This window comes from Benincasa hispida, chromosome 3 (assembly GCF_009727055.1).
Source record: "Benincasa hispida cultivar B227 chromosome 3, ASM972705v1, whole genome shotgun sequence".
Taxonomy (NCBI): domain Eukaryota; kingdom Viridiplantae; phylum Streptophyta; class Magnoliopsida; order Cucurbitales; family Cucurbitaceae; genus Benincasa; species Benincasa hispida.
The window spans coordinates 72974683-73046771 of record NC_052351.1 but is presented as its reverse complement, the minus strand read 5'-3'; the positions used below and the strand labels follow the sequence as shown (position 1 = coordinate 73046771).

The window sequence follows — 72089 nt, the reverse complement described above, 5'->3', positions numbered from 1 at the left end:
TCATCTTCTCATCCTCATGAGGTGTCTTAGGACATTGATCCTTAGAAAAAAAGATTCCATGCTCGAAGCGTAATAAACCCCTCTTGGAATCTTGCATCCTGTACCTGGTCAACATTTGATCTAAGTTGCTTGAGACAAGGCTAACCTCTTGTTCTTATGATCTCGAATGATTTGGATCCCTAGAACATACTTCGCCTCTCCCAAATCTTTCATTTGGAATTAGGCGGCTAACCACTTTTTAATGTCAGTCAGAAAACCTATATCATTCCCAATGAGTAGGATATCATCCACATACAGTACCAGGAAAACTACTGAGCTGTTGATGATTTTCTTGTAAACACAAGGCTCATCAACATTTTGATCAAAGCCAAACGATTTGACCGCACTGTCAAATCTAATGTTCCACAATTTAGACGCTTATTTCAGCCCATAAATGGACCTAAAGCTTGCAAACTCTTTACTTTTGATCTGGAATAATGAACCCCTTTGGTTAAGCCATGTAGATGGTCTCCTCAAGATTACCATTAAGAAAAGCAGTCTTGACGTCCATTTTCCATATCTCATAATCATAAAATGTGGCTCTTGACAGTAGTATCCTAATAGACTTCAGCATGAAAACAGGTGAGAAATTTTCCTCATAGTCCACTCCCTCAACTTGGGTATAACCCTTTCCCATGAGTCTAGCCTTAAATGTTTGGACCATTCCATCTACACCTCATTTTCACTTGTAGATCCACTTACACCCTATAGATTTTACCCTACCAGGCTGATGCACGAGTTGCTAGACTTGATTGATGTACATAGACTTCATTTCCTGGTTCATGGCTTTAATCCACTCATCTTTGTCAATATCCTCCATTGCTTGCTTATAAGATAATGGATCCTTGACACCATCATCAGAAATGATGTTCTGGGCTTCAGTCAAACCCATGTAGCAATCCAGTGGGTTCATAACCCTCCCACTACGTCGAGGCAGTCTCAACTCTTGAGCTGGTTGACTAGATGAACCGACCTCAACCACTCTTGTTGATCTATCGGTCTTTTCAACAACTCTTGTTGAACCCTTAGTAGTCTCACTAGAAGTCTAACACAAGCTTACTTCATAGTTTATGATCTCTGATGTGGTCTTCTTCCAAGAAGATAGTATTTGTAGAAACAAACACTTTGTTCTCATTCAAATCATAAAAGTATCCGCCCCTCGTTTCCCTGGGGTAGCCTATAAAGAGGTAAACTTTTGAACCCAGTTCCAACTTCTTCAGGTTAGTCACAAGCACGTGGGTCAGATACCCCAAAATCCTAAAGTGGTGTAAACTACCTTCACAGCCTCTCCACAGCTTAAAAGGTGTTTCAAAAACACTTTTCAAGAGAACATTTTTCAGAATGTAACATGTAGTATCCACTGCAAAACCCCAAAACGAGTCTGAAAGATGAGAAAAACTCATCATAGACCGAACCATGTCTAACAAGGTTCTGTTTCTTCTTTCTGATACACCATTCTACTAAGGTGTACCTAAGGCCGAGAGTTGGGACGTAATTCCATGTTCTATCATATAGTTCTAGAATTGGAGGTCCATATACTCTCCACCACGATCAGATCGTAGTGTTTTTATCTTCTTACCTAACAAGTTTTTGTTGGGGAGGACCTTAAACTCTCGTATCCTGTAGTTTGTAAACACAATTTTAAACGAATGCTTGTGATGTATAATATATGATATTTTCTTCACTTATTGTCTTTGAACATTGGATGTTTTATTTGCTTTACCACAAACCAATAAATTAAAATCCCTTGTTGTCATTATGTAACTTAAGCATGTATGTGGAGACATACAAGTGGATCATATCGTAAGTGATAACCAAAATGATATGTAGTATATGAATAAAGGAGGGAAACCTTATTCTGGTAACGCTACGGATGCGGCCCGCTTTGTAGAATAGTTACAAATGTTGTGACTTGCTACAGATCATTCATGTAGGGACATGCAAGCGGGGGCGTCCTATACAAAGAGTTTGTATAAGATCTAACCATGAAGTGTTATAGTCTCGTTATATAACGACGTTCATGATAGAGACTTCACTTCACTAGGATGACCATAGGTAACATGACCTCAATCATGAGTGACTTGGGAACTCCTTCCTTTTAGGCAGGTCCTTTGATTTGCATGTATGCGAGTGGCCAGATCGTTGAGTCAAACCTACCACTTTGGGGATTCGTCTGATTTGGGAGCTGGGAACTCAGCTACACAAGATGGAATTCACTCCTTCCCCGAAGCAGGGGTAAGTAGATAGATTGGACCCTTAAGGGCTGATCTTAGGGCTTAAACGATGTGGCACCACACACCTTCTCATGGCCCGAGAGGTGTCCATACATAGTAGAACTATGTTGTATTGTTCATTAGAGGGATCAGTGGTACTTAAGAAGTTAGATGTAACTACAGGGGCAAAACGATAAATTGGCCCAATTGTACTTATGAGCATCTATGAAAGGTTATCATACTATTGATTGGTTATATCCGATGGACACATAAATATATCTACGGTAAGAAGAGTTCAGCTGTCGATTTTTAGTGGAATGCCTGGCAGTTAACGGATGGTGGATCTCGTGGCTAAAGAGTTTAATCAGCTATTCACGTACTGTTGGAGCTTTGAGCCATATGTTCGTAAGGTCCCCTTGGTAGCTTAATGGATTTAAGTTGAGAATCAATTTTTGGGTCAGTTTGAAGTATTCAAATTGACAAGAGGGAGTTCGATTATATATGATATGACTGAACTGGTTAATTATATTTGATATGATTGACTTTATGTATGAGATACATTAATTTGGAGGAAAAATGATATAAATATGATTTATATCTAGTGGAGGAGAAAACACTATGGTTTATATGTGATATTAAACCATAGGTTAATGAATACAATATGATTATATTTATTATTTTTAATTGGACAATTATGAGATTATTGGGCCGACATTTTCTCTATAACCGTGTGTTTGTGGGAGGTTTCATTCAGTTTTGTGTAACTGAAGAATAAAATAAAAATCGTTTTCATTTTGCAAATAGATCGGTCATTCGTTAAAAAAAAGTGTATACTGCCTATCGCTTATTAAACTGAGAGCCTATACGTTAGCTCAAAGTTGCTACACGATCATATACACGTGCGCCGCTTTCTAAACAATCACATAAGTTTCTAAACGATCGTCTATACGATCGCTGCCTATTTACTACACGATCATATACCTTCTTCTAAACGATCGAGCATTGTCTATACGATAGACCTTGCCCTTCTCCCACTTGCTTAGTCATTGTATACGATCTTCATTTCCTCCTTCCCTCTACCAATTCCATCAGAGCCCACACTTTGGATTCTCACCCCGAGAATACCGAGGATTCTAAGTGGTGGTGTCATCCCCATTGTCATTGAGTTCGTATGGAGGTCGTTAATGAGTAGACGACCGGTGTTTTGGTGAATGATTGGAGTGGATTTTTCCAGCGAGAGCGAGAGGAGCAGCCCCTTGGAGAGAACGAGATTTTTTGTGGAGGAGTGTTCTTCAACTGGTATGTTTTCTTGTTCTCTTGTTATTTATTATTCAAAGCATGCTGGTAATTTGTTGCATAATGCGTATCTTGTCTGTTAGATTGTAAATGTGGTAATTCTGTCACAATGAGTTTGGAACGATCCGCTTCTGCTCAGACGTACTCTTGTATAAGAGTTCCTTCAGTTTTCAACTTCAGCCTTATACTCCTTGAACTTGTCAAGGGCTTCAGACTTACGTTGCATTAGGTAGAGATACTCGTACCTTGAATAATCATCTATGAAAGAGATGAAAGATTCATACCCACCACGAGCCCTAACACTCATTGAACCACAGAGGTCTGAATGTACAAGCTCTAAGGTTTCCTCAACTCTATAACCTTTTCCAGTAAAAGGTCGTTTGGTCATCTTGCCTTCAAGGTATGATTCACATACCGGAAAAAAGTTTTCTTCTAAACTCTTTAAAAGTCCACATTTCACCAATTGCTCAATCCTATTGAATTTGATGTGACCTAACCTTAGATGCCAAAGATGGGCATTTTTCTTAGGAGAAACCTTTGGTCTTTTAGCTGTTGTCGCCATCTGAACATTTTAGTATTAAACAAGGCTTTTATAACTATTATTGCATACAAGTTATTTTCCATTGAACCAAAACCAATCTCCATCCCATTCTTGAAAATAAACACTTTACTCTCAGAAAAGGAGACGGTGTAACCTTGTTCAATGAGACAAGAAACCAAGATTAAGTTCCTCTTGATATGAGGAACTACAAAAACATTATCCAGTAACAGATAACATTTCTTGTCCAAAAATAACTTTAGCCTGCCTACAACACAGCTGAAACACCTCACCAGGACTAACTCGAAGAGTTAACTTTCCCTATGGCAATGTTTGCCAAGAACTAAATCCTTGGTAAGAGGAACTAACATGGTTAGTAGCACCTGAATCAAGGATCTGGGTAGAATCATCAATCAAGGATCCGGGCAGAATCATCATTCTCTACCAAACACATCTCCAAGAGCAATAAATCACATTTACTGTCTTTAGATTCCTCCTATTTTGGAGAGTAGTGGGATCAGAACCTAAATAAGCTCCAAATTCCATTTCAGAGAACACTTCTCGTCGATGAACTTTAACAGAGTCAGCAACACTTTCTTTCTCTTCCTAGAGGTTATCTTGGGAACTAACACTACTGGTTTTGTCATCCATCCCTTTTTGCTCAAAAGGTAAGAACTGACGTTCAAACAATTCTTGCAACGAGTCCATGATCATACGTGCAATGACCATGTTCTCAACCCTTTTGGCTAAAACATCAGGTATGCTATCCAATATGTGAAGTTAGGCCAATGAATTAGCCTTCATCCACACCTCATATGCATTACGAACACTTCGTGGTGCATCAAGTGTCGGGACTGAAGGAACTCTTATCAAAGAGTACCTCTGAGTGGAAGCGAGATCGTTCCAAACTCATTGTGACAGAACTAACGCATTCACAATCAAACAGACTAGATATGCATTAACAATAAATTACAGGCATGCTTTCAAACTTAAACGACAAAGAGAATGAAATATGTACCAGTTGAAGAATCCTTCTTCATAGAAAACTTGTTCTTATCCTAGGACTGCTCCTCTCGCTCTCTCTGAGAACTTCCAAGCTATTTTCCACCAAATCGTCCACCCACGAACAGAATCCACACGAACTCGGCAGCAAGGCAGACACTATCACTTAGAACCCTCGGTATTCTCGATATGAGAATCCAGGAGGTGTGGGCTCTGCAGGATTTGATAGTAGAAGAAAATAGGAAGAGATGATTGTATACCATGACCAAGCAAGCAGGAGAAGCGGGTGTCTATTGTATAGACGACGCTTGATCGTTTAGGTAGAGGTACACAATTTTTTAGTAAAAGGGTTGCGATCATTTAGACGATCGTTTAGTAAATGCTGGGGCCCGAGATCATTTAGGAAAAAGCTAGACGACCATTTACAAAACCTATGCGATCATTTAGTAAATCGAGCATGTGTATACGATCGTTTAGAAACATTGAGCTATCATGTAGGCTCTTGGTTTGCTATGCGATAAGCAGTATACCCCACTCGTGAGTGAATGTTTGATCTTTTGTAAAATGAAAAAAATTTTCATTTTATCATTCAGTTACGAAAACTGAATGCAACCTCCCACTATCATTCAGCTACAGAGAAAAACCCGACACAATTATCCTATAATTGTCAAAATTTAATAATAAATATAAGCATATTATATTCATTAACCTATGGTTTAGTATCACATCAAATGCAACATATGAACCATAGTCTTTTATCCTCCACTAGATATAAATCATAATTATATCATTTTCCTAAAAATAATGTATCTCATACATCATGTCAACTATATCATATATAATTGACCCATTCAGTCATATCATATATAATCGAACTTCCTCTTGTCAATTTCAACACTTCAAACTGACCCAAAAATTGATTCCCAACTTGAATCCATTGAGCTACCAAGGGAATCTTATGAACCTATGGCTCAAAGCTCCAACGGTACGTGAATAGCTTCCTAAACTCTTTAGCCACGAGATCCACCATCCGTTAGCTGCCAGGCATTCCACTAAAGACAGACAACTTCACTATTCTCACCAAGATATATTTCTGTGTCCATCGATATAACCAATCAACAGTACGAAAATCCTTCACAGATACTCGTAAGTATAGATGGGTCAATTTACCGTTTTTCCCCTGTACTTACATCCAACTCCTTAAGTACCACTGATTCCTCTTTATGTGGACAACTCTCGAGCCATGAGAAGGTGTGTGGCACCACATCATTCAAGCCCCGGAATCAGCCTTAAGCGAAGAATATATCTACTTACCCCTACTTCGGGGAAGAAGTGAATTCCATCTTGTGTAGCTAAGTTCCCAGCTCCCAAATCAGACGAATCCCCAAAGTTGTAGGTTTGAGTCTGCGATATGGCCACTCGCACACATGAAAATCAAAGGACCGCCCTCAAAGGCAGGAGTTCCCAACTCACTCAGGATTGAGGTCATATTACCTAAGGTCATCCTAGTGAAGTGAAGTCTCTATCATGAACGACGTTTTATATTACGAGACTATAACACTTCGTGGTCCGGTCTTATCCAAACTCCTTTGTATAGGACACCCTCGATCGCATGTCTCTACATGAATGATCAAGATCAGACCATTTGTAGCAAATCACAACACTTGTAACAATTCTATAAAGCAGGCCGCATCCGTAGCGTTATCAGGATAAGGTTTCCCTTCTATATCCATATACTACAGACCATTTTGGTATCACTTGAGGCATGAACCACATGTATGTCTCCACATACATGCTCAAGATACAAACAACAACTAGGGATCTTAGTTAATTGGTTGTGGCAAAGCAAATAAAACATCCAATGTACATACACAATAGCGAAGAAAAATATAATATATCATTACATCACAAGCGTTTGTTCAAAATTGTGTTTACAAACTACACGAACAAACAAGAGTTTAGGGCATCATCCCCAACAATCTCCACTTGTCCTAAAGCGATTGGGGTGTACAAAAAACTAGTACAAAACAATAAACTAGGGCACTTAGGCCCAATACAAATATCTCCCACTTGCCCTAGTCCAGCCGCGGGCGGTCTCGTAGACCCATGCTCTGAAGGTGACCCTAAAAAACTATAGCCGTGAGAGCCTTCTAAACTGGTCAGCAATGTTGTGCTTCGAAGCGACCTTTGTGACTATCACGTTTCCTTGATGCACTATCTCGCGGATGATAAGATACTTTCGCTCTATATGTTTTTCCACGCTTGTGACTCTTAGGCTCTCTAGCGTTCGCCACAGCACCACTATTGTCACAATAGAGGGTGATGGGCCTAGTAATGTCTGGAATAACTTCCAGATCTGTCAGGAACTTTCTGAGCCAAACGACCTTCTTAGCAGCTTCACAAGTGCTACATACTCGGCCTCCATCGTGGAGTTAGTAATGCACCCCTGCTTAGTGCTTTGCCACACTACTGCTCCACCGTTAAGAGCAAAAACTGACCCTGAAGTGAACTTTTTGAGAGTCCTTATCAGTCTAAGAGTCAGAATCCATGTATCCAGTAAGAATCAAATCCCTAGTTCCATACACGAGCATGTAATCCTCGTTCTCTGAAAGATAATTGAGGATGTTCTTAACTGAGGTCCAGTTAGCCTGGCCTTGGTTAGACTGATACCTATTGACTATCCCACAGCATGGCAGATGTCTGGACTTAGTATAGAGCATTGCATAAATCAAAGCCAAAACGACAGATGTATATGGGTCCCGTCTTGCTTCTGCAACTCTTGAGGCGTCTTAGGACACATTTCCTTAGACAAAGTAACTCCATGCCTGAATGGCAGTAGGCCCATTTTGGAGTTCTACATCGAGTGCTTGAGCAACATCTTGTCAATGTACGATGCCTGAGATATCGCTAGTACTTTATTCTTACGATCCCGAGAGATTTGTATACGAAGAACAAACTGAGTCTCTCCCAAATATTTCATTTGGATTGGGTCGCTTGCCAGTTTTTAACTGCAGTCAATAGTCCTACATCATTCCCAATGAGTAGGATATCATCTACATACAACACAAGGAAAACTACTGAATTGTTAACAATTTTCTTGTAGACATAAGGCTCATCAACGTTTTGGTCAAAGTCGTACGATTTGATCGCAATATCAAACCAAATATTCTAAGATCAAGACGCCTGTTTCAGTCTATAAATGGACCGATTTAGCTTGCAAACTTTTTGCTCTTGACCTTGGGCAATGAATCTCTCAGGCAGCACCATATAAATGGTTTCCTCAAGATTTTCATTTAGAAAAGAAGTCTTGACGTTCATTTGCCAAATCTTATAATCATAATAAACGGCAATGGATAGAAGGATGTGGATCTACTTCAACATGATACGTCAGTTCATCTCAAGATTGAGGGAACCTCGACGCAGTGGGAAGGTTGCGGACCCACCTGTTTGCTATATGGGTTTCACGAAAATCATGGCTAAGGTAGCCGATGGAGACGTTGAGGATCTGTTGTCTTATCAGAAGGCAATGGAGGATGTTGACCGGGATGAATGAGTCAAAGCCATGGATCTCGAGATGGAGTTGATGTACTTCAACTCGATGTGGGATCTTGTAGATCAGCTTGATGGGGTCAGACCTATAGGATGCAAATGGATCTACAAGAGGAAACGGGGTGCTGATGGGAAGGTGCAAACCTTTAAGGCTCGACTTGTGGCAAAGGGTTATACCCAGGTGAAGAGAGTCGACTATGAGGAGACTTTCTTGCTTGATTATTGCTGATGAAGCAGGCCCTTCAATAACTTTTGTTGAAGTTTCAATAGTTTCATTGGAAAGCTCACGTAACACGATCTTACTACGTAGACCGTGCTCCTTAATATCGTGTACCTTTGGGGTAGCCTACAAAGAGGCACAATCTCGACCGTGGTTTCAATTTCTTTAGATTAGCCTCAAGCACATGTGCTGGAAAACCCCATATGCGGAAGTGACGTAAACTAGCTTTATGCCTGTTCCACAACCCCAGAGTATAATGGGTTTCATGAATATACCTTGGATGGACACCAACACACAGCGAAAGGGAACGGGGTCCATAAGAATTCTAATTCATTAATTTTGGTTGAAAAGAAACATGCTAAAAACATAGTAAAATGGGTTTCATGAATATACCTTGGCCGAACCAACGAAATCTCCATTTCCAACTGCAAAAACCTCCAAATCCTTGTGTAGACCACTACAAGATCTTCCCTATTATCCTCTTGGTGCTCTAGATTGAGTTGTGGGACTCAAGATAAGCTAGAATCGAAGGGAATATGGAGAAAGCTCACTGAATAGAACCCATTGAAGAACACCTTCTTCATCCAAATTTTTCAGCAAAAGTTCAGTCAATTCTTACCTCTTTCTTCACTCCAATCTCTTCAATATATTGCAGACTATCATGCAAAGAGATGTGCTGCATGGGATGCAACTCATGCTTGGAGTAAACCAAAGGAGAAGGTGGGTTCCTGATGCTCAGAATTGTGTGGTGGAAATATGGATGCTATGCGTTGATGAAATTGTGTTGTGCACTCAAGTTTCCCCAGTGGAATCCAAGTGTAAATTCTTCTGAGTTTCCTAATAAGTCCAGGGTCGAACATAGGGACTTGTGAAAATAGATTGCGTTGGTAATTTTTACGAAAACTTTGTGGTAACCAAGTAAATAAATAAATTGTTGGGTGTGTTGTTGCATTGATGAAAAAGAAATAAATAAAGGCGATGGATTTGAGAAAGACAGTTGCATTGCTAGATGCAATGAGTATGCGATGAATGGGTTGAGAAGATCTTTAGCTAGCGTTACTCGGGAATGCGTCAGACTATGTGATCATGTTACAACCATGCACAACAAGTCATTTTCTATTGTAAATGCGATGCTCCTAAGTCTAGGACGCATGTGTTGAATGCAAAGTGTCCATAGAGCTTATCCCTAAGTCTCTACTCTTGTCCTATGCATTGATGCAAATGCATGAAAGCAAGGTGACCACATACAATCATATCTTATCATTAAGATGCATGCGATGCGTTAATAACAAATTGTGCTCATTCCTAAGCGTTTATCTCTCGTTTATGCATTATAATCTGGTTCTTCCAAACCTAGATTCTAACCTGACCTTCCCAAGTCTAGATCCTGTCCTTAGACTACCCTCCGGAGTATCTCTAATGGACGAATGAAGCATACATAAACAAGATAATCGCAAAGAATGAAGATTCCCTAGTTGTGTCAGCTAAAAGCTTCTCAACCCATTCAACTAATTTAGCTACTCATGCGTGAACAACAGAGAGTGAATAGATGTAGAGAAAGAAATTCCATTCTTATAATGAGTTGAATACGAAATGTCAATGGAAAGTAAAGGTAGAGAGCTCGGTAGAAATTCCTTGCCGACCGAGGCTTTTTACACTGAATCTCTATTCTGATCTAAAGATGTTCCTGCTTCCGCAGGCGTCGGCCCTCTCTTTGTCATGGAGCTTCTGGCGCTTTCCCAAACTTACCGGAACGATCTACCAGCATAACTTTCTTCCTCGCGTCCACCTTAAAATGAAAGAAAACTATGAACTGAGGCGTGAACTTGTGGAACAAAAGATTGTAAAAGTCGTGAACCCCCCTTCTGAAGAATGCACTTGGTATTTATAAAGCTTCTATGGTGAAAAGCGGCTTCTCTCTCCTAGTTGTACAGATGGGACAGCTTTAATTCCTGACTGATGCGCCAGATAATTGTCACCGATAAAGCTGAATGTTCTTCATGACCGTTATCGGCTGTCAACTTAATTTGGATCCGACTGTCATCAACTTTCTGTCCCATCGCTCTTAATTATCCTTTCACCCGGATGCACCCACCATGTTACGTGACCAAGTTGCAGTGATCCTTCTCGGGCACATGTGTCCGAGCACGATCAATGCAAAGCCTTGCGGTGAAGTTGAGCTCGACCAATGAATTCCTATGATTGCAATCTTTGCATTGCGTTAACGCATATTCTACACAAAAATATAAAGATCAACTGTTCTAATATGTTGGACGTATGTGACCGCAATATTATAGAATTTATGCTTAATGGACGCAATTTAACATATTTCATCAATGCAATCCAATATTGTTTAAGAACTTAACGCTATGATAACGTGCATTTCTGCCCGTTATCAGTTTCTTGTAAGCTACTTTGAAGATGACTTGAAAAAAAACTCATTTTTTCAAGTTTGTGTGATTTTTCAATTTCCAAAAATCTATTTTGATTTTAAAATCATATTTTATTTCTAAAATCAAAATTTATTAATTTTACAAATTAATTTCATAAATTAATTTTCTAATAAAATTAATAAATAATTATTTAAACAATTTAAATAATTCTAATTAATTTAATATCTAATATTAAATTAATTTTTACATAAATTAATCTTCATTTATTTAAATCATATTTAAATACATTTTCTCCAATTCTGTTTGATTCTAATTTGAACGTTTCAAATTAACTTATCACGCTACTCTAGAGCTAATCCATTTTCGAGTTAGTAGGGGGACCTCATGGACCTATAGATCATGGGTTCCAACGATCCAAGATTTATCGGCTAAACTCATTAGACCGATCTAACCCTCATTCGTTAACTAATGGGTCACTTCACTAAAACTCATAGTTGAACTTCTCTCACTGTAGATATATTATGTCCACTCGATATAACCATGATTAGTAAGTTAACCCTTCACAGGTTGTTCGTAATAACGACTGGGTCAAATCTCTGTTTTACCCCCGAATTTACCTTTTGTTTCTTAAGTCCCCACTGATCCCCTAATGAACAATTGTTTTGTGATCCAATCACAAAACCGAGTCCCTCTCATGCCAAATGAGAGGTCGGGATCCCTTGTTCAAGCCCCAGAATCAATACTTAAGGGAACAACCTCTCTACTATCCCTAAAGCGGGTAGGAGTGAATTCCCTCTGCATCCTATGTCCCCAGTTACCTATCCAGTCTTACCCCTGAAATGGCAGTCATATTGAGCCGGCGCTGTTGAGCCAACACTCACCTATGAAAATCTAAGGGCAATCCCAGATAAACAAGAGTTCATAGTTAGCTCAGAATTAAGGTCAAATTACCTAGGTCATCGCTTTGAAATAGTCAGTCTTAAATAGTAAACAGCTTTATAAAGTAAGAGTGACTCATTCAAGCAATAGATCTATTCAATAACACTTTTATTGAATTTTCAAAATAAGCTCCATTGTTTACATACCACGAGTTTTAGGACATAAAACTCAAGACTTGCAACACTCTTGGAAGGAACACAGTTGAGTATATACATTGCAGCCTCCACTGCAAAACCCCAAAACGAGTTCGATAAGGAAGCGTAACTCATCATCAATCGAACCATGCCCAACAAGGTTTTATTTCTCCTCTTTGCTACACCATTCTGTTGAGGTGTACCCGGCATTGAGAGTTGGAAAATGATTCCATGTTATATCAAATAGTCCTAGAACCTCGAATCCAAAAACTCTCCACCTCGATCCGATCGAAGTGTCCAAATTCGTCTATCCAATGCATTTTCAACTTCAGCCTTGAACTCCCTAAACTTTTCAAAGGATTCAAACTTCCGTTGCATCAAATAAACATACCCATACCTAGAGTAATCACTAGAAAAGGTGATGAAATACTCATAGTCTCCCCTAGCTTGTATATTCATCGGACCATAGAGGTCAAAATGTACTAACTCTAGAGGCTCTTTGGCTCTATAACCTTTTTCAGTAAAAGGTCTTTTAGTCATCTTACGCTCAAGGCAAGATTCGCACACCGATAAAGAATTTTCAGTTCCACTATTGGATACGACCTTATGGAGGAGTAAACCCTAAACTCATTTAGAAGTCCAATCTTCAATAACCTCTCGATCCTATTGAGATTGATGTGCCCTAATCAAAGGTGCTAAAGTTGGGAATTTTCTTTTGGAGAAACTCGTTGACGTTTATTTTGAGTTACAACAGTTTTAAACATCTCTATGTTATGGAGGAAATCGTTGCTAACGGCCATAGCACATACAAGTTATTTTCCAGATTTGCTGTACAGATTTCTACTCCATCTTTATGAGTAAACACTTTATTCAAATTAAATTCAAGAGTATATTTACACTGTAACAAGCACTTTACAGAAATTATGTTCCTTATCAACTTAGGAACTACAAATACATCATGTAAAATAAGAAATTTCTTCTATAAAGTCAACTGAACTCCTCCCACTGCCACAGTTGAGATGATGTGCCCGATGCCTACTCGCATCGTCAACTCACTAGCCTCTAGCTGCCGGCAGGATCTAATCCCATGAATAGAAGAACGAACACGATTAGTGGCACCCGAATCAATAATCCAAGAAAAATTATCATTGTCCACCAAACAAGTTTTCAAAACTAGTAAATTATATTTACCTTGTTTTGCTTTAGCCTTGGCCACCTTCTTCTCCTTTAATCAGCGAGGACAATTCCTCTTCCAGTGCCTGTCTTGGTTGCAGTGGAAACACTTTCCTGTATCAACCAAAGCTAGACGCCTACCCTATTGGGCGACAAACTTTGGGTTAATAGGTGCCTTCCCCTTCCCCTTACCACCCTCCTTCTTCTTCCACTTTTCAGTGTTAGACGTAGAAGGTGTAGACTTCGTTCTAGAGGTCAGGCCTCGATGGAACTACTTTGAAGACGAGGCAACATTTGCCTCTCCTCCCATTTTCTGCTTACTTTTCAGTAAGGATTGAAATGTCTACAACTCGTTGAGAAAAGTTATATGGGTATAGTCCACTTTGTTCAGAATCGCATTGTTGACAAAGTACAGGAAGCTATCCGGAAACGAATGCAGGATTATGCTAACCTGGCTGCCCTCATCGATCCTAGACCTATTCATCTCCACCACATTGAAGTGGACCATTCAATGTTAAGCACGTGTTCACGAACAAAGATGCCTTCCTCCATTTTGGAGTTAAAGATGCATTTGAGAGCCTCATGCTTAAGCTGTCAAGATGGTTGTCCGAACATCCCCTGCAAGGACTCCATGATCTCACGTGCTAAGACCATGGGCTCATGCTTCTTGGCCAAAACATCGTTAAGACGGGCCAAGATATAGGCTCGGGCCTTCTCATCCCCGTATCCAACGCTCGTACGCCTCCTGAACATTTCGAGTGGCATTAGGAGGTGGAATAAGAGGACACTCCTCCGTAAGGACGAATCTGAGATCACTGATGATCAGTATTGTAGTGATCGTGTGTTTCTAACTAGTGTAATTCTTTCCAGATAGTTTATCGGTACTAAGTAGAGCTATTATGGTGATAGCCATTTTAAAATATTGTTGAAAACAGAACAAACTTTATAAGTCTATGCTTTAACCACATTTTAACACTAATTTTAGTTTAAGCAAAATAGTTTCCAAGTACCCTAAGTGAAAAGACTTCTATTTTGCAATGATGCCCCAGTGAGGCAGGACAAATGTCATTGGTGAGGTGATCAGATGCCCCTTCACTAGGATGAGATACTCTCAACCATTAGGTAGAACCAACTCTTGGAACTGCACCTAACAGTCACCATTCGTTCGGTCCAGAACTGTTAACCCTTAACAATTCCCCGTAAGTGTAACCCCTCGTTTTTTGCCCTAGAGTCCCGCCCTAATGCGCCCACCATAGGGAAAAAGTAGATTAGGATAAGAGACCAAGTGACCTTATCCTATACAAGAGATCAATAAAGAAACGTGCAAAACTGCCATCATACAGGGGGGACACTCCCAGGGTGCCTCAAGGCAATGCACAGTAACTTTATCCAACCTAACGATAGAGACCGGGGGATATGTTGTCGCACGTCCCGCCCCCACTTATTATGAACATTCTCTCCATCCACCTTGATATTGATCTACCCAAACACCATCCTTTAGGGGGATCCTCCCAGGGTGCCACAAGGCCGAGGATAAATCTCACGGTGTGGACAATAAAGAGAGAAACGCGAGAGGTTTAAATGAAATATCAGATATCCCAAGTATCTCCCACTAAATGTTCTACGTAGGGGTTCATTAACTTAGACCATTGAGCTACTAATTTTAATCTACATCAGTTTAATTTGCCCAAAAACAACTTTTTTTCTTTGAGATTAAACAAGTTCAAGTAGTCACATTAAACTTTTTAAAGGACTGTCATCAAATTTGCATGCATGCATTAAATCTATCTAATTCACCTTTCCAGGTAGGTTCCCAGATAGGTTTGTTCCATTTCCGTCACCTTAAATACCCCAGGCTAGACAGAACCTGCTTTAGACAAAAGGTCCCTTATAGATATATTTGCTACACTTTAACCTTTTATTAGTCAATTTAATCTTATTAAACTGATTAAAAGATTAAAGCCTACGTTACTAATCTCATTAGAACCGCGATCTCAGGTCTATCTTCACCAAGTTTTAAAACACTTTTAAAACCATGATTCAAACCTAAGTCTACATGCATGTCTTTCTTATAGATTTTAGTTTTAATTTCTTTATAACCTTTATAAAAGAAACAACTAAAACCATCCACATTGCCACACAACTAGGTATTTATAACACTTATAAATTTAACCTATGTGTCATTCTTCATGCAATGTCCATTCACTATTATACATAACTTTTATATACAAGTAACGAACCAAGCAAACATGCATCCATACACCCTTATACTATAACACTTATAATATAAAGATGATGCATGTCCATGCTTTATGCATGCATAAATATAACTCTTATATTATATGATGCATGAGCATGCTCTTACGTAATTTAAATCATGCTTCTCTAAATCATAACACTTATAATAAAGAGAAATGATGCATGACCAATGCATAACCTAAGGTGGGATATCTTCTATATGGCATACCATATGACATATAAATAAACATACATCCTATGTACATTCACGGAGATTAATGGACTGGGATGAATTGCCTCAAAAGACCAAAAATAAGAACTCTATCTATTACATTTTCCATTGAGCAAACCCGTTCACAGGCGAATCGGGTCTTGAACCGCCCGGGCGAAGCTCCAATCATTTAGTAAACACGACCGGGTATACGATCATTTATCTACGATCAAGTACCAGTAACTATGCGATGAAGCATGAGGTACCTGATCGTTTAGTGCACAAGACAAAACACGCGAGTCCTATACGATCGTTCAGACGATGACGTTGCTATGAAGCACTATTGTCTAAACGATCACTTAACAAGCGATAAGTAAACGATTTACTCTGCTATCGTGTAGTCAGGAACTAAGCGATGAAGCTTGCTGAGCTACACGATCGTCTAGTGCGCGCACGTCAACCTTCTCCTGAGTATTCGATACTCTTTGATCATTTACCCTATCGTTTACACGACCCGACTAACACTTGGTCGTCTTCATCCACGAAGAACAGCAACTCCTTGCCTTGAAGCTTCTTAACGAATCACAGACTCAAACATTTTGAAATTACAGACTCGATAGCAAGTTAATACGCCCCAAAACACAGAAGCCCTTACAATTAACTTCAAATGCAAAAGAATTTAAATAACCTGAGGCTTCATCCCAAAAACTCCATTAATCCACATCTATATAACTATTTGATGATTAAACAAAGAGCAGACATGCTTTATCCACCGAGAAATTAAATGATATTCTTTGCATCAAAGAATTTGGAATATCCGAACCTAGCTCTGATACCATTTGAAGAAACTCTTATCAAAAAGTACATCTGAGCATAAGCGAGAACGTTCTTCACAGAACGAAATACGTATTAGTTGAAGAATCCTTCTTCACAGAAAACTCGTTCTTGTCCTAGGACTGCTCGTCTTGCTCTCTCTGAGAACGTCCAAGCTATCATCCACCAAATTGTCTACCCACGAACGGACTCCACACGAACTCGACAACAAGGCAGACACTACCACTTAGAACCCTCGGTATTCTCGGTGTGAGAATCAAAGAGGTGTAGGCTCTGTTGGATTTGGTAGAGGGAAGAAGGAAGAGACGATCGTATACTACGAGCAAGCAAGTGGAAGTAGTGGGTGTCTATCGTATAGACGATGCTTGATCGTTTAGGTAGAGGTACATGATCGTTTAGTAAAAGGGTCGGGATCTTATAGACAATCGTTTAGTAAACGCTTGGGCATGCGATCATTTAGGAAAAAGCTAGACGATCGTTTAGCAAAACCTATGCGATCGTTTAGTAAATCATGCGCGTGTATACGATCGTTCAGAAACTTTGAGCTATCATGTAGGTTCTCGGTTTCCTATGCGATAGGCAATATACACTACTCGTGAGCGAATGTCTGATCTTTTGCAAAATGAAAACAATTATCATTTTATCCTTCCTTTACGAAAACTAAATGCCACCTCCCACTATCATTCGGTTACGGAGAAAAACCCGGCACAATTGTCCTATAATTGTAAAAATTAAATAATAAATATAATCATATTATATTTATTAACCTATGGTTTAATATCTTATCAAATGAAATATATGAACCATAGTCTTTTCTTCTCCACTAGATATAAATCATATTTATATAATTTTCCTCCAAATAATGTATCTCATACATCATGTCAACTATATCATATATAATTGACCTGTTCAATCATATCATATATAATCGAACGCCCGCTTGTCAATTTGAACACTTCAAACTGACTCAAAAACTGATTCTCAACATGAATCCATTGAGCTACCAAAGGGATCTTATGGACCTATGGCTCAAGCTCCAAAGGTACGTGAATAGCTGACTAAACTCTTTAGCCACGAGATCCACCATCCGTTAACTGCCAGACATTCCACTAAAGACCGATAGCTCCACTCTTCTCACCACAAAAATATTTCTGTGTCCATCGAATATAACTAATCAACAGTGCGATAGCCCTTCACAGATGCTCGTAAGTACAACTGGGCCAATTTACCATTTTACCCCTATACTTACATCTAACTCCTTAAGTACCACTGATCCTTCTAATCAACAATACAACATAGTCCTACTATGTGTGGACACCTCTCAGGCCATGAGAAGGTATGTGGCGCTACATCGTTCAAGCCCCGAAATCAGTCCTTAAGGGAGGAATTTATCTACTTACCCCTGCTTCAGGGAAGAGTGAATTCCATCTTGTGTAGCTGAGTTTCTAGCTCCCAAATCAGACGAATCCCCATAGTGGTAGGTTTGAGTCAGCGATTTGGCCACTCGCACACATGCAAATCAAAGGATCGCTTTCAAAAGTAGAAGTTCCTAACTCACTCAGGATTGAGGTCATGTTACCTATGGTCATCCAAGTGAAGTGAAGTCTCTGTCATGAACGATGTTATATAACGTGACTATAACACTTCGTGGTTCGGTCTTATATAGACTCCTTTGTATAGGACGCCCCCAGTCGCATGACTCCACATGAATGATCAGGATCAGACCATCTGTAATAAGTCATAACACTTGTAACTATTCTACAAAGCGGGCTGCATCCATAGCGTTACCAAGATAAGGTTTCCCTCATATATCCATATACTACAAACCATTTTGGTTATCACTTAAGGCATGATTTACATGTATGTCTCCACATACATGCTTAAGTTACAAACGACAACTAGGGATCTTAGTTTATTGGTTTGTGGTAAAGCAAATAAAATATCCAATGTTCATAAACAATAGTGAAGAAAATATCATATATTATTATATCACTAGCGTTTGTTTAAAACTGTGTTTACAAACTACAGGACCCAACGAGAGTTTAGGGCATCATCCCCAATAGGGACTTGAGGAAATTCCTCAACCATGACAAACTCGAGGTTGTTTACCACGAAATACATTTTAGCGAACTCTTTCCACTGTATGTAATCGGTCAAACTAGAGGCATTTAATGGAAAATCAAACATGTTGCTGAAAAACAAATACATTGACATACGTTAGGTTTTAAGCAAATACTTGTTGAAAAACATAAAACATCCAATATGATTTAGCAAAACAAAATAAACCTCGTGTGACATCTAGTTTGGCAATGACACTTCAAAGGTTTAGGACAAAATTCGCCGAAGGATGGTCAATTCATCCCTCCTCTGAATTGAGACATTCTCCTATAACGACTGGCCATCATTGATTTGGTTAAGAATTCATTAACTTACTTAACAATTTCTCGTAAGTATGACTCGCCATTTTAAGCCTTAGAGTTCCGCCCCAAGCAACCAGTCCAAAGAGAAAAAAATCTGATTGGAGCAAATACTAAAGTGACCCTATCCATTTCTAGAGTTCACCTTGATATTGACCAACTACACAAAACCCATATGAAGGGGGATGCTCTCAGGGTGCCACGAGGGAGTGCAAGAATGATCTCATGATGCGAACCAATGAAGGAGACTGCAGGACGTGTTGACACACACCCTTCAACCACTTATTATAAATACTCTCTTTACTATGCAATGAAGCATGAGGCATACAATCGTGCATCGCACGAAGTACAACGCAAGCATTAAATGATTGACTAAACGACAACGATGAAGTGAAGCACAATCGTCTAAACGATCGTTGAACAAGTGCAAGGTATTATATACTGGGTAATCGTGTCGTCAGTAACTATGCGATGAGGCATGCTAACTACACGATCGTTTTATTGCGCACGCCTTTTATTAAAGGATGAGCATCAAATGCTCCCACTCGATCATTTACCTCCAATGTCCATGCAATCAAGCAACCAACGCTACGCGATAGAGCAAACAATTTACTCCATCATTTAGCATTAACTAAACGATCGTTTAGTAAATACTACACGATCACATAGAAAATTCGACACGATCGTTTAGCCAAATACCAACGATCGTTTACCTTAGGCTACATGATATGACCAACCTTTGGTCTTCTTCCTTGTTGAGAACCGTCTCTCTATGCTTCAAAACTTCATCACGAATGACTCAACCAACTTAAGCACTTTAAACAGAGGCAATTAAACCAGTAAACATTCATTAACACCATCCACAAACGCATTTAACACTTAAATGCAATGTAGAAAACCTACCACAACTATAAAAGAAGTTCAAAATAGAAGTGAAATTTGGAATATCAGAACAACCTGGCTCTGATACCAAATGAAGAAAATCAAACATGAGGATTTCCATGAGCAGCGGAATGATCGTTCCAAATTTCATTCAAAATTGAACATACACAATTACCGAACAAGAATGGAAACTAACAGGTCATGCAACAACTAAAAATTACAGCATACTTTAAGATAATCAAGGGATAGAGTATCATACCTTTGAAGACTCATTCTTCAAACTCCCTTGGTCGAACTCCAAGCGTCCAAGACAGCAATACATGAATGCTCGAACACAACACTCGCAACACAGTAGGATCTACAACAAACACCATACGATCAACACGAACACAATGAACAGCTTCCAGAACCTCAATATCAATCGAGTTGAGTGAGGACACCACCACAATTTTTACCTTGGTATTCTCAGTGTGAGAATCCAGGAGTTGTGGGCTATGTATGATCTTGGTTAGAGGAAGAGACTGGAGGAACATCAATCGTGTAGACGATTGAGCAAGTGGAAGATGACACAGTCTATCGTATAGACAATGTGCTCAATCGTGTAGAAGATGGCAGCTATCGTATAGACAATGCAAAGAAATTGTTTAGCTACAACCAGCTAAAAAAATTATCATATAGTTTTTGTCCACGATCGTTTCGTCTTTCTATTAGCTATCCCTTAGTGAAACAATTTCACTTGATAGCCTTACTGTGAGTTTCTTTTCGAATCAAGTAACTTCTAATTTTAGGAAAACATTTTTACTTTTATCTCACGGTTAGCATAAAACCACCAATAACCTCCCACTCAATTGGTTATTAGAGAAAAGGAGATAATTATCAAATAATTAATATTATTATAAATAAATATGATAACCAACTTACCATATTATATTTATAACCTATAGTTTTAATATTTCATCTCATGAAATATATAAACCATAGTTCTTTTTCTTTCTTATGGTACTTAATGTAAATCATATTTACATTAATCCTCCACTTCATGTATCTCATACATCACACTAATTATATCATATAATTGAATTTTCTCTTGTCAATTTGAACATTTCAAATCAACCCCAAGAACTGATTCTCAACTTGAATCCATTGAGCTACCAAGGAGACCTTATGGACCTATAGCTTGAAGTTTCAACGGTACATGAATAACTGACTAAACTCTTTAGTCACGAGATCCACCATCCATTAACTGTCAGGCACTCCATTAAATACCGACAACTGCACTCTTCTCACTACAGATATATTTATGTGTCCATATCAACCAATCAACAATGCGATAACCCTTTATAGTTCGCTCGTAAGTACAACTAGGCTAATTTACCATTTTGCCCCTATAGTTACATTTAAATCCAAGCACCACCAATCCCTCTAATGAACATAAGTCATAGTCATACTATGACCGAGTCCTCTCTTCCAAAGAGAGGCTGTGGCTACCATGTTCAAGATTCGGAATCAGTTCTTAAGGGAGGAATCTATCTACTTACCCTTGCTTTGGGGAAGGAGTGAATTCCATCTTGTGTAACTGAGTTCCTAACTCCCCAATCAGAAAAATCTACGAAAAGGTAAGTTTATTGAGTTGACAATCTGGCCACTCTCACCCATACTAATCAAAGGACCGCCCTCAAAGGCATGAGTTCCCAAAACACTCAGGATTAAGGTCATGTCACCTACGGTCGTTTAGGTGAGATGTAAGTTTGAAGTATTAACGACATTATATAAAGAGACTGTTCATCTCGTGGTCTGATTTTATACAAACTCTTTGTATAGGACACCCCTACTTGCATGTCTTCACATGAATGGTCAGGATCAACCATCTATAGTAGTTCACAACACTTGTAAACCTCTACAAAGTGGGTCGTATCTGTAGTGTCACTAGGATCAGGTATCCTTCCTTAATCCTTATACTATAGCCCTTTTTAGGTCATCAATGAAGGCATGATCCACTTGTATATCTCATATATATGCTTAAGTTTACATACAATAACCATGAATCTTTGTTTATTGGATATGAGTAAATGAAAAATAAAATAACTCTTATTTTATTCATAACAATGTGTACAATGTTTACAAACTACGAGACTCCGGGAGAACTAGGACACCATCCCAAGAACTTGTTGAGTATTTTATACTCATCCTTTTTATATGCTATGTTTTCCAGGTAAGTGCAAGGACGTACCGATGAGTGGCAAAAGGAATCCGTGATCATGCCATTGGGACCTAGGAGATGCTTCTGCTCATGTTTTCATATTTTAATGTTTTAAATTCTAGTCTTGCTGTTTGAACTTAGATTTCCATTATTGAAATTTTTATTTATAAAACTTCAAGAAATTTATTTTGAACTTATGTTTCAGGGGACCCCAATCAAAGATTTTCAGTTATTTAGATTTTACAAAAGTTATTTTTTTTAATAAAATTTGTTTGATTTAGTTAAAATTTGTGAGAGAGTCGTTTTGAGATTTATGCATGCATGTAGTCAAGTTGTTACAGTTGGTATTCAGAGCTCATGTTTTGGGTTTTGTAGATTGACTTACTATGTAAGTCCAGATTGTCCCTATGGCCCGTGAACGGATTCCTCGTCATCGGCAAGTATGTTTTATCAATTAAAAGTTTTATGATAGTTGTGCATTAAAATATTTATTAAGCTTAAATGCACCAATTATGTTCTAATGCTAGGTCAGTGACTCGATAGAAGTTATTATAAGCTGATTATTTAGGTACGACGCTACAAAAGGAAAATAAAATAAAATTATGCGGTCACTTAGCACTAGTTTATTTCATGGAAATTCTGTTAGAAACGAACAAATATATACCTCAATTCAGAGATCTTAAAGGTTGATGAAACTTTGTAGAGTTATGATAGTTTAGGAATAAAGGCATGTATATTTTAAGCAAAGGAATAAAATTGTGTACACAATAATTCATTAAGGACTAGTGTTATGTTTTGTGTTGGGTAGTGCAATTGGTGGTAGTATAAATAAATTCCTTCGTAGACCACGTAATCAAGTATAAGGTTAAAAGTTTTTTTATGGATAAGAAGAAGAAGAAGAAGAGACTATATTTTCTTAAAGGTTCTAAGGTATTAAAACCAAACATTTCTAGAGAAATTTTGGAAAGGATTAATGAGTCATAATCACTTTGATAATACTAGGAAATTGATGGACTAGGTAAATTATGTGTAATGATATGAAGAATTCTTTTGGTATATCTAGCTAAGTTGATGCCATTAAAGGAAGCCAAAATAGTTGGACATGAGCTTAGACTTAAATGAGATAAAGCAAAGTGTTATTTGTTTGGGATAAAGGATTATTCTAGAGTACCTAGATTAAATCCATAGCCTTATTGTGATGAGGAAATCCAAGTTGCACAAATTTGAATGAACAAAAGTCTTTTGGAGTTTAAAAGCATGAAAAATTGCAAAGGAGAATTATACAAGATGAAAATTCTTAGTGAGAGAGATAAGACTTATGGAGGAGTTAAGTAAAATATACTTTAGTAAAGAGATTGTGTTCTACATGGAAAGTGGGAAAACAGAAAAGATGTGTCTTGAATTTAGTGGTTTTATCAAAAGATAAGTGTGAAGGAGAGAAAAGTATCCAAGAAAATTTACTATTTTGGGAAAGAGAAAAGAATTTAATGTGTTCAAAACTCCTAGTTAAGTATGGTTTGGAGACATGATATGAGGGGTTACAAGGAATTTGTTTTGGTGTAAAAGAATAATATCTCATTATAATGTGGAATTTTGGGATCATATGTGTTGGATGGAAAGATAGCTTACATAGGTGATTGGGTATGGAACTTTGTTTTAACACAAGATAAGCTAAAATGGAGTTACTAGTAACAGTAGATGTTCAAGAACTATTGGCATGGTATGTTGAGACTTCATTAGTTAAGAGGTAAATTATTGAGTGCATTAGTAAGATTTTAGGGATTTTTACATTGTGTGCAAGTTGGAAATATGAACTAGTAAGACCATCAATTTGATTGAAAAAGGAAAATAATTCAGCTTAAGATAGACAAAAGTGGTAAATAAACAAAAGTAAGTAAGTTGGATCTTCCAAGATCACCAATGGCATAAGGGATAGACTTGGTAATAAAGTTGAGTTGATAACAAGAAGTTGCTACAGATGGGTTTGGAGCATTACAAGATGGTATGTTTTCTCATGCATGGGCAATGAGTTAACTAGCTCTAGAGAGTACGAGTAATTCAAGCTAGGACTTATGAATCAAGAAGGTTTTATCGTGAAAACTAACTTTAGGGATCAATTACGGTTATTATGAAGCTATAGAAATGTGTTATCTACTGACTGATGGTTTAGTATCTAGGGACTTCAAAACCTCATTTTCGGAGGGAATTCTAGACTCGTTCACAGTAGGGTCTAAATAATGATATATAATTGTTTTAAGACTAAAGAATAACATGAGAATTTGCTCAAGCAAGTTTCATAGCCTGTGATAGTATAGAGCTTTATGATGAGTTTCTCATGTTTGTGGGTATATCTCACCTACGGTAGGGCGGGTTCAATTATCCACTAGATGGCCATCCCATGGAAAGTAGAGGTTTGTTCCGCTAGAGAGTGGCATCTAGAGAATATAGATGCTTAGTCGGCGAATGGCAGAAGGAATCTGTGATCGTGCCATTGAGACCTGAGAGATGCTTCCGCTCATATTTTCATGTTTTAGTGTTTTAAATTCCAGTCTTAATGTTTGAACTTAAACTTCTATTATGAAATTTTTATTTATAAAACTTCAATAAATTTATCTTGAATTTATATTTCAGGGAGATCCCAATAAAAGATTTTCAGTTATTTAGATTTTACAAAAGTTATTTATTTAATAAAATTTGTTTGATTTAGTTAAAATTTATGAGAGAGTCATTTTGAGATTTATACATGCATGTAGTAATGACTTAGTATAAGTCCTAGAAAAGGAGGTCGTTATATATTATGTACATAAATGTAATGGTACAAATTTAATGAAAATATAGAGTAAGACAAGCAAATAAAACATAGTTCAAATTTAATGAAATTTGTTATATCTATTTGGGCAAGTTGTATAAATGGAATTTAAGCCTAAAATAATAGAATATGTAGTACAAGGATAAAATAATTGCATATATAGAACAAAAAATGGTACAAAACTAAAAAGCCCACGCTCAACCACCATTTTGCTCCCTTCTTCCCAATTTTTTCAAATTTAATGCTATCACTAATAGTAGCTATCAATGATAGCTACTGATAGATTCTATCAACTATTACTACTGATAGCTGCTATCAATTGCTATCGCTGATAGTTGCTATCGACGGTAGCTCTCAATTTGAGAAATAATAATACAATATTGAAATATTAGCTTTCAGTTTGCTATCAATTATTAATGGCTATCATTGATACACTTTCATCAATTGGAATCAACCTTGAAATATTAACACTTAAGGCTATCAATGATAGACTTTTATAAGTAGTTATCAACATTAAAAGAAAACCAACAACTTTGAAAGATTGAGCTAAAGCAGTGATGGAAAACTATTAGTGTCTGTCACTGATAGACTTTTATAAATGACTATCAACTTTGAAATATTAATACAGTAGCTATCACTAATAATCTTCTATCATGGCTATCACTAATAGTAACTATCAGTCACTATAATTGATAGACTTTCATCAATTAGAATCAACCTTGAAATATTAACACTTATTGCTAGCAATGATACACTTCTATAACTAGTTGTCAACTTTGAAAGAAACTCGATATATGGATATCACCTAAGTTCTATCATTGATATCACTAATATAACTTATATCGTGGTCGTCAATGATAAGTTTTGTCACTGATAACATCACTGATAAGATGCTATCAATGATCTCACCGATATCATGTGATCAATGATCTCACCGATATCATTCTACCAATGATAGCTCTCTATCACCGATAACGTGCTATCAGTGGTAGCTTCTATCACCAATAACGTGCTATCAGTGTTAGCTTCTATCACCGATAACATGCTATCAGTGGCAACTCATATCAACTGTAACACCCCATACATTTTTTTAGTAATAATGTAATTTCAACATCTTTATTATTTGGAATTTCAGTAATTTTCATTAGTTGGAGGGTTTTTTTTTTTTGGAATTTTGGACATTTAAGAGTAATTACTGTAATTTGATTATTGAAGTTGGAAATTTATGTTGAAAATTGATGGCAGGAATTAATTCCAAATTGGAAAATGAGGGAATTTAAGAAAATAATGGGGATTAGGAGAAGAATAAAATAAATAAAATATTTTATTTTATTTAATCCTTCCCTTTTCTTTATTTTTTCTTTCTCTCTTTTTCTTTCTCTCTTTCTTTTCTTTCTCTCCCCCCTTTCTTCTAGCAGCCACCGAGACCCCCTCCCCAACCTTCATTGCTCTGCCGCCGCCTCAGTCACCCAACCTCGTCAGCCGCCAGATCTTAGTCGAAACTCTCTCATTCACAGCACCACAGACCTGTCTCTTATACACATCTAGATGTGTATAAGAGACAGCCTCCGCGCCGTGTGACTCCCCCATACCCTTCTCTGTCCGTCCGTTTGAGTTGCACAAATCTCACCCAGCCGAAGAGCCGGAGGATCCGACCGTCTGAGTCTTCGCCGCCTGCTTCGAGCCCAAACCGGAGGAGCCGCCGTTTGCAGCCGCATGCCACTCTTTCGTCCAGCCCTACAAACCCCCGCGCCGCTGGTCCGCCGCCATAGATCTGTCCAACGGGCTGCTTGAGTTTCTGTAACGGGGTTGCCATTCAACTCCAGTTTCCGCCGCCGACTCTTGGTTTTGAACAGATCTTGGATTTAGGTAAGGTCAATGTTATGAGATGGATTTCTTGAAGAATTTTTTACACCCATTGATTATTGGATTAAATAATCATTTAATTTATGTTTTGAAGGTTCTAAGTTGTCGTTCGTTGGAATTAGAATTTGTTAGAAGGAGATTTTGGAGTTTGGAATGGTTGTTAATCAAGTTCCTTGGGTAAGCTTTTGGGGTATTGTGGTTTTGAATATGAACTTTCACAATTATTGTTGGACTAAAATTTTATGGTTGTATTCATATGGTAGGGTCGTTACTTCAAATCGTGGTCATCGTTTGGTTGTCGGAGTTTATCTGTGGAATTTCGATTAAGATAAGTAATTTTACCACTGGAATGCCCATGGGCAGGCTTTAGTTGTATGCTAGCATGATAAGTGTATGTTATGGTAAATGTTAGCATGTTGATTGACAGTATGACCTGAATCAAAGTATGTTCTGGCACAAATTCTGATTTGTTTACATACACACCTAAGTACTTGATCGTTAGTATGTGTTTTCATATGTCGATGTCTGATCTGCTGGTATTGAGGCATACTTGCATGTTGTGGATTTATGATGTAAGTTATACATGGATGATGTATAATATGTTATTAAGAATTATGTGTATGTGATGAAGCCATGGTATCAAAGATTTTTATGTATGTTTTAGAACTGTACAATGTTGAATCTTAGCACATTAAGACTGTGTGAATATCCTCATTGATTAGTTAGATGCTCACCAGTTTGTGTTTCCTTCGGGATTCACCAGTTTTGTGTTTCCTTTGGGATTCACCAGTTTGTGTTTCCTTCAGGATTCAACAGTTTTGTGTTTCCTTCAGGATTCACCAGTTTGTGGTTCCTTCGGGATTCACCAGTTTTGTGTTTCCTTCGAGATTTACCAGTTTTGTGTTTCCTCCGGGATTCACCAATTTTGTGTTTCCTTCGGGATTCACCAGTTTTGTGGGCATACTTAACTACAATAGGATATGACTCAGTCTCTTGTCTGCTACATGTATTTATGTGCCATATGCGGGTATCTAGAGGACATAGATGTCTAGCTTGACTACATTGGTGGGGCTACTTACTGAGTATTTTATACTTATTTTTTCTTATGTTGATGTTTCAGGTAAGGATAGAGATGCACCAGCGATGGCGCAGCGGAATTCATGATCGATCCACTAGGACTAGTTTTTACGCTTCCGCATCATGAAATTTAGAATCCTTATTTTACCCTCAATTTCTAGTTTTACTATTTGAAACTTATTATGAAGGATTGTTACTTTTATATTTTAATAGTCTTTACGAATTATGGGTACCCTATTATTGTTTTAAAAATTGCATTTAATAAATTTCTTTTGAACTTCTCTTGTCTATTTAGCATTTATTTCAACATTACTGAGCGTCGTTTCAAATCCTATGCATGTATTTATTTTAGTAACGGCCTAATCTAAGTCCTAGGGGGTCGGGTCGTTACATCAACGATAGCCACTAACCACCTTATTGCCCCTTTTCCCTGTCTTTCCCAAACAATCGTATGGTCCCTTTTCTTTTTGATATATCTCATGGGCACTTTCGTAAAAACAGTGAACAGCTAAACCAAACCCCTATTTTTGTTTGATTATTTCCATTGGAAATAATTAGACTTTTTTTTTCCTTCCAAAGATAATCTTTTCGTCAGAAAATGACTTAACTTACCTCAGGTTTTATTCACTAGCATTCATTTTAAGCCATGAGTTGGCCATGGGAGAAATAGTTGTAATCTAGTTTTAGAGATATTTGGACCGTGACTATCTATGAGTTTAAACCCCAAAATTTCACTAATATGGCTATTGTGGAATCTAGTTTTAGAAATAGTTGTAATCTAGTTTTAGAGATATTCGGGCCGCCATTCTGCCAGGTTTACTATTTTTTTTAGTGATTCATTTCCACCGTTAATTAATGAACTACAAGTGGAATCTTTTCATATCACTGATGTCATTGATATTTATCTAAGTCAAATCACTAATATGTGGATAATTGTATTACAGATATACGAATATCATTGATATCATTGATGTCACTGATATCTATCTAAATCATTTTTATATCACTAATATCATTGATAATTGATATTATTGATACACGGATATCACCGATAGCTACCTAAGTCATATCACCAATATCGCTAATATCCTTGATGTCACTAATATCTATCTAAGTCAAATCACTAATATCATTGATATCTGTTTAGGTATATCACTAATATCATCAATTTAAACGAAATTCAAAATTTTCACATTTTAAATAAAGCTTTAATATATCAATAGCTATCATCGATAGATTTATATTATTTTGTCATAATGATAGAAGTCTATCACTCATAGCTACTAATAAATTTATAAGTTTTAGACTTTTAATTTGATCTTAAGTATTTACTAATAAATTATTATACAATAGTTGATATAAGTCTATAAGTATTAGACTTCTACCACTGATTGAAGTAATGTCTATCATTGATAGACTATGACTTAGTCTATCAGTGATATCATAGGCTATCAATGGTAATAGTTTATTACTAATAGACTTCATACTTTTAAAGTCATACAAAAAAGGAAAATAAAATAAAAATTATGGGCCCATTTGATAATGTTCTCGTTTCTTATTTTTTGAGAAACAAACTTGTTGATAAATATTATTTTGTTTCTTATTTCCAAATTTTAAAAAGTATTTTTAAAAGATGAACAAATTTGATAACTATAAAAAGTAGTTTCTTTAAAATCTATTTTCATTTGGTATTTATATTTAACGTTTTGTTTCAAATATAAAATATGGCAATTAGTTCGTTGGTGTTTAGGTATTTGTAAAAATGATTATATACTTTCAAATCTTGAATTTAAGACTCAAACCTGTCTATCTTTTAAAAAAAATTATGATAATAATTACTTTTTAAGGAAAAATGATGCGGAGATAAAACCTGGAGCAAAGACTCAAACCCGTCTATTTTAAAAAAAATAAATAAAAATAATGACAATAATTACTTTTTAAGAAAAATGATGCTTTTATGAAGGAGAGAGAGGGAGAGAGAATGAGATAAAATCAGTAGAGGGAGATAAATCGGTAAGAGAAGCTGGGGAGTCAGAAGGGCAAACTTTGTAATATTTAAAAAATTTAAAAGTTGACAAGTCAATTTGTAATATATCTATAAATATTTTAAAGATGGACTATATTTTTAGTTTTTTTTTTACCTAATTATAAAATCTATTATAATTTTTCTATCTATTTGACTTCTCTAATGAACTATTTGGTCTGGAGTAAGGTGTCTATTTGGTTTACTGTGATTTTCATTTCATTATTACTTAAATGCTCATCGCTTTTGTTCCACTGACTTGAAATCTCCTTTTAACATTCAAGCGGTGTACTATTATGCTAGGATAAATTTCTAACATATCTTCATGTGACCCTTGAAATATATATGGATTGGTGATATTCTAATTAGATGAGTTATAGATGAATTAATTTATGAGAGTTGGAAAAATTAAAAGATGAGAGTTAATTAAGTATGTTAATGTAAGAATTACTTTAGTAGAGTTTCACATGAATTAAGTGTAGGATTTCAATTGTTCCATGTATATTTAATTAGGGTGTGAATTATGTATTTATGTTTACCCATAAAAATCCTTTAAATAGGATTGCATTAATATTGTTGATGTATCTAAGTGTGTAGAGAAGAACATACAAAGAGAGTTCAATCCAAAATGTGAAGCAAGTTTGAAGAGTCTTTCAATTAAAAGTGTTTTTGTTTCCTCTCAAATAATTGTTTGTTGGTTATTTATTTGTGAGTATCTATCACACACTTCCAACAATAATTGTTTTTGCAAATGGCAAATAACAATTTGGTTCTCTTCCAAGTGCCTAGACTCATGAAAGAAAATTATAGAAGTTGTTGTATTCATATGGAAGCTCTACTTGGTTCACAAGATGTATGGGACATTGTCAATAATGGTTATGAAGAACCAGAAAGTGATGCGACTTTAAATCAAGCTCAACGAGAAGCTTTGCAAAATACAAGAAAGAAAAACCAAAAGGTTCTCACCATCATTCATCAAGCCATCGATGATCCAAATTTTGAGAAGATTTTTGGAGCAAGTACTGCGCATCAGGCATGGCAAATTTTAGGGAATAAATACAAAGGAGTAGATCGAGTTAAGAAGATTCACCTCCAAAAATTGAGAGGTGATTATGAATCACTACTTATGAAGGTATCTGAATCGGTTTTAGATTATATTTCAAGATTGCTAGCAGTAGTAAATGAAATGAAAAGATATGGTGAGACGATAGATGATGAGCAAGTGGTAGAAAATATACTTTGCTCATTGGATGAAAAATTTAATTTCATCGTTGTAGCTATTGAAGAATCAAAGGATTTGAGTATAATGTCCATTGATAAACTTATGAGTTCCTTACAAGCCCATGAAGAGAAGCTTCTCAAACAGAAGAAACAAACAACTGAGCAACTTTTTCAGTCAAAGTTGCTAAAGAAAACAAAGTGTTTGTATCGACAAATGCTACTTTTCTTAAAGAAGACCACGTAAGGGAGCATAGGCTCAGAAGTAAGATTGTGTTGAATGAAATTTTCAAAGAAACTACTGAATCTTCAACAAAAGTTGTTAAAGAACCAAGTACCTGAACAAGAGTTGTTGAGATCATCTAGTAGGTCAAATCCACCTCAAGTATTGAGGGAACCTCGATGTAGTGAGAGGGTTGCGAACCCACCTATTTGCTATATGAGTTTAACAGAAATCCTGGTTATGATAGCTGATGGTGAAGTTGAGGATCTATTGTCTTACAATAAGGCAATGGAGGATATTGACAAAGATGAATGGATCAAAGTAATGGATCTCGAAATGGAGTCTATGTACTTCAATTCCATATGGGATATTGTAGATCAACCCGATGGGGTTAAACCTATAGGTTGTAAATGGATCTACAAGAGGAAATAGGGTGCTAATTGGGAGGTGCAAACCTTCAAGGCTAGATTAGTGGAAAAGGGTTATACCCAGGTAGAGGGAGTTGACTATGAGGAGACTTTCTCACATGTTGCCATGCTTAAGTCTATTCGGATCCTCCTGTCTGTTGCTTCATATAATGACTATGAGATTTGGCAGATGGACGTCATAACTGCCTTTCTTAATGGAAATCTTGAGGAGACCATTTACATGGAGCAGCCCGAGGAATTCATAACCTAAGGTCAAGAGCAAAAGGTTTGTAAGCTTAATCGGTCCATTTATGGACTGAAGCAACTCGATCTTGGAACATAAGGTTTGATACTGTGATCAAATCTTATGGCTTTGATCAAAACATTGATGAGCCTTATGTATACAAGAGATCAACAACAGTTCAGTAGTTTTTCTAGTGTTATATATAGATGATATCCTACTCATTAGGAATGATGTAGGTTTACTGACTGAAGTTAAGAACTGGCTAGCGACCCAATTCCAAGTGAATGATTAGGGAGATGCTCAGTTTTTTCTGGGTATTCAGATCTTTAGAGATCAAAAGAACAAAATGCTAGCTCTGTCTCAAGCATCATATATTGATAAGATGCTTGTCAAATATTCGATGCAGAACTCCAAGAGGGGCTTATTGCCTTTCAGGCATGGAGTGATATTGTCTAGGGAGTTGTGTCCTAAGACACCTCAAGAGGTTGAGGAAATGAGATGGATCTCGTATGCTTCGATTGTTGGCAACCTGATGTATGCGATGTTATGTACGAGACCTGACATCTATCATGCAGTGGGGATAGTCAGTAGATATCAATCTAATCTAGGATTAGATCGCTGGACCGCCATTAAAAAAATTCTCAAGTATCTATAGAGAGCAAAAAACTACATGCTCGTGTATGGTTCTAAGGATTTGATCCTTACGGGATACACATACTTTGATTTTTAGGCTACTAAGGATTCTAGGAAGTCCACATCAGGATCAATGTTCACTCTTAGCGTAGTGGTAGTATGAAGAAGCACCAAGCAAGGGTGCATTGCTGACTCTACTATGGAGGCTGAGTATGTAGCGGCTTTATTGTGACTGATCTGATCTGAAAGTTGTTCCAGACATATCAAAGCCTACACTTTATTGTGATAATAGTGGTGCTGTGGCTAATTCCCGAGAGCCTAGGAATCACAAGTGCGGGAAGCATATAAAGCGAAAGTATCATCTCATCCGAGAGATTTGCATTGAGGGGACGTGATTGTCACGCATATAGCTTCGGAGCATAACGTTACTGATCTGTTTACAAATACCTTAATGGCTAAGGTGTGTGAGGGCCGCCTGCAGAGTATGGGTCTATGGGACAGATCATGTCTAGACTAGAATAAGTGGGAGATTTATACTGGGCGCGTGTTATGCACTAGTTTATTATTTGTGTACTTTGTATTTTGACTATATTGTACACCCCACCAACTTTAGGTCAAGAGGGAGATTGTCGGGGTCGATGCCTAAATCTTGTAGGGTCCTATAGTTTGTAAATGTATCGAACAAACTCATTGTCTATTTCATAAAATATATGATATTTTATTCCATTTTTTTTATTTCATTAACCACAAACCAATAAACTAACATCCAAAGTTATCTTGTAACTTAAACATGTATGTGGAAACATACAAGTGGATCATGTTTAAGTGATAACGTAAATGGTCTGTAGTAGATTGATAAGGCTGGGTACCTTATCCTAGTGACACTACGAGTATGACCCACTTTGTAGGTGTTACAATTGTTGTAAAGTACTACAAATGATTTGATCTTAATCATTCATGTATAGACATATGAGCGAAGATATTCTATACAAAGGAGTTTGTATAAGACCGAATCACGAAACGTTTAGTCTCATTATATAACGTCGTTCATAATAGAGACTTACATTTCACCAGGATGACCATAGGTAACATGACCTGAATCCTGAGTGAGTTATGAACTCCTGCCTATGAGGCCGGTCCTTTGATTTGTATGGGTGAGAGTGGCCAGATCGTCGACTCAACAAGCCTATCATTTTGGGGATTCGTTTTATTGAGGAGCTGGGAACACATCTACACAAGAAGAAATTCACTCATTCCCCAAGGTCGAGGTAAGGAGATAAATTGCTTCCTTAAGGGCTAATTTCGGGTGGCGCTATACCTTCTCCTCGCTCGAGAGATAGTTGGACTATGATCTATTGTTCATTAGAGAGATCAGTGGTACTTAAGGAGTTAGATGTAACTACAGGGGCAAAACAGTAATTTTAGCCTAGTTGTACTTACGAGCAATTTGTGAGTGGTCATCGTACTGTTGATTGGTTATATCCAATCGACACAGAAATATATCTGTAGTGCGAAGAGTGCAGTTGTCGGTCTTTAGTGGAGTGCTCGACTATGGATGGTGAATAATTTAATTAAAGAGTTTGATTAATTATTCATGTACCATTGGAGCTTCAAGATACAGGTTCATAAAATCGTCTCGGTAGCTTAATAGGATTAAATGAGAATCAGTTTTTGGATTAATTTGAATTGTTCAAATTAGTATAGGGATTTAATTATATATGATATAATTAAGTTATTCTAATTATATGTGATATAATTATTATAATGTATTTGATACATTATAGCTTAATTGAGAGGAAATAAATATTTGAATAAGATTCAAATATTATTAATATGAATTGGATTCATAATTGTTAAATTTAATATAATTGTGATTTATATTAAATGTCATATAAAAGAGAAAAAAAAAACTATAAGTTATATTGTATGTGATACAATATTAAATCTATAGGTTATATGTTATATATAATATAACATATAACTTAATATATATATAATATGATAAGTTAGTTAACATATTTATACTTATATATATTAAATATCATTTTTATTTTATTTTAAATAAAAGTGAGGGAGGGAGTTACAATTCCTTCCCCCTCTTTTCTACGTGGGTGGTTGGTGGATTTTGGTTTTTGAAAGACGGGAGAGAGTCTCTTTCTTCCACAATATGATGGTCGATTTTTGACATTGGAAAACAACAGAAGAGTTCTGTGTGCAAGTTTGAGTTGTTAGTGAACAATGTCAAACCTTCCTCCTTACTACTAAAATTCCCTCATTCCAAAATAGCCAGAGCCCACAAGTCCTGGGTTCTCTATCTGTGAATACCAAGGAAGCCTTTGTGGTAGTGTTCGTGCTCTTGATCAAAGTTTTTTTAAAGATAGTCTTCAAGACGTTCGTGTGCTGTTCGAGGGATTATTGAAGAAATGTTTTCAAATGTAAGGTTCTAAAACCTTTTTAATACCATGTTTTAGTTTATATAAATGCATATCTATTTCTTTATTTACTGTAAAATTTACAGTCAATGACAAATGGATTTGGGACGATCTATCTTCTGCTCACGGTTCCCTTCGATTTGGGATCCTTCAATTGGACCATCTCCAAGTCTCTTCTCCATCAACCCTAAACTTCTGTAGGGTCACCATGTTCCTGATCTGGATACTACCACGATAGCTTATAATCTTGATGGCTCAAGTTGAGCTTTAATAGCTTCATCATTTGGTGGTCGTATTCTTCAACTACTTTCCACTGAATCTCGTGACCTTGCATTTTTGGTGTGCCAGCTTTAAGAGAGAAAGGCTGAAGTGGATGAGGTTTTATTGATCATGCGGTTCGTCTTGTCCAAGGATGCAAGAGCTTCCTCTTCTCAACCACGGAGTTGATGATTTTTTTACCGCCAGAAAGGGAGAGTGGTTGGTCAGTTTCAATTCTGTCTAGATGTTGTTCCTAGTTGGTTATTTGTTCTAAATTTTGTTCATGATTTTCGTTTGTTTTGTGTTTTTGCTCTAGGAACTTATATGTTTTGGTATTTTGTATTTTGATGTTATTATTTTTTTCAAGCCTTTCTTTCAGACATCTGTGCTTCTTGTTGAATGGTAGTTTGTTTTGTTCTGTCTATAAAAAAAAAAGTATAAGCCAAAGGGGGAGTTTTTTGGAGATTTGGTTTGTTGGCTTTATAATTTTATCTAAGGTAGTGGTTTTGTAGATGTTTCAAATAAATTCTTAACATCCAGTTGTGACATCAGAATATTTTCCTATAGAATATTTTCCTTATCTAGAAATATCCAACTATGCTATTTAGTCCGGTAGGTTCCTTTTTTGAAGTGCGACTTTTTATTCCAAATGAGGACTTATTTCCTTTATTGGATTCAATTTTTTAAAGAGAGTTTTGAAAAACATTTAGGGCCACCACATTTTTTTAATTGAGCAAGACGATTTCTGTACTTTGACCAAACTATTCTACATTGTGTTCTTGCTCGATTGCTCACTATTCCGATGTGCAAGTTCTTCATCTATTAAATGCATCACATCGAAGATTTTCAATGTCTTAAGGGGATCCTAAGCCATAGCTTCTAGAGAAGGGATTCTCAGTCTTAGTTGGAGCCTAAGACTCAACTTCAGAAGAGTTCTCCATCTTAGGGAGATTCTAAGATTCATCAATGAAGAGAGTTCACTGACGTGAGAAAAGATATCGTCGTGAGAGGAGTCACACACTGTCAGGTGTTGAAGTGTTAGACATTAACATACTTATGGGGAGTCTAAATTCAGTTGAGAGGGAGTCTTACATCTAGGAGAGCCTAGGTGACGTGTGAGTTAAGCTCTATGTTAGCTAGTTGGTGTATTATAGATAAGTACTAGGTTGTAAACTACTTAACTCTTTAATATTAGTAGACTATTTTTTCTCGGCACTCTACCCCTAGACGTAGGTGTTTATCACCAAACTTGGCTACCAACTACTGTGTGTCTTTACTTGTTTACTTGCTATTAGTATTTTTGTTGTTAAAGTTGTTGACAGTGCTTTCTATTTAACATCTGCATATTGAGTGATGAGTCATCCTATCATTTTTTTAAACATCATACTCATACATTCTCATAACATATCAAATTGAATTAATTCAGGCCTCTTCATCCCTCTTAAAATACCTCATCAAGTTCTAGATCATGATTGAAGGAGTATATCAGCATGCAGTAGAAGTAACAAGGATCAATAAGCATTCTAATTCATTAATTTTGACTGTAAATAAAGCATGCTCATACAACAATAAGAGGGTTTCAAGTCATATCTTTGTAAAACCTCTTGAAACTTGAATTCAGCTGCAAATCTTCTCCAATTCTTCTTGTGAACCACCTCAAGATCTTCTCTACTATTCTCTTGGAGCTTTAGATTGAGTTGTGGGACTCAAAATAAGTTCGAATGAAGGGAATTTGGAGAAGAACACCACTGATGCAACTTGAAGAATCCTTCTTCAACCTCACAAGTTTTCAACAAAACTTCAGCAAGTTCTAATTTTGTACATGCTCGATTTCCACTTCCATCTTTTTGCAAGACATTCATGCATAGAAGGAGGCTACATGAGGTGCAGCTCATGCTTGAAGAGTGAATAAAAATTCAAGTGGATTTTGTGTGAGCATCTAGGTTAAGTGAGTGGAGGAAACCAACTTTCCAACTTGGTGTTTTTTCCAAATTTCTAATTTCAATATTGATTTTCAAAATCAACTTAATTACAAAAATGAAATTATTATTAATTTTATAAATTAATTTTCTAATAAAATTAATAATAAATAATTAATTAAAAATTTTAATTAATTCTAATTAATTCAAATTCATTTAATATCAAATATTAAATTAATTTTACACAAATTCCACTTTCATGAATCCCTATTCATGAATTTAATATTTAAATCACATTTAAATATTTAATTAATTATCCAATTCCGTTTAATTCTAATTTGAACGTTTCAAATTAACTTATCCCGCTACTTTAAAGCTAATCCATTTACGAGCTAGTAGGGGGACCTCATGAACCTACAGATCATGAACTCCAAAGATTCGAGATTAATTGGCTAAACTCTTTAAACCGAATTAATCCCCATTCGTTAACTAATGGGTCACTCCACTAAAGTCCATAGTTGAACTCCTCTCCCTGTAGATATATTATGTCCACATGATTTAACCATAATTAATAAGTCGACCCTTCACAGGTTGTTCGTAATAACGGCTAGATCAAATGTCTATTTTACCCCCGAGATCGTGACTTATTCCTTAAGTTCCTACTGATCCTCTAATGAACAATTGGTTTGTGATCCAGTCACTAAACCAGATCCCTCTCAGCCTAGTGAGAGGGTGGGGCCCCTTGTTCAAGACCTGAATTTAGTACTTAAGAGAACAACCTTTCTCTTATCCCTAAATCGGGTAGCGTGAATTCCATCTTGCACCCTATGTCTCAAGCTATCTACCCGATCTTATCCCTAAAATGGGAGGCTTATTAAGCCAACGTTGTTGAGTCAACCCTCACCTATGCAAATCTAAAGATAATCCCGAATAAATAGGAGTTCATAGTTAGCCCAGGATTAAGATCGAGTTACCTAGGTCATCTAAGTGAAATAGTTAGTATTATACAGTAAACAACGTTATAAAGTAAGAGTGACTTATTTCTTGGTCCGATCTTATGCAAACTCATTTCATAGGATGCCCCCACTCCTCATGTCAATACATGAATGAATTTGGATCACTTCATTTGTAGTATCTTTACAACAACTTGTAACAACTACATAGTAGGTCGCATATAATAGTGTTACCAGAATAAGGTACCCAACCTTAATCATGTACTATAGATCGCTTTAGCTATTTACTCGAACATGATCCATCTCTATATCTCTACATAAAGTTCAAGTATTCATATAATAGTCATGGATCTTAGTTTATTGGATTTAGACTTTCACATATGCAATTTATAGAATCAATAATAAGTTTATTGACTATAGAATATGTTTATCTTTTACAAATTGCGAGTTTTAGGACATAAAACCCAACAATACTCCCTCTTGGACTAAAACTCTAGTGGATCAATATATACAAATATATACAATATTGAATGACATTAAGAGAACAAAAAGTATAAATACAATTAGGGCATTTAAGTACCCATAAATTCTCCCGTTTTCTCTAATGATGAATATCATGTAGACCTAGTCTTACTAGGTGACCCTCGAATACTTTAGCCAAGAGCGCCTTTGTAAATGGATCGACTAAGTTGTCTTGTGAGGCTATCTGCGTCACAATCACGTCTCCTCTGTGTACAATCTCCCTGATGAGATGGTACTTCCGCTTCATGTGCTTTCTTGTTTATGGCTTCGAGGTTCATTTGAATTTGCAACTACTTCACTGTTGTCACAATAAAGGGTGACAGGCAGGTGCATATTAGGAACTACTTCCAAGTCAGTCAGGAACTTTATGAGCCATATTGCTTCTTTTGCTGCTTCACTTGCAATTACATACTCAGCTTCCATTGTGGAGTCAGCAATACAACTCTGCTTGATGCTTCTCCACACAATTGCTCCTCCATTCAGAGTGAATACTGACCTCAAAGTTGATTTCCTAGAATCAATATCCGTTTAGATGTCAGAATCAGTGTATCCAGTAAGGATCAGATCCTCAGCATTATACACGAGCAAATAAACTCTCGTTCTTTGAAGATACTTGAGAATGTTCTTAACGGCAGTCCAATGATAATATCTAGGATTGGACTAAAATCTGCTTATTATTCCAACGACATAGCATATATCGAGACGAGTACATAAAATTGCATACATTAAACTCCCTACTGCTGATGCATATGGAATTCATTTCATATCCTTAACCTCTTAAGGTGTTTTAGGACTTTGTTCCTTAGACAGATGAATTCCATGTCTAAAAGGCAACATTCCTTTCTTGGAATTTTTCAATTTATATCTAGACAACATCTTGTCTATATAAGATGCTTGAGAGCGTGCTAATGTTCTGTTTTGCGATTCCAAGCTATTTGGATCCCAAAAACATACTGTGCTTCTCCCAAATCTTTCTTTGGAACTACGTAGCCAACCATCTCTTAATGTCAGCTAGAAATTTTACATAATTTCCTATAAGTAGAATATCATCAACATACAACACCAGAAAGGCGACAGTTTTGTTAACGATTTTCTTGTATACATAAGTTTCGTCAACGTTTTGTTCAAAGCCATAAGATTTGATCGCAGTGTCAAATCTCATATTCCTGGATCTAGATGCTTGTTTCAACCCATAAATGGATCGATTAAGTTTGTAAATCTTTTACTCTTGACTTTGTTCAATAAACCCTTCTAATTGAGACATATAGATACTCTATTCAAGATAGCCATTCAGAAAGGCTGTCTTGACATCCATTTTTCATATTTCATAATCATAAAATGTAGCTATAGACAAGAGTATTCTAATTGACTTTATCATGGTAACAGGAGAGAAAATTTCTTCATAATCTACCCCCTCTCTTTGGGTAAACCCTTTTGCCACAAGTCTTGCTTTGTAGGTCTGTACCTTACCAGCTTGGTCTCGTTTTCTCTTGTAGATCCATTTGCAACTGATGGGTTTTACCCCTTCAGGTTGATCTACAAGATCCCAGACAGAATTGAAATACATAGATTCCATTTCAAGGTCGATGGCTCTAATCCATTAGTATTTATCCACATCATTCATTGCTTGTTTGAATGACAATGGATCCTCCAAGCCATCATCTGGTATGATGACTTGAGTTTTAGTTAAACCCATGTACCGGTCAGATTGTTGCACAAGCCTCCAACTACGACGAGGCATTCTCAACTCTTGAGAATGATGTGAAGTACTAGTTTCATCAACAACTCTTGTTGATGGACCTGCTCTATCAACAACTCTTGTTGATGCATTTGTTGTTTCTCTGGACATTTCCTCTATTACTAGCTTACTGTGAGTTTGATGATTCTTCATGTGGTCTTTCTCCAGGAAATTTTCATTTGTCGATACAAATACCTTGTCTTCCTTAGGATCGTAAAAGAAACTAGCTTTCGTTTCTCTTGGGTAGCCTATAAACAAGCATACTTTTGAACGACGTTCCAACTTTTTAGGATTTTGCACCAATACATGTGTTGGGCAACCCCAAAATCTGAAGTGACGTAAATTTCTTTTATGTCCTTTTCAAAGCTTAAAAGATGTTTCCGAAATACTTTTTGAGGGAACTATGTTCAAAATATACATTGCAGTTTCAACTGCATGTTCCCAGAAAGAATTTGGTAACTGAGCATAACTCATCATGGAACGAACCATGTCCAACAAGGTTCTATTTCTCCTTTCTACCAAACTGTTTTGCTGAGATGTGCTAGGGTCTGTGAGTTGAGATTGGATTCCATGTTCTATCAGATAGTTCAGGAATTCTATGTCCATATACTCACCACCTCGATCTAATCGAAGTGGTTTAATTTTTTTACCTAATTGGATTTCAACCTTACCCTTATATTCTTTAAACTTTTCAAATGTTTTAGACTTTTGGTGCATCAGGTAAATATGCCCATACCTAGAATAATCATCAATGAAGCTGATGAAATATTCATACCCTCATCTAGCTCTAACATTCATAGGACCATAAAGGTCTGAGTGTACGAGTTCCAAGGGTTCTTTGGCTCTAACACCTTTTCCAGAAAAAGATCTTTTGGTCATTTTACACTCAAGTCAGGATTCACAAGGTGGTAATGAACTGACTTCTAACTTATTTAGATAACCGTTCTTAACCAGTCTCTCAATCCTATTGAGATTTATGTGACCCAGTCTCAAGTGTCAAAGATAGGCATTTGGAGAAACATTCATTTTCTTATGAGTCTCAGCAGTTTTAAACATCTATATGTTGAAAATGGCTTTGACCTCAATCGATTTTAACAAATACAAGTTATTTTCTAATTTTGCAGAAAAAATTTGTTTACTTCTTATATTGATGAACACTTCATCATTTTTGAAAGAAATTTTATAATTTTTTTCTAGCAAACAAGAGATAGATACTAGATTCCTTTTCATAGAAAGAATATAATAAACATTTTTCAGATAATTATACTTATCTCCTATAAATAACTTCATATCTTCCACTACTTTAACTGAAACACCTTCCTTGGTCCCTGCCTTAAAGAATGTTTTGCCTTCTGTCAATGTCTCTAGGAACTTGTTTCCTGCGAGGAAGTACAGACATGATTAACGGCACCTGAATCAATTATCCAGGTTTTATCATTTTCCACTAAACAATGCTTCGATAACAAGTAAATCATATTTATCTTGTCGTTCGAATTTTGCATTCTCATCTATATTATTCAAAATTTTAGTTGAGTTGGGAGATAGAGGACAATCCTCTATTAAAACTCTTTTAGTGTTATCAATTGCTAGTAATTTGTTTGTTGATTCGATTTTACCATTATTTAATTTGGAGGTGAGTATTCTAGAAGAGTTAAATATGCTAAAAATTTTAAACAAATTTTTATTAGAAAATTGCAACTAAATCCAAAATCAAATTTTAGAAAAACAAGTAATAATGTACCCATAACCATTATTTATTTGTAACGATACTATAGTGAGTCAGAATACGTGCTAGCAAGGGGCAGTCAGATACTCCTTCACAAAAGTAAACAATTTTGACCAAACACTATCTGCAGGATACCTCTTATTCTTATAGTCGTTTAGTTACCATTTTCAGTCAGAAATTACTAACTCTTTAGTAATTCTATAAGTGTAACCCTCCATTTTCAGACGTCAGAGGTCGGCCCCAACTATGCTACTGGAATGGAGAGTCAAGGTTGGGAATGGACCTAAGAAATCCTATCCATTTCTGGAGTTTCAGTTGTTCCTAATCCTATGTTACAACCCTCTAAGGGGATAACCGTCGTTAAACGACTAGCAAAGGCCGCCCAAAGCAAACCAGTAGGTGCAACATGGGAATCTCACAGTTCAAACTAACGGAAGAGACCACAAGACATGTTGACACAATTCCTTCACTCACTTACTATGAACTACTTCCCCCATTCACCTTGTTATTGACTCATACAAACACTTTCTGTATGGAGGTCACTCCCAGGGTAACATGAAGTGTCATATGAATCTCATGGTGTGAACTATATGGAGACGTGGCAGTTAAAATCTATGTATCATATAATTGATTTGTATTTGAATGACTTCCCCTTATTCACCGAAATCTAGATTTATGTTAAAAAATACTTTTCATATGGAGGTCACTCCCAGGGTGACACAAAGTATCGCTTAAATCTTGATTGTGAACTCTTAGGGACGTGAGAGCTAAAAATAACGTATTGTATATATTACTAATCTCCCATTGAAGTGGTCTAATAACTTTATCATATATAAGTTATTAAACTTCCACTGAAGTGTTCTATTAATATGGGTAGATTTATACTTTGGTTCTTTTTGGCTAATAACACAACCCTAAGTCTAAGTGGTTTATCAAGTATAACGCTTATAATTGGATTTTAACCTACATTGTCTAGGTGATAAACCGTTTTATTACCTCACACCACTCATGTATGCTTATAAAACCGATTAACAACACTCAATTATTCGGCCATAATCCCCAGGTAGGAGGTGTTTCGTGGACCGTCAACTTAAGTACCCAGCCTTAGACAGGATTATATACCGGTTGAGTTTGTAATTGTCATTTATAAGATAACGACCTATTTTAACTATTCAAACAAGTTTTTAACCTAAGTGAGGATGCAACTTATCTTCGTTGTAGATTTTAATGTCTAACTCAATTTTATAACAGCTTATAAAAATTAGACATGCTCTTACAACTACACCATGCCTCAAAGACATTCAAATTTAATATAACAGTTATATTAAATAACAGAAACTCTAAACATGCATTCTATATATTATAACAGATTATAACATATACATAATGCATGTAACATGCTTCCTATGGTGGGATTTTAAATCTACATGGCATACTGTATACAGATACAAGATTTATTTAATTATCATACATCACATGCATAAATAATTAAACACATACTGATATGGTTTTAGTTTTGGCACAAACAAGTAAACAAAGGCCTAATTATTACAAAAACAACAAGAAATAGCTCCAAACCACTTCTGGATCGCTTGAACCGCTCTAAATCGGACCCAAATAGCTTGAACTAGATGAAAACCACCTGAACCGAACCAATCAAAAAACTTTTGAAGGTGAATCGAGTAAGTTTGAAGAAAAACAGTAAAAAATTCTCGATGGTCCTCGCTCAGTCAATGGGTCAAACTCATCAAAACCGCTTAAAAAATATCGCTCAAACTAGATCTCTCGCTCCTAACTCGAAATCTCGCTCAAATTTGATTCAAAATCTCGCTTGAACTTGGTCTCTCGCTCCTAGCTCAAAATCTCGCTCAAAATTGATCTCTCGCTTGAAATTCCATTAGAATCTCGCTCGAACTAGAAATCTCGCTCAAACTCGATTCAAAATCTCGCTTGAACTCGAAATCTCGCTAAAAAATTCCATCAGAATCTCGCTCGAAACGAAATCTCGCTTGAAACTTTGAAATCTCGTTATTTGTACATGGAATCTCACTGGAATTGTGAGTAGTGTTGCAACGCTCAAGGGCAGCGTTGCAATGCTACCTTTTGTAAATCTCACTTTCATTGGATTTGAACAAGAATCTCGCTTGTAAATTAGCAAAACAAGTAATAATGTGCCCATAACCATTATTTATTTGCAACGATCGCCTCAAAATACTTCTTCGATCCAACGATCGCCTCAAAATTGGCCTTCGACTCCACTGGACAACACATTAATTCCAAGAAAACTCAAATCTAAAACTAAAACAACATGGGTGGAGCAAGTTTAGTCTATAAAATTTATGTTATTCAACTCCCAAGCCAAAACTTCACAATAAACTCATAAAACTCAACTTAATCCACTAATAACGGATGCCACTGAAAATCAATTTCCGATGTTAAACTCCTCCGAACCTTCAATTTATCACCCAAAAAAAAAACATAACAACAATCAGAATCCATCTCAATTTGTCAAAAAAAAAAAAACTTGAAGAACTTAAGAAAAAACTCCGCAAAAACTGAGATTTTTGGTAACAACCAGTGCTGGCAGCAACAACACAAAGTGGTGGCGATGTGACAACCACTGCGAGTGGAAGCCGAAGCTCAGACCCTTGAGTGCGATTGATAGCATTCAGATCGGTGGACGACCAGTGGCAGACTCGATTGGCAGCACCGTGTATCAATCACAAACAGCTATGAACACAGATGGCACTTGAGCGACGACTGAACGCGCAGACGAGCGATTGGGTGATGGGAAAATGTGCAGATCTGGTGAATGGCAGTCCAGGAGACACTAATCCGACTAGCGACGAACGGTTTGAGCATGGCGCGATGACTACTGAAGGCGAGCTGACGGCTGGCCAACTACTCTGAGGTGGTGCGGCGCTTCTGGTGGACGAGTGGCGGCAGGTTAGGACTGGAGTGGTGCGCTTGAAAACACAAGGGGGAGTGGGTGGGCTGACAGTTGCATACCGGACAATTTCACAAAATGACCCAAAACCTAAAAAGATTTTTACCATTGACCTTTTTGAAAAATTTCACAAAATGACTTGAAACCTAAATATTTTTCTACCAATGACCTCTTCCTAGAAACTTTTCTACCATTGACCTTTTGTCCATGCAAAATTCTAAAATTACCCCTAATTTTTAAAAAACCTTCAAACCGTTTGGTGAACGCACATCTCTACGAATACTTTACAACAATAGGGTCTCCCTCCATTTCGTTCATTTCCTGATCGTTAAGAGAATACTAAGCGAGCGTTTAAAGAATATTACGGGAGCGTTAGATATTACTAAGCGATCGGGTAGAGATTACTAAGCGATCGTTTAGACATCTGTTATGTGATCGTTTAGCTAACTGTTACCGATCGTTTAAATATCCGTTATGCGATCATTTGGCTAACTATTACACGATCATTTAGATATCTATTTATGCGATCGATTAGTTTTTGTTATGCGGTCATTTAGTTTTTGTTACGCGATCGTTTAGATATTTGTTATGTGATCCTTTAGTTTTTGTGATGTGATCATTTAGTTGTTGTTATACGATCGTTTAGATTTTGTTATGCGATCGTTTAGATTTTGTTATGCGATCGTTTGAATTTTGTTATGTGATTGTTTAGTTTTTGTTATACGTTCATTTAGATAAATTTATGCTAAATTTGTAGAATATAATTGGTGTTATACATTTAACTAAGCAAATAAATAGTTAAGAAAATAACTAAGCGATCGTTTAGATAAATTTGTGCTAAATTTGTGGTGTTGTACATTTAACTAAGCAAATAAATAGCTAAGCGATCTTAGAGAAAAAACTAAGCGATGACCTAAGAAAATTACATATTGTTTAGTCTAGATGGGCTAGTGCCAGGTGTTATCAATGTTTGTCTGCACGTTTTTTGTTTTGTCCTCTCTAACCACATCATTTATACCTATGTATTTGTCGTGGCTCCTCTCCAATTAAAGGTATCCTGACGGTTTGACGTCAACCTACATGTACTACCTTTTATGGTATTAGAATTGGTTCAAAATCTCCAACATATGGTCTTTAAACCCATTCTTGTCGGTGTCCGATTGGGAAGATTGGTTCGACGTAAGCAACAAGCACACACTCAACTGTAAACCATTTTGCACATAATGTTTGTACATTAATGTTTCTCAGGGTCGCTACAGATATTGCATGGGAGCACGGGATCTCGCGGTAATTAAACTCCATACACGTACATGTCCATGAACGAAGATCAACCAACCTCCCCAAATATCCATCGTCCACATTAATTATATGCATATCCACCGGGAAAACACAATATGTTCTAGATAAATTTCGATTCCTTAAGAATACTCATTGCGTAATCAGTTACAATGTTTGTGCATGCCATTGCATGTGTACGTCGGATATAAAACTAACCTTGTAGCCACTCGCGGATATGCTCTAATAGCTTTGTGATTGGTAGTTCTCGTGTATCTTTCAACACTGGAAGAGGCATTCTATTATATTTATCGTCATCTTGTCATACCTACAATGGATTTGATAAACCCTTGCCCACCATTATAATCCGACCTCCTGAAGATAGGCTATCACACCAAGATATTGATGGAGCTTAGCCCAATACATCTAAAAGTTAGACATTCTATAAGCTTTTACCTCTAGGTAGAAGTGTGGGATTATGTCATTATTCTTAAATTTTTCAACCAGGGAATATACTTGCAATAGCCTTTGCAATTGAGATGTGACGATCTGATATAATCACTAAATTAGGAACGTCTCCTATCGAAGCTTTCAAATGAGTCATGAACCAAGTCCATGATGCATCATTCTCACCATCTACAATACTGAAGGTGATAGGATATATGTTGTTATTGCCATCGGTACACATTGCGATTAACAACATACCTTTGTATTTCTCATGCAAATGGGTCCCATCAATTGGACAGATGCAGTTTAGAAAGCCCCTGATACACGAACTAAGTGCCATGAAGACGTACTTAAAGTATTCTTCGTTCTCTACTTCAACTTCAAATATCGTACCTGGATTTGCAAGCTTAAGTGTCTCGCCATATGCCCTAACAATAGCATATCATCCTTCTGGCGACCCTCATGCACACACCAATCCGTACTCTCTAGCACGATAAGCCTGCCCGTAACTTATGTTCACTCCATAATCTCGGCGGATGTCCTCAATTATATCCCTTGGGCGGTAGGTTCGACCAACTTGTTGGAATTTGGACTTGATTAAGTGTTCAATAACCCAACTTTTTGCTTGTCAATGATTATCAGTTCTCATTTCAAGAGTACATGTATGTTCGCTGAGATATTTCGTCACTTTGAAGGAATCACTTTCTTTCATTTTTTTTTTTTTTTGCACGGGCCATCCACTTGCATTCCTCCATCGAACACCAGATACTTAGCAAGCTCTTTGTTGACTTTTTTACACGATAGTCAAAGTTCTTTCTTATTGTAAGCATTGATAATTTAACTGACAAATCATATTTCGAAAAGAAAATTTGACCGACCATTATATCCTCGTCATTCCGACAGTCATGAGGTATTGTGATGAAGTCATCATACAATGGGCCCTCTGAGGGTTTGGGTATATCAACAAATGGTTTAGTTGGAACGATGGAATGCATTAGAACCAAAAGGCATCACAACGGGTGGAACAGGAGCAGGTGGGGTTGGAACATGGATGTTAGGTGTTGGAGAAGTTTGTAGTCTTGAAGATTGTCCATATCGATGTTCAGTATCGAATTGTGAAGTACATCTGGCTTCATTATTCTGACCAAACAAGCTTCACTTCGGTCATCCTCCAAGTTATATGGCTCAATATGATCATCAAGTGAAGACATGGTATACATATTGCGTATCAGAATGGTTGCAAACCCACAATTTAGACTGGTGAAATGGGTTGATCGGTTGGATTGCAATACTGGTACATATCGTCCATGTGTACTCTATGATTTTCGCAAGGTGTAACTGATACAAATAACGGTATCCGGGATGCATCAGTTTCTTCTAAAAAAAAGCTAAGATCTTCATCGTCGACTATGTCAATTGGAGGAACTAGGACAAATAGATTGTAGTAACATTTGATGTGTATATCAAACATATCTGGATCGATATTCAGCGTTGGTGCATCATACTCACTAATTCACTAACTGTTATATCATTTCTGACTTTCAGACCTTTCATATGACTACCAACATAATTTCTTCTGGACTCATCCCAAACCCTACCAAATCGTACAAAGATGCGAAGTAGCATCATTGATCTACAATGGGATAAACAAATCATTGATAAGTGAATGATCGTATATACATTACTATGTAATCGTTTATAAATGTTTACACATTACTCTACGATCTTTTACTATGCGATCGTGTATAAATTACTATGCGATCGTTTATATATTACTATGCGATTGTTTACTATGTGATCGTATATAACTTACTATACGATCATTTATAATTTATTATACAATTGTGTAGTAATTTATACACGATCGTCTAGTAATTTATGAACGATTGTTTATATTGTAATGAACGATTGTGTGTATATTACTACACGATCGTTTATAATTTACTAAACGATCGTGTATAAATTACTACAAGATCGTTTATAATTTATTATACGATCGTATTGTAATTTATGAACGATCGTGTAGTAATTTATATACAACCGCATAGTAAAGGATTGCATAGTAATGTATAAACGATCGCATAGTAATGTATAAATGATCACATAGTAATTTATACACGATCGCATAATAATGTGTAAACATTTATAAATGATCGTATTGTAATTTAATGCTAAACGACACTTATTATGAAAGCGATGTGGGACAAGAAATCGTACATTGAATGAAGGGCTGAAGAAATTGTTGAAGGAAGAAGAAATGTGGACTGAATCTGACGATGAATGCGATCAACGAAGATGTTGGGTTAAAACTCTGAGAGAAAGCTATGAGAGAATAATGAGAGAATTTTGTGGGGAGTTCGACAGAAAGTGAATACTGAGAGTGACATTCCATTCTCTTCAATGCTATTGGAAGAATATAAGTTGGGAATAAATTTTTTCATGGAATGTTGGTGTTGTAATGAATGTACATTGAAGGAAGGGCTGAATAAATCATTGAAGGAAGAAGAAATATGGTGCAGTATGAAGGCTTTTTAAAAACTAGGGGTAATTTTGGAATTTCGCATGGGCAAAAGGTCAAAGAAAAGTTTTAACAAAGAGGTCATTGGTTCTTTGGATTTTGGGTCATTTTGTGAAATTTTCCCCTGCATACGCGAGGGGAGAAGGAGATTCTTTTTAGGGCTGCTTTTAAATATAGAAAAATATATCAAAGTTTTAGAACTATCAATGATAGATGTTGATAGACACTGACAGACTTCTATCAGTGATATTGATTGATATTGATAGAAATCTATCAGTGTCTATTAGCATCTATTATTGATAGTTCTAAAAGGCGTCTATTATTGATAATTTTAAAATTTTGCTATATTTTGTAAATATTTTCAACAGTTTTATCATTTGAAATAATTTTTCTTATCTTTTTTTTTTATTATTCCCTCCTAAGCTTATATATATATTGCTCTTCCTTCTCCAAAATCCTAAAACCATATTTAAATATTTAAATATATTTAAATTCCTTTTCCTTTTTAAAATCCATCTTTTCATCCCAAACAAAATTAATTCCCTCCAAAATCCCAAATCTTCAAATCCATTAAAAAAAAGTCAACTTCTAAATCCCCAAATTTAATTCAGTTTTACAAATTGAATTATTTGAATTAAATCCAAAATCACCTTGAAATTTAAATTTTAAAATTGAATTATCCTGATACAATAATTCAATTTAACCTCAAATAACCTAAAATATTTCAAGATAATTAAATTTAAATTACTTCAAAATTTGGGATGTCACATAAAATAAAACGAACATAAAGAAGAAATTGGTAATGAAAATAAAAATAAGAGAGTGAGAAAAGAAAAAGAAAAAGAAAAAGAAAAAGAAAAGGAAATATGAAGAGCTTGAAATCAAATATAAGAAAGTGAAAATGAAATAAACTAAAATTACGCATATCAAAAAATATAATTTAAAAATGGAAAGAGACGATTGTTAGTTGAAGAAAATAGAGACAAATACCCTTGTTTAAAACTAAAGGTGGGGTCATGTAAAAATTTAATATAAAAAAAAGTATATTGACGACACATGTAGCATGGAGTGGGAAAAGTACGGAAGAGTCTATATTATTATAGGATTAAAGTTTTTCTTGAAATTTATCCTTTACGGTAACCGTAATAATAACAATTATTATGTAGGTCTTTCCCAATTCATTATAAATCTTTTCAAAATATTGTGTATGTAATCTTTTTTTAAATTCATATTCCCAATTCAAAACTCCAATTTAATATCTGATCCCCACAAACTCCATCCGATATCAATATCTCCAAATCTTACATAAAATATTATGTATGAAATTTGTATTTAAATGTAATCCGATGAAGTAATAAAAAAACAATATTAAAATTAAAAAATCGAAAAGAGTCAGTGATTATGTCACATTGACAACAATATCAAACTCATCAAGAGAGTTTCTAATAAACAAAAAGCAAATAAAAAAGTATGTCACAAAAATAAATAGGCGGATTTTGTATTTAAATTACGAAAAAAAGCGAAAAGAAAGATTTAGATTGTGTTTGATTTAATTTTATGTTATTTTAGAAAATATGATGTGTTTGATAATCTCTCCTAATATTATTTTTGAAACACTTCCAAAATGTATTTAAATAAAGATGATTTTCAAACCGTGTTCTTTGAAGGTGGTGATTTAAGAGGCAGTGAACTGGTAGGAAGCGTAGGACATGGTGCCAAGGTCCCAACTATGGTGGATTAACTTTGCTTTTGGTTGGCCTCCGGCAGCTCCAATTGCAACATGGAGTGGGAAAAAATGATCTGGATTTGGATGGGTCATTTTTGCTTGTGGAGCCTTCTTTTCATATTCATTCACATCTTCATATCTACACAAAAAAAAAAACATATTCTTAATTCAGTATCTTCTTCTAATTAATTAAACATTTCTAATATATGAAAAAATTACCTTCCTTGAAGGAGAGCTTGTTGAAGCCATTTATCAAAGTCGATAGCCCACGAAGCGTTGGCAGAGCCTCTGGCGTCAAAGTCGAGTGTTCTAAGGTTGTGCGTGGCACTTCCTGACCCAAAAATAAGAACTCCTTCATCCTTAAGAGGTGCCAATGCCTTCCCCATATTGTAATGGTGTATCCCATTTTGGCGTGTTTGTACTGAGAGTTGGCAAACCAGGATGTCTGCCTCTGGATACATAAACATCAAAGGCACCCATGCTCCGTGATCCAGCCCTCGCCCCTTCTCCTCGTCCACGCGCTCAAACCCAGCCCCTATCAGAGCTTCCTTCACCCTCTTTGCCAGTGTTGCACCCCCCGGGGCTGGATATTTTAACTGTATGTATGCTCCCAATATATTATATTATAACTGTATGTATGCTCCCAATATATTTTGTGTAGTTTACTCCAAATATGTATGAGCTACAATTCTTCTCATTACTATTTTTCTTTCCTGTATTTTCTTTTCTTATATTGTTCGTGGGTATTTGTGTTGGGTTATTCTGATGTTTGCAGGCCCAAAAAACAAGATTTTCCACCAAAGGCCCAAAAACTACAAATAAGATCAGCTGAGGTTGGTGGAAATCGAGCAACACGTGTATGGTAAGATTTTCTCAACCGGCTGAATAGAATATTGAGCTCGGAAGGCAAACTCAATCAAGTAAACATTTTCTTTCTTCCTTACTCGATGATCTCTCTCCTTTACTCGATGTTCTCTCTCTTACTCGATGATCTTTCTCTTTTACTCAATGCAACTCGATACTACTTGATACTCTGAATATGTTGTAGTTCGATTGTCAAATGATGTTTGTGCTGTTTTTACAGAGAAACAAATGAAGAGATTTGCAAGGAGATTAGGAGAAAGAGAGGAATGTGACACAGTTACGTGGTTCAACCAAGATGCCTACATCCACGGGAAGATTTTCTTTTCTTTACTTGTTGAAGATTTCTTTTTTACAGTAGTTTTGTGTTTACAAGAGAAAAATGATGAGTACATGATATAGATCTTGTCAGCAGGTAGTTATATTGTATACCTCTTGTCAATTACATGATGTATAATTTTATTATGTAAAACTAAATTAGCTGTACTATGTATTTGAATCAACGTTTTACAATTTAGTCTCCCATCCATCTTTATAAAGGTAGGTTGATTATTCAATAAAATACATAAAACATGCACAATGAGTTAATTATGTACTTACCTTGTACATTTTCGAAGGGAAGCCATAGAAATCGTAGATGGTGTCATTGGGACCCGAAACCACATTTATGGTAGGATAGGAGGTGTCGTAGTGGGCAGAAATGCAGAGAATGGCTTTAGGTCTTTGAGGGAAAATCTTCTCCTTCCAACTTTGGAAGAATTGTCTTGCTTTTATGGTATCGTCGATGGTTAGGGTGGGAGATCCATGAGATACATAGAAAGTGTCCTTCAAAGCCATATAGAGACTATTTGTGTTTCAATATGCATGGGAAATTAGTCCCTATTTAAACAGTGCCCTCTTCCTCCCACAAATTCATTGGTGGGGAGCTATTTTCATTTCTATCCCACAATTATTGAACAACTTTTTCTTTATCAATAGATTTGTTATCTATGGAAGAATCTCTCCATCAATTAATAGAAATTAAATATTTTGATGGATGGATGGATGATATATATAGATTATATTTCATACTTATCCATCTTCCTCACAATTATAGAGTCTACTTATTTACCTAAAATGGGGTTGTTTCGTTTTTTCCCCATGAAATATGAAAAAAAAAATAATGATGTGTGTACTAAAAGAAAAAAAAGGGTTAAGTTTTAAGAATAATGGGATTTTTAAGAGTAATGAAAAAAATGATATACATAGGAAAGAAATTTCAAAAGTAGGGTTGAAGGGAAAAGTATTGAAAAAAAAAGGGTAGATTTTTATGGGCAAAAAATCATATACCTGGTACACGATTATGGTTTAATCTAGTCAGCATATTAGCCATGTGGACTTGGACAAAGGACCAAATTCGTTGGCTCCATCCACAAGTTTAGTATCTTTTATTTTTTCTAATTGTGATTGTGTTTTTTTTTAAAAAAATTTTAAATAACAATTTTTATCCTTACTTGTTTTGTTCATGATCTCTTATATCATACTCATTTACTGGATTTAGTGTCTCATGATAAATTGTAATTCAAGATAGAAGTTCACATGAAGCTAAAAGTTTGAATTACAAGTCAATATTTCACATGGTAGTCATCTTCGTGTGCCTCTAGATTAGCTTCGTCTTGTTGTCGTTGTTGTCTACGACGAATACATTTTCGATCAGCGTCAGCAACATTGAGTCGTCTTGTTTGCTGAAAAATGCTTGCTACATTTATCAAACTTTGATCACACATTGAACCCAACTCTGGTAAATTGTGTTGTACGGAATATTGTTATATATCTTGGAGAAAATTATTCTATATAATGAAACAAATTAACTAAATAATGTTTATATCATAAATTTGAGAAAAAAAAATAGTAAAACTCTTACCATGCAGTAATAGTAAGCTTGGTCAAATATGATAAATCATCTCGTGATTGAATCGTATCAGAAAAAATAGTCATGATATAGATAGTCCATTTGTTATTTCTCCTTGTACACAACGACCATGGTGCGTATGCCAGTAAGATATACATTCTTGATGAGTTGGGCGCCATTCTTATTCGTGCTTACCTCTCAAATCAATATAGTGTAGTGCCTAGAGTGTATAGCACAACAACAATACCGTTTGTCATAGACTAAACTGTCTCAACACACGATCTAGTTGATGTCACTCTACTATATGGAAGCATATAAAAGGGCTAACGGTCAACCAAATGTCTTAACCATAACGCAATAATGACCAATATCTTACATGCATGGCGTCCAATTAATCTGAAAAATAAAAGACGAATAATTAGACACCCAAAAAAGTATGTAATATTTATTTATTACCTGATTGTGCATTGGTCGATCAAATATTTGTGGTTTATACTATCAACATATTTGCTGACAGTTTAAAGGTAGCTAATACACCACTCCATCTAAAATTAAAATAATACAATTAATTTATTTTATTATATAAAATGATAACAAAATAAATATATAAATAAAATAATACCCGACACTGAGTGGATGATGATCTAGGGTTTATAACTAGACTTGTGATGCTCTTAAATCTTTCATATAAGCTCATACTTATAGTAGTATCAATGACCCCACTATTTTCAAGGCTTGTGCATTAGTAGTTCGACATAATTCTCTATAAAGCCATGCAAGATAGGCACCACCCCAGGAGTACATACCAACATGCTCGAAATCAGCCACTAGTAGAAGAAACATAAGATGTACAAGAGTGTTCGACTTGTCAGCAAACAAAAATCTTCCAATGAGCTGCATAATGTATGCTCGTACATACCTCTGTATGTTGATGTCGTTGGCTTGGGAGACAACTTTGGAAATTGGGACGCTAAGCTCGGGATACTCAATCTTGAGCCTTTCAAATTATCTGGTCGAACACCCAAAAGATTTTCACAAACAATTTTACAATCATCTTGCAACGAACATGTCATAGGTTCTCCATGTACTTATTATCCAAACTGAATTACAACATCCTACAATGTAATCGTGTATTCCCCACAAGGTATATGAAATATTTGGGTTTCTAGTCTCCAACACTCTACTAAAGCAGTAATGAGGTGTCAATCCAGTTGTATAAATTCAATCTGTGCAACACCAAGAAAACCAACCCATTATACTAAGGCATAAAACGTGGATCAAACGGAATAATACATATCCCTGTTGATAACAGCCTGTTATACTAAGGTATAATATGTGGATCAAACGGGATCAAGCAGTCTGTTGTACATTGTGCAGATTTCTCCCTTCTCTGACAGCCCAAAACTATAATCGAAAAACTATCCCATATCGATTGTGAACTATTAGTATTTTGTTGATATAATTGCACATGATTAGTAGGACCAAGATCCATGATGTACAAACATTGAAAGAGTATAAACACATATTAATATAGTCAATTCCATAACAAAGTCCAGTACATAACAAATTCAATTACATAACAAAAAACATTACATAACAATTTTAATTACATAAAAAAAAAAGTTCATTACATAGCAAATTCAATCAAGTTCTACAGCAATATAACTGTCCGTAGCATTTTCAAGTTTAAGAATGACTAAATCTTTAGGATGCATCGACATATTCATCCGTCCAAAAGATGATCCAAACTCTATTTTATGACCAATCCAAAAAGCTTTTTTATTATTATTATTAAAACCAAAATAATAAACCTACAACCCAAGTTCAAACTCAAATACAAGAAAAATCCAAATCTTTCCTTAAAAAAAAAAAAAAAAAAATCAATTACAACCCAATCCAACATAATTCAAATCATAGACAAAACAATAATAAATTAAAAATTGTAGACACTTTTTGGACCCCTCATATCAGTCGAAATCTTCAGTCTAACTTACAATATTAAACTAAAAAAAAAATCAAATCATAGACCAAAAAAAAAAAAAACACTTCACACATTAGATATTCCAAATTTTCGACCAAAATAGTTCAAAACTCTAGTTTTTCATTCATAAATGTAAATAAAATACTACATCTATGGATAGTCAAGGCACAATCTCATATATTGGAAAAGAAAATGTTATCTATGGCCGACGGCGGCAGGAAGAATGATGCATGGCACACGACGGAGCACAATGAATGGTGGACGGTGGACGTGGGCGGACAGTGGGCTAGGAGAGAAAGAGACACAAAGGAAGGCAGAAGATTGGAGATGGGGAATAAAGTGAGGGAGAAATCATGGGGTAGGGATTTTGGACCACTAACTCGTGGACCGGGTCCAACACGAGTTAGCGAGTCATGGACCGGGTCCACGATTACCTAATCAACACTGCATATCATACATGTGTCAATCTGGGTCGTAGATGCTAAGAAAATCATAGACCCCGTCCACGATTTAGCTGCTTGTTCAGTAATCGTGTACCGAGTCCACGATTACATTACCTTATTTTGTCAATTCTTTCAACCTAACCTTATTTTATTAATAATTATTGAAATAACATTATTTATAAAAATAAAAAAGATCAAATATATAATTTTGATACTTAATAATCGTGTATCGAGTCCACGATTACATCATCTTATTTTTGTCAATTCTTTCTGTCTAACTCTATTTTTATCGATAATTATTGAAATAACATTATTTATAAACATAAAAAGTTCAAATATATCATTTTGATATACCTTTTTAATCCCGATCTTGATATGATATATTTATAATAGAATCTATAACAAATAAGCATGTTACCTATCTTAAACGATTGAGAATGGAAGTCAGACGTCATCAATATACCATTTGTCTCCCTGCTGATAAGGTATATAACCTCTACTAAGCACATAAACAATAATTTAATTGGTAGCAAAACTAGGTGATATTAGTGCTTATACTTATATACTACTATTTTATAGATAGTTATTGATGATAATAATAAATGTAATATTGATGATAACAATAAATCTAATAATAAATGGACATATAAATAATTATGGATAAATAACAAATATAATGATTATATGACATACTTTGTTTCTATTTCTTAATTTGGTATATCAACTATAGCATAATGAATAACAAAATGAGTAACAAACTGAGTAATGCTAAAAACAATAAAAATAACGAAAGGAACACATAAATTTAATTCATTACGATGAAAAGTAACCTACGTTTGAGAACAATTTACTTTGTGAAAAGAAACTTCACTGATGAAAAAGTTCAACAATTTACAATGCACTACTATCACATCTCATCCCAAACTATTATACTAAATCTACGATGAGATATGACGATGATAGATGCTTATCGAGTACGAAATCTACTGTCAAATTTTGTTACTATCATATTTTTACTTCATGAAACTCTGGTCATATTTTTAGGCTTGTGTTATCATACTTAACTTTAAAATTTCTTTAAGCAATAAAATGCAGTTAACAAGTTCCAATATTTGCTGTTAGCGGCCAATTCTCTCTCGTCCTTTAGAATCTTCTTTGGGTTAGATAAATTTTGTGTTGGGTTTAAATGATACGGTTGTTGCAAGGGTATTTTCGTCCTATATATTTAATCAATATTATGTTGAAAATTACGATTAGACTTCTTCTCAAACTTTTTCTCACTTTGCTATTTTTCAAGTAGAACTACCTAGATTCAGACATTCTTTTGGGTGCCTCTTCCTCTGGTTACCCCTATTTAATATTATGTTATTTCATTTGGAGGAATTATAAATATAGCAATTTTGATCTAAGGTATTGGTATATATATTACAATGTAAAAAAAATTGAAGATATGACGTCTATCAATGATAATCTATAACTAATATATTTTTACTATATTTGCAGTTCTTTAAAAATGTTGTTATATACTTAAATATTAGTTAGCCTTAAAAATAATAAACATTACATTTACCCCTTTTAAAATTTGAGAAATTTTAGAATATGTCTAAAATGAGGAGGTGAAATTTCAAATATGAGTTGAGTTGAGTTGGTATGATATACAACCTCATTGTTTGGTCCACCAACTTTAAATGTTGGTGGAGTTGAGTTGTTATATTTTACAACTCACCTAACTCTCTCTTCTTCCCATGTTTTCAATGGCTCCACCCATTGACTACTGTGGCACTCCGAGAACTAACTTTGAGCTCTGACAACCACCTCCGATGACAACTCCGGCGACAAACTTCAGGCTCCGACAACTACCTCCAATGACAATTCTGGCGACGAAATTCGGATTCCAATAACCACCTCCAATGACAGCTCCAGCGACCAACTCCAAGCTCGACAACCTTCGTGCGACCAACACCAACAACCAGTTCTGCCTCCGACAACCACCTCCGATGAAACAACTCCGACGACCACCTTCGTGCTATCAACTCCGACGACCAATTGGCTCCAACACCAAACTTCGATGATCAACTCCAATTACAATGTCTGATGAAAATAACTCTATACCTTAAATACAGACATATGAACTCCAAAGATATATGAACTTCACAGACATATGAACTCTAGACATCCTATTTCAACTCTACGCCCTAAATAGCCGCTAAATGTTTAAATGAGTGTTTAATTGTTTGTTGTCTTTCTTTCTTCTTCTCCCTCCAACTACTACCATATATGCGAGTGAATCATCTCCTATTTTCCACTTTTGCTCTTTCTTCTTCTTCAGCCCCTGGTTTTCCATCAATCTCTCATCAACAACAACCATTTCCCTTTTATTACCAAAATTACCTCCTCCATTCACCGTCTTCGCCTACGATTTTCCTTCCAATGACAATTTACAACCCCCACAATTTCAATAATCTCGACATCCTAGGATCTGAACCCACCAACTCCTAAAACTCACCCGCTTCCCCCAACGGTTCTTTCCAAAACCAAATCCAAATTCGTTCAAACCAATCATCCTTTGCAACTTTACATCCTAAAGTCACTATAAAGAAGAGAATTAGAGCTTTACGGCGAGCCCCCACCATTGTTCTCACAACAGACACCACCAATTTCCGAGCAATTGTGCCGGAGTTCATCGAAATCCCCTCCCTGTCATTCACCGCCGGTGGATCCTCCTACTCCCAGCCATTTGATCTCTTCGGTTTAGTTATCAAGTATAAGGTATTTGCATATTATAACTACCTTTGTATGAAGAAATCTTAGGAAGATTTTAACTTGTATTTTAGTGGAAGAACAAGGGGTCTAGAATTTAGGGTGGAAGAGAATTTAATTGCTTTCAAGTACAAGGTATTTGTTAAAAAAAAAAAAAAAATGAGTGGCATTATTTTGGGAAAGTGTGCTTGAATGGCTAAATCACAATCAGTTTTTTAGAACATTGAATGTTGTGTAATTTTGTGATTGTTAAGAAGGATATATCTATCCACATTTAAAATAATTATCATATAATTTAATATTTTATATTTGGACATTTGTTGAGGGAAAATTAAAATAATATTATTGTTTTAAAAACAATTTATAAAAATATTATTGTTTTGAAACTATTTATAAAAATATGATTTTTTTTTAATGTGTCGACTCTTCAAAATTTGGTCGAATTTTGAAGATTCGACTTTCTGTGTTTTTTTTTCATTTTATAAAAATAGTTTTTTAAAAAAAATTAATATTTTATTATTTTAATATTTTATTTAACTTAACTCTAAAAAGAACAAATTTAAAAAAAAAAAATAATATCTCATAAAAATAAAAGTGTAAATTAAAATATCTCATTTTATATAAAAATAATTACAAAAACCAATGTGTCCCACAAAGCGGACGTCGTCGATTGCGAGCTGTTGTTCGTCGTCGACTCGAAACTTGAGGTTGCTCTACTTCTTCTTGATGTTGCTCTAGTACCTCTGCAGGCACTTCATATATAAATATTAATTATGCTCAGTCATAATGTCCTTAAACCAAATGCTGACATCATCATCATCGGACTAACATAATCAGTTTGACTCTGCGTCTGCATCATACGGGGCAACTCTTCCATATTGTGGCAACCTCATCAAACTCATCCTCTTCCCGAACAGGTCCTCTACATCTAGGCAACTGGTGGAGGAATAATAGGTATATCGTACATATAATGTATCTGTATCTCTTCCATATAGCTTTGGTTGTCACTACATATAGCAAGAACCTGGTTCGGATTATTCACAACATCACAGAGTCTACTGTTGTTCGATCTCTCTGAATTTAATAAATTATTAGATAATATTTAAAATAAATTTAAATTAAAAATAATTAGATTAATATTCATTCATTTACCAGATGACCCACAGCTGCTCCCGGACGAGTGACGTAGCGCCTTATGATATTATTATATTAATGAATGTAGTCTTGAGTGACATACCTGTCAAACTGTTCAATAGAAACCCCCACTGCAATAAACCTTGCACAATAGTATCATCGCACTACCAAATGTACAACTTTTCTGGACCAATCTCTAGTCCTTAAGTCAATATCATGTAGTAGGGGTTCAGTATTACAAGGCGATGGGACATCCTGCTGAAAACCAAATTGTCTCATCACCTTTTCAGGAAGATGCCACTCACCAATGTGAAAACATATGAGAGGACTCATCGTCCGCCATATATTTTGACCATTCGTATAGAAATTGGGCAAAATGTGTGTAACGATAAAAACATATGGACAATGTGAATATGATTTATACAAGTTCATGTCCTTGGCAATGACACCATAAACTTGTAACGTTGTTTTTATATCTTTATCTTTAAGCATGTGGATAAATATGAATATGAAGTGCTATATACGCTCAAGTACTTGCGATACTATGTCTAAATATATGCGTTGTTAATGATATGCTCGTAGTATGAGATGGAGTAGTGCGTGTCAAGAGTTTCCTTGCACTGAAACCAAGTATAATTCTAACGCAAGTTTATCAGAATGATCCGAGGTCGAACACGGGGATTGTTTTCGTTAATGCGATACTTATGTGATACATGTGACGGGTTTTTAACAGTGAATAAAAATGGTGGTTTATACAAGAATATAAACTGCGATGAAATAAAAAAAATGCATTGATAAAGTAAAATCCTAAACTAATATGATACAAGATAAAAGATACATGATACATGATACTGAGGTCAAAAACTGATTGTGAAGTTGTACAAAGAATCGATGTATGCGATGGCAAGTCTTATGAACGAAACAGAAAGAGAAAGAGTAAGTAGTAAAACCATCGCAAGTTTGTCAATTGCGTTAAAGATGAAACTAAAGTTCTGCTTTCCCTTGGCGTACACCTCTTGGTGATCGGCCGCATCTCTATATCTTTATGGTGAAACAGGGATGAACGTGATGAATGAAAGGTTGTTTTCATCTCTGGAAATACTTCTTACTTTAGTTAACGCATTCTTCCAACCTTCTCTCGATAGGCGGAATAACATCTTCACTTCTACTCTCACAGGTGAAGATGTCGTCGAGCATGCTCTAGCTAAACTTAATTATTTTCTTAGCCCAGATTAACTCCACTTAATTCTTGCTAGTTACCCAGGGGATTAAGAACACATCATGGAGAAAATAGATTATGGATGTACAGAAAGAGATAGAGAGATGACAATGGAAATTATCATAACATTTAATTCTAAAATTAAGCGTTTGATACATTTGTGAATGAAAGATTAGAGAAGATGAATACAGATGATGAAATAGAGATTAGAAACAAATATAGAAAGAGTGTCAACGTCTTGACACAGATCCCGAACGAAGATTATGCTTGCCAAAGTGTGAAAGTGGTGGAGAGGAAAGCTTCCCTCTCAGGCTTACTTTCCCGGTAGAATTGACCTTCGCACGGAGATTCAACTACCGGGATCGGAATAATTCTCTGCTCGGAGACTCACCTCTCGGCCTTGTCTCGTGGTTCTCCCGAATTTACTCTAGACAGTCGCTTCAGACCAGTCTCTCTCTCAGAATCAGTATATGCACGTCTCTATGTATTCATGTATGTTTTTCAATGAATTTGAATAAGCTATTTATAGGCAAGGCTTGGCTCTTTGTATTTGTGGTCCCCACTGTATAATTATGGTAGTTCCTGAAATGGCAGAATGAGAAATTCCTTATGCACAACCAACAGCTGTAGATCTATCGCCGCATGCGGCTTTGTTTTTTATTACCGCATGCGGTTACAATTGCGTTGATCGCTATCGATTGTCGCATGCGCCGTCATTGCGTTGATCATCTCTTCATTTTTGATTGATGGGCGCAATGCGACGTAGATGCGTTGTTTATTTTATCTTTGAGCCATGAACGCATGCGGTGACTGATTTCCTGGAAAACAGACACTGAAACATTCTATTCTACCATCGCAATGGTATTAGTGGGTGCATTTATGACATCTTATAATTTTCGCATTTCTTAGCCAATTTGTATACAAAAGTCTTTTAATTATCTTGCCTTCGAGGCATCACTCACATACTAGTAATGAACTTTCCTCTAGCTCATTTATTGGACATAAATGCATAGCTTGGCCCCGGTAGTGCAGTAACTTGTTGAATATTTTTATACCCACCCTTTCATATGATATGTTTTTCACGTATGGATAAAGACAAACCAATAAATGACAAGAAGAATCTGTAACTGTGCCATTGAGATTAGTCAGACACTTCGACATACAGTTTTTTTTTCATGTTTATCTTGTTTTAGTTATTATAGTAAAATGTTTGAGATTTTTAATTAATTTCTTATTTTAAACTTATATTTTTAGGAAACTCCAAGAAATTGTTATATGCAATCTGAACAAGTGAATTTATACAGTTTATTCTTTTAAGAAATTATGCTCTTTCCATTTTGAAATGAGTAAAGGTTGTGTTTTAATATCTAAATTTATGTAGTAATGACGCAGTTCTAGAAAGTCAGGTCGTTACATAAATGACATTTAATGCTGAGCAGAGGAAAAATTAGGGAACGATGTGATGCTCTAGCCGAGGCAAACTTCCATTCAACTCCCGCAGAAGCATGAAACTAGGACCACTTTCAAAAGTCGGGTAAGATGACTTCCAATACTGTATTGATATTTAAAGAAATATTGAAGCCATATGTCAGGCAAATACAAGATAATCAATAATAGAAAGATTCCAATAATAAAGAAAGTATAGATAAAAAACAGAAAATAAATGAAGGGAAAATATAATCCTAACAAGGGTAGGGATGATTATTGTGAAACTTTAACCCTTTCAGTCTCAACCAAGAGAAATTATCCAAGAAACTTGGTAAAGACATTGTAGAATTTTCTAAAAACCAAAACTATACATACTATAACAACATGATCATTACTTTATGACACACTCACACATAACACCCAGATCATAATTTATATATTTCTGCATGTAAGTGTTGTAAAGTATTACGACTTATTATTAAGCAGTAGCTAGATATGCATGAATAATCAATTAACCCTACGGCAGTTGCTACGAACTTGGCCTCTATAACCCTCCTTAACATCGAGTAAGCCCATTTTGATGATGGCCTGTTGAAAGTCCAAGAAGAATAGAGCTTGGTTCATGGCGTAGGCAGTGACAATGCCCCTCGTACGAGGGCTAGCAAATAATGTCTGGTCGGAAAACAGAACCCCGGCGCCTCTCGACAGCGCGTTGTAATAAACGTTGTCGAAGTTGTCGGGTGTGGCGTCAAATGTTTGGAGGGCGTTGTCGCCGTTGCTGCATGTTCTTGACAGTGCTCTTCCGAAGTTTGGATTCAGAAGAGGGTCGTTGCCATCCAGTCTCCCTTTGAACGATATGCATCTTGCCACTCCCAATGTATGCGCCCCTATACACATATTTTGTCAAAAACCACAAGGAATTTCATCTTAAATTTAATTTAGGAAACACAAAAATACCCTCTTGTCAATAAGTTTTAAAATGCTATCCGTTTACTTCTTATATTCTAGGTTTGGTTTTAATTTAGTCTTTAAATTTCAAGATGTTACAATTTTACTTTATTTGAGTTTTATTTTAATTTGGTTCATCGATTTCTAGATTCATGTTTTAACCTTCGATTTTTTTTATTAAATACTCATTTTTAGTCATTGACATTAAAATCTATTAACTAATTTAAAATAATCCTGAAGTAGAAAAATTATTTTTAAATGTAGAAAAATGAATCAAAATATTTACAAAATATAGCAAAATTTTAGAACTATCAATGATAGATGTTGATAGACACTGATAGACATTGATAGACAGTGTCTATCAACGTCTAACATTGATAGTTCTAAAATTTTGCTATATCTTGTAAATATTTTCAATAGTTTTACCATTTGAAATAATTTTCCATCTTTTAAATTGAATTTTAGTAGCAATGTAAAATAACATAACTTAATTAATTATAATTTTTTAAATTATTTTAAATTAATGGATAGACATTACCACTAAATACAAAAAGTGTGTATTCAAGTGAAAATCAATATGAAAAATGTAAATTTTAAAATCTATCAACAAAATGAAATAAAACTCAAGCTAAGAATTGTAACATTTTGAAAGTTAAGGTCCCGCTTGATTACCATTTAATTTTTTATTTTTTGTTTTTGAAAATTAAGTTTATAGAGGTTACTTTCACCTCAAATTTCTTTATTTGTTATCTACTTTTTACCAATTAATTAAAAAAACTATGCCAAAATTTAAAAACTAAAAAAAGTAACTTTTAAAAATTTATTTTTGTTTTTAAAATTTGATTAAAAATTCAACTATTATACTCAAGAAATATGAAATGGATTCCTAAACGAAATCTAAAAAACTAAATAGAAACTGGGGTGAAAACATATCAACCACAGTAATATATGTTTTCGCATTGAATAAATTTACCCGAAAGTGCGACCATTTGGTTGGGAGTAAAGCCGCGTTGAGCGAAATGACTAATAAGCTGAGATGCATTTAAGAAAGGCGAAGGCAAATTAACGGTGTCTTCGATTCTTGATCTGCTTCCGTCCTTCCTTCCCTTTGGTATCTCGTAAAACGGACCCCCTGCCTGTTCACATCGTCATTTTATTATCTATTTTCGTTTTAATCTATAAAGCACAGATATTTCATATGGGACAAATAATCAGTATCAGACACGTATCGAATATTGATATTTCTAGATACTTTCTAGATACGTATCTGACACGTGATTTAACGTATATATACTTCTTATTTGACACGCGATTTGACTTATCTATTTCTATGTGTATCTTTTTTTTAAGAAAAAAGACAAGTAACTCATCTAATATTTTCCAATCTAAAATTAGGCAACATATTTAAAAAGAAGAAGAAAATAAATAACGGACCAAACCCTAGAGAATCATCTAATCTCCATCTTCACATTTGAATCCACACAAAGTCCACCAAAATATAAATCATTTGGATATCTTCAACAATAAGTTCTTCATTTATCTTCATACTTCTCTCTCTAATCTTCTTCTTCTTTGCAATATGAGTCACTTTTCTATTACATTTTATTAACTATTGTACTTCAACATCTTAGATGTTTTTTTTTTATTATTATATTTCAGTGTTTGTATTCTATTTTGTGCTATTGTTATTAACTTGTAAGTTAAATTTTTCGATATCCTAGATTTTTTTAAAGAAAAATAAAATGTATCTTCAATGTATCGGTATATTCGTTTTTTTATAAATAATTATATTAAAAAAATATATAAAAAAATAACGTATCCTTAGACGTATCCGTATCTTAATTTTTTAGAAATTGACGAATCGTCATATTCAATCGTATCCGTATCGTGTAGTCGTATCTGCTTCATAGCTTTTAATTCATTAACTATCTATGTTGACATACATTTTGAACTTAAAAGTTAGAGGTTCAATTCTCAATCACATAGTTGTTGTATTAAAAAAAGAAATAATCCAATAAAATAATAAAATCAATAGAAGCTAAATACAAAAATTTGGTGACTTCTAAAGTAAAATTATACTCAAAACTATATACCAAAAGAGAATTATTTTTTTTTCCCTCTCTTTTTGAAGATAAAATAGCACTGAGGGAGAAAACGTTAAAAGAAAAAATTACCCAAAAGACTGCATCTCTAGCAGCCATAGCGACAATGTCTGCACAAGAAACAACACCGGGACATTGCCTCTCAAGTTGCTCCTTGATCTCATCAATAACCTCGTAGCCTCGTAAACTGAGGTTAGCAGGAGAGTCTTTTTCTGCTGTGTTATCTTTCGTCGAATCAATCAATATCGATCCATCGCATCCCTAAATTTATCCAACTAATAATTAGTCTTTATTTTCTTTAATCATCCACGAGAATTTTGAACTAATAATTATATCAATTTAAAACTTCTAGTATTTCATAAGTGTATCAATTTATATCATACGTTACTTTTTGTTTGGATAAAATCACGTGAGAATTATAATTTTATCGATTAAACTTCTAAATTTTCATAAGCGAGTCACTTTTAACTCTGAGTTAAGATTATCATTTGAACATAATTCATGCATCAATGCCAATAGTCCATTTTGTTAATCCCACATCTAAAGAAGTCTACAAAGGTGTTAAAATTGATATGATTTCTAAAGATAATCTTAATATAAAAAATCTAAATTGATTCACTTAGGAAAATTTAAGAGTTTAATTGAAAGAATTAAATGGTCTCACACGATATTTTTTTAACGGGATCTAAAAGATCATACGTGTAAATTGGTAGACTTGAGAACGTTGTTCAGGATTTCAAGTAATACACTTATTAGTTCAAGGTTTTAGTTCATACAATACACAAATTGTTTTAGAAAAAAAATCACAATATTTTTGTAGAAACTTCTAAAAAATACATCCATAATGTTGCAATATATATTCGTTGATATGTCCATAAATCTTGATAACCAATAAAGATATTGAGATAGATATTCTCATATTTGATTGATAAGAAATACACGATAGAGGAAAAGATCGATAGTGATTACCTCGACGAAACAGTCATGGAAATGCATTCGAATGAGAGAAGCAGCCAAAGTGGGATCATTTTGAAGGGCTCTATTGACAATGTTCTTCACAATGGGATCTACAAAGGGGCAACTCATCAAGTAATATCCCATACTCAACCCATTTACACTTGTAAATCTTGAGCTTACTCCCAAAGACAACATAATAGTGACTAAAATCATCAATTTTGACATTGAAATTAGCATCATATTGAAAGATATATAATAGAAGGGTTGTGTTTGGAGTGTGTATTTATAGACATATTGGAGAGTATAGTTTTCAATTGAAGAACAAATTAAAGAGAGTGGCTTCATCACATTCTCCACTCAAAACAAGCCATGATAGTATAATAATAATGATAATTATACAACTTGGTTGACATGTGTGTTCATTGCATGTTGGCTTTTATAACCTAACACCAACAATTCAATCAAACCTGGATTCCAATTCATATAAATTATTGAACTCACCATGCCAAATCTCTACAAATATTTAATCATTTATTCAAATGCTATATTCTAACGTCACTTAATTAGTAGCACACTTATCTTGAAAAAAAAAAAACTCACTATATAGAAAATAATTGAAATTAAAAAAAAAAAACAAAAACAAAACTGTAAATTCCAGAATTTACGTTATAAAAAAAATTCTCAAACGAAAGAAAATAGTGAAATTTAATATTTATAATTATTTTTTAAAATTAAGTTTCATTCTTTTTTATCACTATTAAAATTAATGGATGAATTTACTATTTTTTTTTATCACAATTAAAATTAGGGGCCTTTTTAAATATAAAAAATATCTAAAAATATTTAGACTTTATAACAAAAAGTTTCAAAAGTACAAAACACTTTTGGAATTTTTTGCTATGAAGTATAAATATTTTTAAAATTTTTATATTTATAAGAGTTTTCTTTAAAAAGAATTAACGGTTGAATTTAACTACATAATTATTTTAATTTAATTAACAAGAATTCAAACTAAAGGCTAGAAGTTAGTATTTTGTGAAAATCACGTTTAAATCTATCTTGAAAGTTAGAGACCAAATTGGAATGAAATTTAAACCTCTCAAGAGTAAAATTGAAATATTTTGAAATTTAAAGACTAATAGTTGATGTTAAATTCAAAATTTGACTAAAAGTGTAATATTTTAAAATTTATAAACTAAATTGCAATCAAATTCAAAATTTAAGACTTAAAAAATAACATTTTAAAATTTAAATTCCGCATAGGAATTAAACACAAAACTATTAGAGGACATAAATTGTCCTATAATTTATCTTTTTATCTTACAATTTTTTCCATTTTATTGTTTGATTAAAAAAATTGTTTTTGAGAACTATGATCAAGTAGAGTTGTTTGTGTTTGAAATCAGTATGCACACACACAAGATTATAAAATTAAACGAACATTTCAGGAAACAAAATCCATTAATTATAAAATATATATATATAAAAAAAAAAAAACATGACACCACAAGAAATTTCTGGTTGGTGCAAATAAAATTCCATATTTTTATAGGAAAAGGGAATGATGATAAAATATAAGTGAAGATAATTAATTCTCTATTGATATGAGTTCTAAGTTTTTAGATGATTTTAGAAGACTGTACTTACGAAGATTTATGTTCAAAATAGACAATATCATATTATTATAGAGGGTTAATTGTCCTTAACTTTAACATATTCTCCTAACATAATTTTTGGATAATTTGATCGAAAGGGTTGAATATATTTCAAGTGTTCCTCGGTAACACAATTGGTTGAAGTAAACATGACGTTTCCTCTCAAAACTAAGGTAATGAAGTTTCATAGTCCTTAGTTTTGAATAAGGTTTCATTTCAAAATCAATTGACAATGAGGAAAAAGTAACCTAATTTAACTTACAACGATTGTGGAGTTTCTTCATCCTTCCAATGTGGGATCCTCTAGCAAGATAGTGCCTCATTAGGTTCACCATTTTTTAGCATATTAGGTAAACACGAGATTTCATCTCAAAATCAATTAGAAATAGGAGAAATAACTCATGCATTTTATAAAGATGATCATATCATAGACTTTAATATCATATTAGATAAATACAAGGTTCTATCTAAAAATCAATTGGATCCTAACATGACCCCTCAAGATGATGTCTTTTTTAGTTCACCAATGTTGGGTCAGATCGTTTTTTAGGATGAAATACTTGCTTGGGTTTCTTCATAAATTTTGATACAATATTTGATAACCATGGAATTCTATCTCATAATAGAGTAATCTCTATATATATATTTTTTAAGATTGCGAAGTCGGTCCATCTTATTCAAATAATAAATTTTAATGCAAAATACTTTCACTTGAAAATGTGAGATCCTCAAAGGTTTTAGAGATAGGGAGAAAGTGGTAAAGTGGGTATTGTATTTGATGTGAAGCAAAGTGAAAAAGGTGGGCATATAATGGTTGGAGAAAAAGAAAAGAAAAGAAAATGAAATGGTTTTAGTCAAAATGGGAGAGTGGGAGAGGGTGTCTCTTGTCCTCAGCTGGCTTCCATATTCCCTATAATGATAATATATATTATTTTCTTTTTATGAAAGAAAAAACTTTTGTGTTCCTCATTTTTCAACGTCTAAGTGCTTTTCACACGGCTTTTCCTCTTCGGCCTTTCTTAGTGGCGTGGCAGTTGAATTCATTTTTTCTTAGGTTTTTTAATCCAAACCAAACACATTTGATTTGAAGGCCCTATCCATATGATGTTTGCGTGTGTGTGTGTTTTTTTTAGTCTAATGTCTCTCATGCATGATTAATGAAGGTTTAAAGTAACAAATACGAGCACGAACACAAGGGTGAGAGAGTAAGAAGAAACACGTGCGGGGGAGTGAAGGAGGAAGAGCTCTTGCATACGAGAGCACTATAACACAAATGATCTTTGTTGTGGGTAAATTTAGTCGGACGAAATAAGCCAAAAATACGTAAAGATGAGATAAGATAAGATGGGATAAAGATTTGATCCTAGCTTGTTTGGGATTAGGAAAAGCTTATATCCTAATCTTAGTATGATTTTAAACTGAGTACTTTGCAAAGAAAAGGAATGATGAAATTGATGGAACACACAAGCATGCAACGGAAGCAAACAGAATTAATAAGCACTCTAATTACATTTAATTTGAGTTCAAAAGCATTCTATTTTAGAAAATAAAAAATGGGTTTCAAGTTTCACATATTTTTGATGAATTCTCCCAAATTCAAGTTGCTCTTCACGCCAATTCAATTCCAAATTGTTAGTGAATCACAAAGAGATCTTCTCTACTATTAGCCTTGAATTTTTGTGGTGGAACTCGAATTTGAGTGAATTTGTGAAGTTATTTTTCTGGGTTTGAGAGAAAGAAGAAGATGAGTGCAGAAAAACTTTTCTTAAGTTCAATCCTCATCTCCTCTTCTTCAATTTTGAGGTTTTATTAATCTTCAACATGTAAGCACTCCATCAGCCATGAATACCAACAATTAGTTGAAGATTTCAAGTGGGATTTGTGTGTTCATATGGGAGGAACACCTCCTCTTTGGAAAAAAATGTGGGAAAAACCTACTTTCTATATTTTTCCAATTTCTAATTTATTTGTTTTAATTAATTCTATAATTAATTAAATTTTGATTTAATTAATTCTCAATTAATCAAATCTAAATTACAAAATCCAATTTCCTGAATTGAATTTAAAATGAAAATTAATTTGATTTTTAATTAATTAAATAATTTAATATCAAATATTAAATTAATCACACATCTAGTTTTAATACATGAATCTTATTCTTGTAATTTAATATTTAAATCAATATTTAAATATAATGAACTCTCCAATTTCGTTTAATTTTAATAAATTAAACGTTAATTATATCATATATAATTATACAGATCCTAATTCGAATGTGAACCTATTCAAATTCAAACCCTAATTTCAATTTGAACAATACAAATCGATATCATTCCAAATTCACTCAATTTAATAATTCAAGGTGTTCGTGTTTTACAAGCTAGTAGAGGAGCCTTATGGACCTATAGATCATGAGTTCCAACGATTTAAGATTAATCGGCTAAAACTCTTTAGATCAAATTAATTAGTATTTGTTAACCATCAGGTCACACCATTATAGCTCAATGGTTGCATTCCTCCTCACTGTAGATGTATTTGTGTCCACATGATTTGACCATAACCAGTAAGTCGACCCAGGTTGTTTGTAATAATGGCTGAGTCAATATGCAGTTTTACCCCCGATATTACGTCTTGCTCCTTATGTTCCACTGATCCTCTAATGAGCAATTGGTTTTACTTAAAGAACAATCTTGCTCATATCCCTAAATCGGGTAGGTGTGAATTCCATCTTACATCCTATGTCCCCAGCTATCTACCCAATCTTACCCTTAAAATGAGAGCCTTATTGAACCGGCGCTATTGAGTCAACCCTCACCCCTCACCCCTCACCTATGCAAATCTAAGGATAATCCCGAATAAATAGGAGTTCATAGTTAGCTCAGGACTAAGATCGAGTTACCTAGGTCATCTAAGTGAAATAGTCCGTCTTAAATTGTAAACAGCGTTATAAAGTAAGAGTGACTTATTTCTTGGTCCGATCTTATGCAAACTCATTGCATAGGATACCCCCACTCCTCATATCAATACATGAATGAATCATGATCACTTCATTTGTAGCACTTTTACAACAACTTGTAACCGCTATAGAATAGGTTGCATCCAATAGTGTTGCCAGAATAAGGCACCTAACCTGATTCATATACTATAGACTACTTTGGCTATATACTCGAACTTGATCTATCTTTATGCCTACATAAAGTTAAGTATTCGTGTAATAATCATAGATCTTAGTTTATTGGATCTAGACTGTATGAATGTAATTTAAAAATTCAATAACAATTCTACTGAAGAAATGTTGAATAACATCTTTATTGATAATAGAATGTATTTAATTTTACAAACTACAAGTTTTAGGACATACGACCGAACAGAAATGACATGGTAGTATGAGAAAAGTGCAAGTTGTGTGAAGAGCATTTAATGATTAAAGCACCTTCAATCTCATCACATAAATTCACCTTTTTTTTAACT

General features: G+C 35.1%; 3 protein-coding genes across 3 annotated transcripts; 1 reads left to right on the top strand and 2 right to left on the bottom strand.

Moving 5' to 3' along the window:
• The first annotated feature begins 30804 nt into the window (after nucleotides 1–30804).
• LOC120073707 lies at nucleotides 30805–31518 on the top strand. Its single transcript, XM_039026508.1, has one exon. It carries the CDS (start codon nucleotides 30805–30807, stop codon nucleotides 31516–31518), a length of 714 nt encoding a protein of 237 aa, XP_038882436.1.
• Nucleotides 31519–51188: 19670 nt separating this feature from the next.
• Nucleotides 51189–52937, bottom strand: LOC120074378 (extradiol ring-cleavage dioxygenase-like). The gene is made up of 3 exons (XM_039027479.1): nucleotides 52701–52937; nucleotides 51459–51835; nucleotides 51189–51378 (listed from the first exon to the last, which is right to left on the bottom strand). Exons 1-3 carry the CDS (start codon nucleotides 52935–52937, stop codon nucleotides 51189–51191), a joined length of 804 nt encoding a protein of 267 aa, XP_038883407.1.
• A 10126-nt stretch (nucleotides 52938–63063) lies between these two features.
• LOC120072914 (peroxidase 47-like) lies at nucleotides 63064–67289 on the bottom strand. Its single transcript, XM_039025444.1, has 4 exons — nucleotides 66976–67289; nucleotides 66079–66267; nucleotides 64878–65040; nucleotides 63064–63843 (listed from the first exon to the last, which is right to left on the bottom strand). Exons 1-4 carry the CDS (start codon nucleotides 67201–67203, stop codon nucleotides 63464–63466), a joined length of 960 nt encoding a protein of 319 aa, XP_038881372.1. The 5' UTR covers nucleotides 67204–67289; the 3' UTR covers nucleotides 63064–63463.
• Between the last annotated feature and the right edge of the window lie 4800 nt (nucleotides 67290–72089).

Excerpts from the sequence above, each read along its gene's own strand:
- LOC120073707 (XM_039026508.1), top strand. The coding sequence starts at position 30,805 with ATGGCAAATAACAATTTGGTTCTCTTCCAAGTGCCTAGACTCATGAAA.
- LOC120074378 (XM_039027479.1), bottom strand. The coding sequence starts at position 52,937 with ATGGCTTTGAAGGACACTTTCTATGTATCTCATGGATCTCCCACCCTA. Across the intron at positions 51,836-52,700 it reads TCCCTTCGAAAATGTACAAG|TTAAAATATCCAGCCCCGGG; the intron begins GTAAGTACATAA and ends GCATACATACAG. Across the intron at positions 51,379-51,458 it reads CAAGCTCTCCTTCAAGGAAG|ATATGAAGATGTGAATGAAT; the intron begins GTAATTTTTTCA and ends TTTTTTGTGTAG.
- LOC120072914 (XM_039025444.1), bottom strand. The coding sequence starts at position 67,203 with ATGATGCTAATTTCAATGTCAAAATTGATGATTTTAGTCACTATTATG. Across the intron at positions 66,268-66,975 it reads TCCATGACTGTTTCGTCGAG|GGATGCGATGGATCGATATT; the intron begins GTAATCACTATC and ends GGATAAATTTAG. Across the intron at positions 65,041-66,078 it reads CTAGAGATGCAGTCTTTTGG|GCAGGGGGTCCGTTTTACGA; the intron begins GTAATTTTTTCT and ends CGATGTGAACAG.